The sequence below is a fragment of the Condylostylus longicornis genome, unplaced genomic scaffold, assembly GCF_029603195.1.
Source record: "Condylostylus longicornis isolate FDR11 unplaced genomic scaffold, ASM2960319v2 ptg000055l, whole genome shotgun sequence".
In the NCBI taxonomy this organism is placed as follows: Eukaryota; Metazoa; Arthropoda; class Insecta; order Diptera; family Dolichopodidae; genus Condylostylus; species Condylostylus longicornis.
The window spans coordinates 12,399,238-12,471,326 of NW_026578024.1; positions in this window are offsets into that span (position 1 = coordinate 12,399,238).

The following is a 72,089-nucleotide window of genomic DNA, read 5'->3' on the forward strand; positions in this document are numbered from 1 at the left end:
CGAAGTGATTTAGTTGAATATTAAAACATTTCTGTACGGTTTGGTTTACCGTTCAAGTTTCTGCTTAATAAATTATTAATTGCTGCCTTTACAATATTTTGATATCATGACAATAGGTTTAAAATTTTCAAAACAGTTCCATTCCTCATCATAATAATGATGATATCTTAAAATTTCATTTTCAAATATAATATTGCCTCCTAAAGTACGTATATACTTATCGTAATTTTTCAAGTCCTTATCCTAAAATTTATAATGGAAATTTACAAAAAAAAAAAAAACAAACAACAAAATTTTTAAAAGTATATTGTTGAAAATGTTTTTGTTATTGTCGCCCGTTTTTTCTCCTACATATTTGAAAACAAGAACATTAAAAAGATATATATGTATACATACATATATATAGTATATTTGAAAGTTAATTTTTGAACTGGATACAATTGAAAAACAAAAAACGAAAAAAAAAATTTTAGTAACAAATGAATCATTATGTTTAGAATTTGTGACCGTAAAATAAAATTTCATATAAAATAAAAATAAAAATAGGAACAAACCCCTATTCGATTTTAAGATTAACACATATCAGCATTTAGATGAATGAGCTCGTTTTAACCTTGATATGACCTTTTTTTTCTCTCCCTGACTCTATTATATTGAAAATATACATTTCTATATTATTTTCGGGAAGACAGAGATAATAACAAAAAAGAAATTATATAAAAATTTAAAGGCAAATTTATGCAATGTAGATATGTAGAATGTGTGCGGACCAATTATTCCAAAATATTTATCGGAAATATTTTTTAAATCCGTATATATAAATTTAATGACTTTTCTCGTATATATTATACTGAGATACTGTTATACATATAAAATTAATATTCATTTGTTATTCTAAAATTAAAATTGTTCCTCAATAAAGAGTATCTAAAAATTTATTAAATGGTATATAATATAGTTATTTTAATTAGATTTTCTTGTTTAATGAATAAAATGTTAAAGAATGAAGGCAAGGAAATTTCTTATTATATTATTATAAAATCGTAATAAAGTGATATACGTAATTTTCATTAGTGAAACTGGGTTGGTTTTAACTAAAATACCCACATTATATAGTTAACTAATCACTCTATTCAAGTATAGCAATTAGAACTCGAGTCTATTTCTTGTATTGACCTTCTCTGAACAATATAGGGGCGGTATAGATAAATCAGTACAAAAATTTTACCATCAGCAGTATGAATATCAGCAACTTGCAAAACACAGAATCTGTGCCATATCAATTACAAACTAAAATTAATTGAAAATTTAGTTCAGAACGCTATTCTCAGTAAAACGCTTTTCATTACAATAATATTTTAGAAAAACATTTGACTGACTTATCAAATACATAAACCATATATAAAATGAAGATTTACTGGACTTACTGTCCTATACATGCATAATAAGATTTTTATTGTACAATAATGTGATTATTTTTTTTAATGCATGCCTGCGGTGCTAAACTTATTTATTATAAGAGCTCTAAAACTATTTTGAAAAAGAGTATTTTATTAAACGCCTTCGGATATTTTTTTTAAAATTCCAAATTTTTAATGCTCTCAAAAAAAAATCCTTACTTTTATTACAAAAAAAAAAAAATCTCGGCTTTATGAAGAAAAAAAGCTGAATGAGAGATAGAAAGAGAGAGTAAAAGGAAAAGAGAGTACACTGTAAGCAAAGATTATATATTTTATAAGATAAAAAAAAAGGAAGTAAAAAAATTTTCAGGAAAAGTTTTTTAATAGCATTAAAAAAAAAATTAATGCAAGAATTTTGTTTGTTTTTCGTTTTTTTTTTTTTTATTCGTATACTAACTACCCCAATACTTATTTGAAGTTTAAAATCTTTTTTTTTTCTTTGTGTCCCCAGTTTTTCCTCTTTTTATATTATTCTTTTTTTCTTCCTCTTGTTGAAACTTTAATTCTTTAAAATTTAATGAAGCAAACGATATGTCCAAATATATCTGGGACAGGTTTTGTTGTTTTCCCGTTAAAAGTTTTAGGGAGAAAAACAGAAAATAAATACAAAAAAATGGAAAAACATGAAAATATAAAAATTTTCTGTTTTCCTCTCCTTCTTTGATTTTTGTCAAAGAAAATTTTTGCTTCCAACAATTTGGGTTTTTTTTTTTGTTTGTTATAAAGAAGTATAAGGAGTGTATGTGAAGTTAAGAGTGTTTGGTTTTTCTTTTGTATGTTTTTGAAAAAATCTAAAGAAATACATGTGCTTGTTAATATTATGGCATGTTGGTAAAGCATAGTTAATTGTTTCTTAGCACATTAATGAATTTAGTTAGAAATCTAACTATAAATATTTTAATATCTTACTTAGATTATTAAACATTGAATAATTTTATTTATTTCTGAAGTATTATTTTAATTCATTAAATAAATCTTACAAATAGGATACATTTTGAAATTATGTAGGATTATGGTTTGAAGTAAAATTGTTAAGAATTATATAAAATCTAATTCAGGCCGATTGTATTCTTCCACACATGTCTTCAAATAAAATTGTTAAAAATTAAACTGGGCCAACAATTTTTGATTAGCATAAAATGAGCAGAATTAACAACAAATAAAGCTATATTTTGAAAAGCGTCGAAAAAAATATTTTGATGAAATCATACCGAATTTTTTTTGTTATTTTTATTCGAAAGTATTGTTGATATACTCGTAATAATATTATATTTTAATTTTGAATAATTATTTTGTAACTTTTAACAATTATAATTTTGCGTTAAAATTGTGCTTCTAAGACAATAGAAAGCCAAATTTAACTAATCATATCAAAATTTGACATATCGATTTTCATTCAAAAAATTTTATATAGGGGACAATATATTTGTAATTAAAATTGTGGCGCTTTGCGCATTAGTGACCTAACCAACATTTTTGAAAAAAATGAGTTATTATGTTCAATAGAACTATAATGACCTAAAGAACTGTTCTATATTTTCAAAATACTTAGTTTACTCCTCTTTTTACTCTATTTCGACATAAATTTGTTTTTGTATTTCTTAAAAATTTTCTTAAAAATTAAATATTTTAACAATTTCAATCGCAATTTACTCGAAATTAGGCCACTAATGCGCTGAACGCATCAATTTTACTTTAAATCGCAAAACAAAATTCCTTACAATTTATTAATTAATTGAAATTAACTTCAAGTTTTCATTTTATGGCTATAAGTATAGGCTCAAATTCTAAAAAGCAATTTCCACTATATATTCTTACTTCTAGAGTATATTTTTTATAATTAGCTTAGTATTATAGCCAAAAGTAGCTTATTTGAAACTGATAAACCCAAAATTACACACAACAACAAATAGTCAATATAAAAATATTTAAAGATTATTTAAGGAGGAACAAAATCAAAAGGACTTTAAATTTGGTAGCTATTTTCATTCTATTTGGAGAAGAAAAAAAAAATCCCAAAACAAGAATGAGAAAGAAAAAAATTAAATAACACAGTAAATGTTGTGTAAGATGGTCATTTGCAAAAAAGAAAAAAAATAGGAGAAAAATTGCAAAAAAAAAATTTTTTTTCTTCAATAGTTTCCTTTTTTTTTTGTTTCTTTCTCGTACTCCTTTTTACAATATTTTTCCCTATCCTGATTTCTTGTGTTTTTTTTTCTCTGATGTGCTTAAAATGTTCACGTTTTTCTTTTCACTAAAAATGTTTGTTGGCAACAGTTTTTTTTTTTTTTTGCGAAAAAAAAACTTAAACCATTATTTAGGTATGGTTTTAATGTTTTCGTTTTTTTTTGCCGTTTTTATTGCTTTTTTTCCTCTTTTTAATATAATCAATACTTTAACATCCTGTTGGTAACATGATTGGGAAATTAAGGAAGTTTTATATGGAAGAGATGAAAACATTTTCTTAAACAAAAAATAAAAATAAATGTCTTTTTTTTTTGCTCTCATAACATTTGTACATTCGTGTTTCTCCTATGTATGTGTTGTTGTATATAGCGAGATTTCACCGCAAGTATACAAAATGAGAAAAAAATTAGAGAAAAAAAGAAAAAAGACAGAAAAGTATAAAAAAATTTTAAGCAATTTTCTTTCTTATTCTTTAAGTTTTACCTTTAAGGATTTTACAGTAATACCAGGTAATAGCACTTAAAATAAGTAGGTTGACACATTTTTTTTCTTCGTCGTGTTCCAAAATTGTGTTATTTTTTTTTCGATCACTTTTTTTTTTGTGTTTTTGTTCCTTTTTATCGTATTTTAATTCTTTTGATTTACCTTTTTCTTGTTTTCTTCTTTTTTTTTTATTTTACATTTATATTATATCCTTATTTTGATTTCGAATGCCGTAAAAACGATGTAAGAAATTTGTATATGGTGTACATTATAATGTGTACATACATTTGTGTCTATTCCATTTATTTTTAGCGTTTGAATACATTTTTGAAGAAAATGAGTACTCGTACGGTTTCGTATATCATTTAATCGTTTAGAACGCATTTTTTTTTTTAAATCATTGAAGACAACTTTTTGGAATATTGTTGTATGATTACTTGAAACCTCAATAACTCAATGGTTATCAAAATACCGCCAAAAGTTATTCAATTTAGTCCTATTTAATAATGTAAGGAGTTTTGAATAAGAAATACAGGAGCACTTAAGTATTTCTTGTTTAAAACCAAAGAATATTTTATCAAATAGAAAGAAGAAAATAAAATTAATATCGTTTTTAAAAATAATTATGCAGAAATTTATGTACATACATATATACATACATATTGAACGAATGAATTTTAAAATATTTTATTTTCAATTATTTTATGGATGCAGTATTACTCGTATTATTTTAGATTACATTAAATTAGATTGAGTTTTTAGATCGGCAAGGTTAAATCTCAGATCAGGTCACTGCAGCCATTAAGACTTATTGCAACATCCCACCGGTTATAAAGGACCAGCTGGGTCTATAACCCTCACTTAATTATATGTTCATCCGCAGGCTGAACACTGGGCTTACTTAATTATATTTTCATCCGCAGGACTGAGGGCGCCACCGCATATCCCCTCAAGTGAATCTCCTGCCTAATGCCTCACAAAAACAGCGAACATGCTCAGCCGTGTTATCATGCCCATGTTAAAATCTGCACAACTAGTTCCCTGATTGTCCTAATTTGTTCAAGTGGTAAACCAGCCTACAATACTAGTGAGGAGACCGACCATCAGCTTGGCCATCCACGCTAAAAACTCCCTGGCCCTCTTCTATTTTTTTGAAATTATTTTTAATTTTGAAGAGAACAATCTCCTTATGGATTATTTTTTTACCAATATTATTCCGGTCTATAGAAATGAAAAGCAGCTATCACAAAATATTTATATTTATAAAATTATAATTAATTTAATTAATTTTCTATAATAAACTCTTCAATAATTATTGTCAAATAAAATTGAAATAAATTCATTATTTAATAAAAAAAAAATTGCATACCGCGCGGCGCAGCACATTATTTCTCAACACACAACATATTTAATAAATTGAAAAAGAAAAGAAAAAGCAAATGTACGATCTTGTAATGATTATATCGTAAAGCGAATTATTCTTATGATGTTAACGGTAAGAAACTGTTGTTTCTACATTTCAACTACATATTATATAAATAGAGATGGAAAATATAAAAATGTAATGATATTATCATGTTTTCAAAATGATAAAGTACAAGAATTTACAAATAAGAAAGGTAGAAAGAGACATATGAATTGTAGATTGTGAGAGAATTTAAAAAAAGAAATTCAAGTAGAGAATAAAGCAACCACAAAAAAATTTATGAGAATTATATAAGAAAAATATAGAAAACAATTTTATACTGACATTTTAGTGAAATATTACACTATACCTTGTAAATAAAATGTCCTTATAAATGATATACAACACTGACATACAAATGGTATTTATAATGTAATATATCCTTATTATATTTTATTTTATTTAGAAAGACTTGTGTAATCCAACTTTGTTTATTCGATCGTATATTTTTATATTTTTTTTAAAATATCCCTACATAGTTAGTATACAATATTTTTATTCTAGTTTTATATTATTGTAGACAGAAACTATTCGTACAATAAAAAAAAAAAAATTTTCTTAAGGCTAAGATATAGATATCAGAGTCCACTTGTTTTTTACAGAGTGTTTTAAGATGTTGAATTGAGATAAAGTGAAATTTTAATTTAATTTTTTTTCTGTCAACAATCTCGAAAATAATATAGTATTTTTAAGATATTCATACCCATTTGATTTAACTTGTAATTTCATCTTGAATCAATTAAGGCTTGAAAGCAATTTCTCAATCAATTTAAACGCTGCTTATTTCCGAATATAATGCAATTCTTATTAAACTTTCCTAAAAAATGTTAATCATTCGGGAAAATATTAAGGCTTAGAGTTCATTTGTGCCGGAATCATATAGTTTTAATGCAATTTTTTTAGAATCGAAACGATCTTAGCAAGACTAGCAGCTTTAGAACTTATAAATGATGAAAGTTGAATGTGAAGGGTTTTTTTTTTAGAGTTTTATTCAAAAATAAACCTTATTTTTGATGTAAGAAAAAAGTACAACTTTATAAGTATACAAAATAACACTCAACTAAAAAAACCATTTTACGATCAAAATTCATTAAAGATAACGAATATGCGTTATAAAAGTCGAATATATTGATTTTTTATGAGTAGAATGTGCTAACAATTATTTTTCGTCCTATATAGGTAATTCATTGAAATAAGAAAAAATATTAATAAATTTGACTTCCAAAATGCAGTAATATGGTATTTATACATAATTCAGCCTATAAGTATGAATTGCTGAATTGAGTATTAATATCGTATTACTGCATTTTGGAAGTCAAATTAACTTAAAAATTATTTGCGATTCAACAGGAAAGTTTTAACTATTCCAATATATAACTTTTACCTTTTAATGAAATTATCTATAAGATATTCTATTGAAAAGTGAGTACCATATTTAAAAAATTAATATTGATAGCAAATTCTAAAATAAATAAAAAGAAAATTATAAAATATTTATAGAAGAAGAATTAATTATCAATATTAGTACCAAGAAAGTGAAGTGCATATTTCAACTTATTATAAAACAAAAAATTGCTATCTAAAAAATTCATTATCAATTGATTTCAAGTTCCTACACATTTAGATGATTAAATAATGATAATGTCGCAAATCCCAAATCAACAATTGTCATTAAATACTCAAAAAATAAGAAAAAAAAATAAAGAAAAACGAAAAAAAGACAACGAATAATAAAATTTTCCTTTTTGTTTCCCGAAAGGAATTGTTTTCTAATTTAAAATTCCGACTTAATTGCTTAGGGAGATGATTTAAAAAGATGGTAAGGATATTTACTATAAAGAATTGGATAGAACATAAGATGAAAGATTAAAATTAAAAATGCACTCTGTATCAAGGTACCTCTACAAGTTAACGTCGCTTCCTTAACAAGAAAAAAATCTAAAGAAAAAAAAATAAAAACGGAAAAAGTGAATTTCAAGTGGAAGCGTATTGTATGTGTGTACGATTAACTATGTATGAATGTGAACATGTTTTCTCAATAAATTCAGTTTATCTATTGGTTTCAATGTTTTTGTTATTAGATTCTGTATATACCAACTTAGAACTTTGAAAATTCTCTGATATAAAGATATCAAGAGGAAAATATTTACTTTAGTCTACTTTTAAGCTTAATTTTAAGAAAAACAATGTAAAAACTATTTGATATTCTTTGTTTTTTTTTCTACTTTTATTTTATTTCAAATATTTGTCCGTATACTCTTAAAAGTTTTCAAAACTATTGAAAATCTTTTGAATGAGAATATTGAAAAAAAAAAATATCAACTACTATAGCTAATCCGTCGCACGTTCCTGCGATCTACTAAGAAATAAAAAAAGCATTAACAAATTTCTCGAATGTACTAAGATTTTTCTCTTGATTTTGATGATTAAACTATTTCCGGTGACCTTCTTCATAAATTAAGGTTATCTGAATATAATGTATAACTGTTATACATAATCCGTATAATATGCATAAAACTATTTAACAGCTCCTGCGGTCTCACATACGAGTAAATGATTTCCAAAAATATTCCGAAACAAAAATTAAAAATCCTGCCTAGACTTTTCTAAACAATATCTCAAATGACCACATTATCTTATTTTAATTTTTCGTATAACATGGCGTAAAAGAAATCGCCTAATTTCCTGAACCGATTGAACTGACATTTTTCTAAATTTTTTTTTTAGAAACCATCGCAAAATTGTTCAACTCTAATTTCATAAAGTTTCATATATGATGATTCATTGAGCAGTTTATTAATAAGGAGCGATTACATAACACAATTTTGATTCATTGAGCAGTTTATTAATATGGAGCGATTACATAACACAATTTTGATTCATTGAGCAGTTTATTAATAAGGAGCGATTACATAACACAATTTTGATTATAACATACAAAGACATTGAATTCGAATATGTGTAACCGTATCTTTGACTTATAGGCTGTCAATTTGTTTTTTAGATAAAAATTTTGCTGGTTTATTCAATAGAATTCACTCAAACTTGAACCAGCTTGAACTATTGACTCCTTCCTCTATTTCAGTAGATATAGTCTTCCCTCTCTACTGAATAGAAAAGCTGCTATTTATCCACTTATTTGATATGTAATTGAAGAATTAATTCTAAATAAGAATTGACGAAATGGAAGCAAAAAACAAAGATTGCATACATTAACATGTTGAGGTTAAAATGTACGCCAATAACGTATGTGTGTAGTGAAATGTGCTTTGTTTTAGCAAATTATTCTTAATTCGATTCGAACTTATTTTTTTTTTCCAACTTTTATTTCAAGATTCCTGGTGGCTTAAAATTGTTTTGTTTTTCATTTTCGTAACTTTTTGAGTTTTTTTTTTTTTTGTCTATTTTATTCTAGCTTCAGATTCTTAGATTCCTTTGAATAATCACGTTTTTTTGCTCTATTTAATCCAAAAGAAAAAAATAATAAGAAAGAACTAAAGAATTTCAGTTCTTTTAGCTGTGTCTTGTATATTCTTGATATGCTTTTAGAAAATTATAGAAAAACTCTTATTTTCCGATTTTATTTCTTTTATTTTTGGGTTGGTCTAGAATTGGAAAAAAAAAAATTTCTTTAGTAGATTTTCGAAAATTTTTTATATTTTTATTTTTTTTTTCCAATTTTTTTCTTTTCCTCTTCGTTAGATGATCTTGAACAAATGTTATAAGGATGTAATTCTGACATGCATCCCAAGTTAATACTTTATAAATAGAAGCATTTATACACTTACATATTATTATTATTTTTCTAACATATTTGAACAAATTTGATGCAAAGATATAGAGTAAAAATATAGATATGTATGTGTATGTATGCATGAGAAAGAAGAAATAATATATGTAATTGTTGAATAAAAAACTCGAGAATACAAAGAAGATGGCAAAATTCAATTGAAATGAAATTGAAGACTAGGTTATAATAAGAACTTATTGGCATTACGTAGGTATATATGTAGATGAAATAACAAAGGAGTGTGTTTGACTGTCTGACAACGATAGCACAAATAATTTTCGCGGTAGTTGCGGTCCATAGCCTTGAAGAGCCTACATATTAATTATTAAACTACTGAAACTTTGATGGTCAACAGAAGATTATATTTAAGCCCACAATTTTTTACCATAAACTTAATAATTATAATCAATTCGGAAAATAGCGTTTTTCCTCGCAAAATATTGGTATTAAGACTTCTGCTCATTTGTTGCAACAGTGACATAACTCAAAAAATACGATTTTATTTAAATTCAAAACAAAAATATTAATCGTTCCTCTAGCTTCAAAATGATTGCTTACAATAAATTGTAAAATAATGAAATCTTAAGGAGAAAACTATATCAATTACAAAATTTTAGAATCCGATATTTTGAAAGGTTCAAATTTTGAGCCATATAGTGTTCCAGTAAGCAAATGTTATGTTTTCATATTTCTCACTCTCAATTTCGTATTAATGGGATTAAGCTTTACTTGGTGTTAAGAGAGCAGGACACTTCACAATTATTTACCTTTATAGCTTTAATGAATTTAAAAATAACAAAAAATACCTCTTGAATTTGAGCCTCAAACTCAAAATATTTAAACTCAAATTTATTGTTATTTAAAATAATCGATTTTCCGATTTTAGAATTAAAAAAAAATTAACTGGCAACTCTATTTTAAATATTTATTATAATATTATGTACATAATATTTTATGTATTAGTGTCAATGTTTTTCCAATTCTATATAATACATATAATATATTTGGTTTTTATTGGAAGCTCAAAAGGTCAGTCATTTTGGTCTATAAATTCTTTAATAATGTTTAATTCTTTTATTCTTTAGAATTTATGAATTTTATTACAATAAATCTCTTATATATGTAAGAATGCGCATTCATATATACAGATAAAATATTTTGTTAACATACATAATATAGACATACATATACCATGTATAACATAACAAAGAGAAACACAAGCAATAATCAACCGAAATACATGAGAATTCAGGAGAATGCAATTTACTCACAAGATAACATTTTATGTATGTAGGTATTACTAAGTGAACAAGTGAACAAAGTAAGGTCAGTTTGTACATATATGTGTATTATACATATAGCATAAACCGAAAACTACAAATTTATGTGAATAAATGAATTGAAAACCCATGAAAATTTTTTACAATGAAAAATACACCATTATTATGACGATGATTGTTCGATACAATGAAATTTAACTAATTTTAAAACTTTGTGTAAAATGTGTACCTACAATTATTATCTACACATACATATATAAATGTATATTTTAAGTGTTTATCTATAAAAAAAAATTGTTGTGTCTTAAACAATTTAATATATAAGAGTGAATGGAATTTTCGGTACGGTTAGGCATAGTCTTAAAATGTAAATAAATTTTATAAGGTATTGATAGTAATTGTAAATATTGAGTGATTTATAAGGCTTTCTTTTTCGTTGTAAAAAGGAAAAAATATTTAAAATTTTAGCCATATACCATGATACAAGAATGTAAGATTGATATTGTATAATATGAAAGAATAATGTATGTAAGTTGTTATTGAATAATTTTTATTCAAATTTAATTTTAAATTTGCAATAAAATTTAATATATACATAAGATATATTTTGGATTTAGTTGAAATATAGGCTTTGTTAGTATTCAAAATATTCTTAAATAATTACATCTATTGAAGAACACTACTACGTGATATGGGTTATAAAAATGTGACAATGGTAATATGAAAATTCTATAGAAAAATGGACTCGATAATCGATTCTTGCATACGCGGGAAATCATAAGCTGTGCCAAAGTGAACTGAAGATGATGAATTTTTAATTATGGTAATTACCAAAAAATTAAAATTACTCTCGAAGACAATCTTTTGTATTTTTGTATTTTTATAAATTTTTACTATTAAGTGGTTTAAACTTCAAAAGTCTAGTAAAAGTTAAATGAGCTGGTTACATTATAGTTCTTGAGATTTAACGAATTAAAGAAAATATTGAAGTTTATTATGTGAAATAATGCGTTAAATATTAAATAAAAATATTTATAATATTTGCCCAAAATATGTGTTTAATAGATTTTTAACAACTTAAATGTAAAGCAAAATTTTCGAATATCAAAAATATCGCAAGTTAGGAAGATGCCAGTGTTATTTATTCTGCCAAATTAACAGGATGAAAATCAAATTGAATTTTAAAATACAATCGTTAATTCAGATAGACATACGACGGTATCACGCTTTAATTTTTCTTTAACAAGAACCTTGTTGATCGATTTCGCACTTCTTACATAATTACTATGTTCTAAATAAATCTAGCATGAGAATTCAAGGCTTTAATGATTTTAGATCCTTCAATTTGAAAGCATTTTTTAATTATTTAAATTTTTACTTTAACAAATTGTTATTGAACGACATTTTTTTGTTTTTAATGCATTTTTTCAATAATATGCAATTATTTGTTCTACTATGTGATATTTGTGAAATATTTTCAAGAAAATAAAAATAAGAAGACAAAAATTATGTCTTTTTACTGTAAAATTTCTTTACACAATCGTCCTTAATAAACTTTTTTGAAAATAAGAAATTAACAAAAAAAAAAAAAAAGCATTTCAAGGGAAAATTATAATTCAGGAAAATGTTTTCCATCACAACATAATTTTACTATTTTCCTATACTTTTTTTGTATTCCGTCAAAGCCTCATTTCATTCCTCCCCCACTGAATATTCAGAACATAATGTTATAAAACAAAAAAAAAATTTTCTAGAAATGAGATTGAGATCTCATTTTAATTGAACAAAGTAGAATTTTCTTATTTCGAAATAATAATTATTCTTTTAGCACAAAGTTTACTATTAAAATTGAGTTCTTTTTTATGAGAATTTTCTTTAATATAGAATTGAATGTATGTTTGTATATATAGTTATTATTTGTGTTTGTTTACTATGATCCTTTATATGGAATTTTATAATTTATTAAAGTACATTAACAATAAAAGAAGAAATATCAAAAAATTTTAATTTATGTGTTGAGAAAAATCATTACTATTTTGGAGCTCTGGCCGATAATGAACTATTTTGTGGGAAAAAAAAAGGGAAACAAAAATAAAAACAAAAAATAGGCAATTTAATTTATTAAAAAATTTCCAAAAGAAGCATTCTTCTTAGGGTACTATAAAATTTCTTGCAAGATGATTATTGTTGGATTGTGTTAATTTTTTTGTTAGACACCTCACTGAGACAAATTTACTAATCAAATGTAGCCAAATCTTTTTAGTTTTGACAAAATCTCGTGTATGTGTGTATCCAAAAATTAAAATTGAAGCGTTTTAAGATCCTGCGAAATCACGTTAAAATATATTGAATTCCCTACAGGTAAATAAGTTTACTATTGTGGGGAAAATACAACTATATCCACATAATTAGAAGTTAGTAAGAGTTGGTAGTTCAGAATATCTATGTTCTGCTGGGGGAATATTTTGGTATCATTCAATTGAAGAGTTTAATTGAATAGAGAAAATAACTTGTCGTTGAGTTACTATGCTTTCTTTTTGAAGTTAAAATATTTGAAATTTGTAACCTTATTCTCCAAATATTTGAAATTTGTAACCTTGAAAATTGATTAAAATTTCAGTTTCTTATTGTTCTTAAGGAAAATTATGCCGAAATTGCACTACAAAAATTTTACAATAATTTATAATTTCGCCCAGATTTATGCAATATATCATATGTGCTATGAATTTTTCACATAAACTGGATTTTTTTTAATTTGGGCGCTGCAGCATATTTCTGTTCTAAAAATGAAGTTTATGGATTCTGATAATTTAGTACTACAAGAATTATTAATAACTTATGATAAACCAATTAATTTTAACAAAACATTATTTTAACAACTAACACATGATGTCTTACATTTAACATGGGTAATTCATTAGCACTTGTATTAGTTAAAATTCCCTGAAATTTCAAAATTCTTCATTTCTCGTTCATTTTTCAATCACTTTTTCTATAAACCAGTTATTTTTTTTTTAACTGTTACAATCAAATTCTTGAATAATATTTTCAAGATTTTTGTCTTATAAAATCTAAAACGTTAACAGTTTTTACATTAAATATTCGTATACACTGAAATTATTCAAAATCATTTTAAATTGCATAAAATCATCATTCAAAAGAATGCTTAAGTTTTACATAAACTTTTTGAAAAAAGTTGCGTTATTTGCATTTAAAGAAAATTTCAATTTTAAAGAATAATAAAAATATTTTTTTTTTGTCAGTTTAACATTCAATATTTGATCCAATTTCTTTCTACTCAATACCCCTGCCTTCCGCCCACCCACCAATCATATTCGCTTCAACTTAGAAAGTCAATTTAAAGGAATATTTACGTATCCTTTTTTTTGTTATTATTTTTAAATGTATAACACCCAATTAGCTTCAATTTCAATCGAAATTATTATAAAAATTTTTTTGTAAGTTTGTAAAAAGTTGTAAAATTATATAGGGCTTTTTTCTTTTAATATGGCAATACGAAGAGTGAAGGAGGATGAGGGCGTGAGGCATTCAAAGTAAATTTCTTTTTAAAAAAGAAAAAAATAAAAAGTATCCTTTTGGAAGTGACATATTTTGTTTTTTTTTGTGTATAGTTTTCTCCCTGTTTCATTTTGTGGCATTTTTTGTTTTTGTTTATTTTTCTGAGCTATTTCTGGTGTTTTTTTTCTATCTATCTCAAATTACTTACTTATTGAAGAACATAATTGATGATATCATCTTCAGTAGCGTGTTGTGAATTCAAAAAAAGGACTTTTCATTTTATCCTGTTTTTTTGCCAATTTATATATGAATAAAGTTTTTTGAACGTTTTTACCTATAATATGCATGTATAAACACACATATTTACATGAAGGAAAAAAATATGGAATACATTTTTTGATTTTAATAGTAGCACTTATTTAAAAGGTGTTCCATTAAAAAGAAATGAAGAAGTTTCATAAACAAAAAAAAAAGTATAAAAATTTCAAAGAAAAAAATTTTCATTAATGTTTTTTGTTTTTAATTTCCCAAAAAATTTAATTTTTTTTTTTCTGTGTATGTTATCGCTTTCCCTTTTCATTACATATGTATACGTGTATTTGGTGTTTATGTATGTAAAGAACATGATGCATAAAGTAAGTGTGGGCTCTGCTCTTTTCTCATATTACTGTATTTGTTATACTCGTATTATTTGTATATATGTATGTATAGTGTCGACATCTATTGCATATTAACATGAATGAAATAGTATATTTTTATGTTAAGTAGTATTCGTAATTTTGTTTTACAAAAAAGAAAACAAAGAAAACGAAAATAGAAAAAATATTATTTTTTTAAAGTAGGCTAACAGGACATATTCAATCTTTTTTTCTCTACTTGTAATTTTTTTTCTTGTTTTTGTTGAAAAATTAAAGTAATATGAAATATTATCAGATATTTTCTTCTATATACTAATAAGTACACCACATGTATGTTTGTATATTTAATGTGCAATATAGTGTTTTATGCATAGTTAGGGTGATTCAACATGTAACATATGTGATTAAAAATAATATTGGGTAATTTTAACGTTGATTAAAAAAGTGTTTAAAAATGAGAAATTTTTGTGAAAATGCTGAATCTTAAATGATATCAAGGCTAAATAAGTTTTTTATTTTTAGTATATAAATTTAATGGTAATCTGATGGAATTCAATTAAGATGGAAAATTGTATGAAAGAGATGAAATTAAATAAGAAAATTTAGTAATGGTAGTAAAAATTTGTTTCATAAATTTTGGAAAAATTAAGTGTTTCATGATTTCTTTTAAAATTTACAGAATTTTCCTGAAAGAAATTCTGGTAGTATCTACTAATTTAAAAAAATTTATAACAAATTGTGAATTTCTTTAATAATATTTAATATGATTTGTTCAAAATTTATTCTAATACACAAAAATTTGTTCTCAATTATAATTATAAAATATTGAAACAAATTGAAGAATTTATTTGTTGCTCATTAACTATTGAATACCTCATTATCCTTTTGCTAAATTTTACTATAAGGGTTCAGATAGACATGCGATTTTTAGTTTTGCAACTGTTTGAATGCTTATTCCGTAGATTTATGTTCAATCGGGCACACATGCAATTGTATGGTTTCATGCAGTTAGGCAATCAAACCATTTGTAATTTTTTACAAACTGATTAAAATTTTTATTTAACGCATTTTATTTGAGTTGATGAAATAGGTTAGTTGGTTAGATGAGCAAGCAACAATTTGCAAAACTAAAAATTAAATATCTGCTTGAGCCCTAAATGTAATTTGAATTTATTGAAAATGTTGTGAATAAAATAATTTTTAATACATAACAAAACGGTTAAAACTTGTGAGGCATAGTTTTCTTAATTAAACTTCTCGAAGTTCTATGTCAAATTTGTCAAATTTTGAATTCTAAAATCACAAGTTAAAATAAAATTTACTCTTTTTCCGTAATTTCACACGGAAATAAATTTTTATGTCCTTAAAATGAAAATAAATTTTTCAAAAATTTCAATTAAGATTAAGCTTATTTTCTTATTACACACACTCTTGGTCAATTTTGGAAACTCAAAATTTTTTTCATTTACTTAAAATTCTAATTTTTTAAAACTGTTCAATATAATCATTTGTTATTTTGAGCTTTCAATGCTGTTCAAAACGCAAATAAAATCTTTCTTACAAATTATTTATCACAGATATTGACCTCCGAATTTCTCCTAAAGGTATACTATAATTATATTTTACAAAATTTCTCCAATTTTTATAGTTGTTTCTATATTGGTGGTTTGTTATTAATTGACATTTCGAGAATTCTTTTATATTAAATGAAATTTACAAAAATTTTTAAATGAATTTACACAATAAAAATTTAAAATATTTTCATAAATTGTTCTCCTGTTTTTGGGTAATAAATAACACAATTTTCTGGTTTATAAAGTGCATTATGTTTTTGTAGCATATCCTATATTATAATACTTAATTTAATGTACAATTCATGTTCTGTTCATAACTAAAATTCTTCTTTTATTCTATATAGTTATTGACTCACTCTATATTTATTATGGTCGAATTATATTAACATATACACGCATATATTTAAATATTGAGAAAACATTTCATTTATAGTAATAAATTTCTTTCTTATACACGTATCTGTACATGATATTATATTTCGTATATTCAATATAATGTGTATGCATTTATCTAGAGAAGTCTTTCATATCCTTGCTTATAGAATATTCAAATCTCTCATATTTTTAAAAATGTTTCACACAGAATTAAAATGAAATTCAATATAGTGTCTATCTTATCTATAATGGTTACAAATAGAATGCTTTAAAGTAAGACATACGATATAAATTGTGAAATCAATATGGTGATATTTCGTGAATAATATGAAAATCAACAAGGATAATACGGTATGAAATTTGTATAAATATTGTTTCTAAATTCTATATGAAAATTTTTATTGAATGTGATTTATATAAGTTTAAGATCAGTATTTAATTTTTTTTTTCTTAAATTTTTTTCCTCTTCTTTAGGTTTTTTATTGATATTTCCATATATTTCGGTTGCACATGTGGTGAAAATTTGTTCTAATAGCATTTTCAATCTATTCTTTGTAGTGTGTTTTCATGTAGGCAAGCATTTTGAAATGTATGTGTAACAGGAAGTTAGTTTTTTAATTTAAATTAAGAGAGGGTGTGAGGTATGCATGACCAGATCGACAGCAGAACTGACCAATAAGCATATTTAAATTTTTTGAAAAAAATATACTAAAAACCAGTTTTTGCTCGTGAATAGAAATGATCTACTGATTTTTAAACTATCTAATAAAATTTCTTTTATATTTTGTGACGAAAAGTATCAAATTAGAAAACGTGAGAGCTAAAATTATTCGCAAAGTGTAGCTTTCACTTTATAAATTTTTGCTTTATCGTGCATTTTACTTCAGAAAATTTCAGAAATATGTAGATATTAATAAGTCAAATAAAATGTAGACAGGATACTAAAGCTTTTGAATTCTAATAAACGTACAGAAAAATTTCAAAATATGGGAGATTATATTTCAAAGTATTAGAATATATCATTCTTATAATATTAACTAAATTATTTCGAATGTATTTGGGTTACTTTACAAATTAAATTTAACTAATTTTAACATAGTTGATATTAAAAAATTTTAATATCAACTATGGCAGAAGTTTTATTAAATTTTAATATTCTACATAATAGATCATTAAATTTTATTTTAATTTTGAAAAATTTATTACTTAATTATTGTAGTTATATGAGTTTTTCTTTTAAAAATCATTTTTCATTAAAAATTACCAAATTTTAAAATTCATTAACAAAAATGTAATATGAAAATCTATTTTGCTATTCACAATTAATTCAGAAAATCATAATATAATTGAAATTTTGAATTTATTAATTAAATTTAAAATAAAATTAGTAAAAAAAATTTAAATTATAATTAGAAAAAAAATTTTTTATATACTTTAATAACTACTACAGGCACATTGGAAATTCATCTGTACGTAAAACGTAAAACTCATGTAATATACATATATAGATGTGTGTATATGCCTTCATTTTATAATAAATCACAATATTATTAACTCAATTTCGTAATGAGCTTAAAGATTTAAAAATAAACGTATTTAAGTTACATGAGAACCTATTAAATTTTATACTTAAATTTTTTTTACTTTATCTTTTTATAAAATTTCTACTATAAAGATCGTTATCATTATAAATGTATTATAAATTTATATACATAAATTTTAATATCAGATTTTGGGAATGATGATGGTGGAGGGGGGAAAATCTTCGATGGAATTAGTAAAATAAAAAAAAGAAATCAAGACAAAAAAAATATAAGGAAAGAAATCGTAATATCCTTAAAATCGAAGAAATTATTTTCCATGTTACAATGTATTTTTATAGACGTAAGAAGAATAAACCTCAATTTGAATCTCGTAGCCTAATTGGGATATTTTTGTCTCTTTTTCTCATTCTTTTCCTATTATTCATTTTCCTTCTTTATATTTTTTTTTGTATGAATTGTAAAAATATATCTTGACGTCTTAAGGGGCCTCTAAATTACAATAGAATACAATATTTTTGGTCAATCAATTGCTTAATTTGAAAATTTCCATTTGAATGGAACGGCAACAAAAAGAAAACAGAAAAAAAAATATGTGGAATTTGAGAACAAACAAAAAGAAAATGACATCTCTTTTCTCTCTTCCTCATAATTTTATTCCATAAAAGATTTTTTGTTCGTTTTTCTCCTCTCTTCTTTATGATTATTATAAATATTCTCATTTTTGTTTTTTTTTTTTTTGCGTTCTCTTCCGAAGATTAATACATCCATCTCTCTTCCAATGAAAATTAAATTCAAGAGGTTATCATGTAAAGAAGATTTACTGTTTTTTTTCCATTTCTTTTGTTTTGTTTTGGTTTTCTTCCTGTAATCTCATTTTACGTAGATTCCGTCTGTTTCCTATTCCGGTTTGCTTTATAAATTTATTTTGAAAGACAGAGTGTGTCATCAATTAATGTAATAAAAATGTAATGGAAAATGAAATTTAAAAAGTTTTTATTTTACGAATTATGAGAGAATTTATTATTCTACAAGTATAGCTAAACATTTCCAAGCGTAATAATAATTTTTTATTGTAAGATTATTTAAATTTGTCAAAATGTATTTAACGTTAAGAAGAGGACATTTCAGATTCTGATACAATATAAATATTATTCCTGTTGGATATACACATACATATGCAGGATCGGTTCTGACATGCTCGAAATCCTGCGCGGTTTGCAAAAAGTGTGATTTCCCGTTTTGAAAGCAATGGACAATATGTAATAAGGACTGCACTTTGCGCATGATAATTGTGTCAATATTTTCAGTCGCTTATTCGAAATGCTTATATTGCATATATGGTAGATCCGGCCCTGTACATACATATCTAATATTTGTTCGTTTTTGTGAATTCAAAAATTTGTTGATTTAAAGTCAATAAAATTTAAATAACAAAAATATTTAAGAATTCTAAAAAATGTCGAAATATGGTAAAACATGCAAAAAGTAGGGTCTTTTATCCGAGTAATTTTTGAAATTTTGAAAACATTTTTTATAAAAATCTCTAAAACTTAACTTTGTTTTTAAAGTATGTTTATTTTCTTAACATTATCAATTTATTATAATTTAGTTAATCCTGGTTTTTGACAAAATTAAAAAATTATGAAAAATATGGTGGCCGAGCAAATAAGTATAACTGTGGCTCCTTAACTAAGGCTTTTGCCAGAAGTTTGTTTAGAATATTCATAAATTTTTTTTATTCTTGAGAATATAAAATTATTTTATAAGCATTTAGCGAAATGAGTGCCAAATTACAAAGACTGTAACACAAAACAACTCCTATGTAATATTGTAATTCTTATCACATACAAAAATGTGAAGAAATCAACTCTTTTTTAGTACATTCATGGACTGTATTTTATGTTTAATTTTTTTGCTTTAATTTTTCATGTTTTAGTAAAAAATAAAATTTACAATTTGTAAAATTGTAAAAGTTATTTTTTACAATAATTCGACTTTTACAATTTGTTTCTTTCATTTTCAAGAATGTTGTTCAGTGCCTATGGTTACCTTAAGTTTCAAAATAATAACAATGTGTTGTGTGTGCCTTGCATAAAGCTTAAGTATTATAAGATATATTGAGATATTTTAAAATAAAACAAAAAATATGAAATATTGTGATATATAAAATTAAAAAAAAAACAAAAAAAAAAAAACAACAAAACAAAATTTAAATTTTCCTTTCTCATTTTTTTTATATTTGTTTTCATTTTATTATTGTTTCTTTTCCTTTATTATTATTTCACATTTTTTTGATAGATGATGATTGATGGTTTTAATATTACCACAACATAAAAAAAAGAACAAAAATTACTACCCCATATACAAAATGTTCGTTTAGAGTTGTGTGTGTAGTCTATGTTTTTCGTATAAGCAATGTTGGTTCGATACAAAAATTTCTTCATTTTTATTGTTTTTTTCCTTGTTTTTTGCTTTTTACTAAAAATTCTTCCTTCATTAGTTTTGTTATAAAACAGGAAGTAATTCTTACGTTTGTGTTTGTTTATTGTATTTCTTTCTCGTTTTGTTTTATTTTAGTAAAAGCTTTCGGTCTCCTTCTAAATTATGTTTACATAAAAGAGAGAAAACGAAAAAAAAAAATGAAAGGAAACTTTGAGATTTATGTTATTATTTGCGTGTCTAAAATGATGTTTATATTATTATTAAAATTGTTTTATTATTTAAAAAAAAAAAACGAATAACTTGTATTGTCTGTCCCAATTTAATATTTTTTTATAAACTTCTTATAAAAATTAATATACTAGGAAGTTGAATGTGGTTAATTCTATAGTAAACTTTTTTATTAATTAAAGTACACCCCTGTTTGTGATAATCATCCAAAATATATCTATTTATTTTAATTTTAAAAATACACTGACTATAGTCTTCCAATGAATTCATAATGGAACTGGAACCTTGGCCGGATTCACAATACGGCAAAAAAACAAAAATTATAGATTTCGTTCCTAAATTGCAGATAAAGTTCCTAACTGAAAACCGCTTCTTAAATCATTCTTGCTATTATTTTCTAAACGATGAATTTTACGAAATTTTGTTTTAACAAACCATTATGGTACAAAACACTTAAATATTCAAATTTCAATACACAACCAAATTGTAAGCTTACATTCTGCTATATGAACATAAACAAAACCTAGTTCTACGTTAGTATAACCAAATGTACTTGTTGAAATTTGATGAGGCAGAAAAAGGGAGCCCGCTTCCAATATAATCAGGGATGAAAACTTGGTCAATTTGTTATTTACAACTCAAATAATAGTTACACAGTCAATTAAAAGATTTTTTGCATAAGCCAAAATAAACTAAAACAGGCAATTCCTCAAACAATATCATAAATTTTTCCGAATATCATTATTATTATTATTTTTTTTTCCCACAGCGTTGAATTTGACGATGATGAAAAGTTTTCCACCCCATGAATAATTTTCATTTTGTTTTTTGACGATTTTTACATGCGACTTTTCTTGAACAAACAATTGAATTTCAATTTATGTATTTATTATTTTCTTTCTCCCTCTCTCTCTCTCTCTCTCTCTTCATTTTTGATTTGTTTTCTTTTTTTTTTTTCTGACTTTTTCAGTAGAAATAAATCTTTTCGCATAACAAAATTATGTTTTTATAAAAACACATACACACATGTATGTACAGTATATTATATATATATATATATATATATAATATGTTTATATGTAAATGTTTAAGTTTATGGAAATAAGTTTATGATGACATCTTTATGAACAAAACAAAAAGCGTTTTATTATAACGCGTACGTCCTTATAAATTTTTATAATAATATAAGAATAAATATGAAATCCATATAAATATGTATATGTGTATATGTGCAATATATACTTTAATGGTGTGGTAATCTATATGATAGATGTATTCAATATTGCAGGTATTTTAATAAGGGTTACCAGATTTTTTGAATATTTTATATTATTGTTTTTTTTTTAATTTTATCTTCGAAAATGGCAGGATATTGTGTTGTGAGTAAAGAATTAAAGTTTCTTATTTTTTTTTATTATTAAATTTATGCATTTTTATTGATTTTTATAAGATCTTTTTAAAATTATTATTTTTATATTTTTACGAATATTATGCAATTGTATGATTAACATAAATATTGCGAATTTAAAGCGGGAAAGTATTAAGATTTTAAATTTTTCACATACTCTTTATTTCCGGATTCTTATAGTTATGATTGCAGAACAGTGACGTATCTACCATATGCAAAATAAGCATTTGTAATAGGCGTTGAAAGACGGAGGCGCCATTAAAACTCTATAAGACTAATTTTGCATTCAGCATGATAAGGTTACAAGAAAGTGATTTATAATGCGCGATGTGCAATATTTATTACATATTGTTAATTGATTTGAAGGTGAGAAGCGGGGCGCACTTTATGGAAACCGCATTGGTCGCCGAGCAAGTCACAACCGTACCTCTTGTAGAACATATAAAAATATTATGAAAAAAAAAAAAAAACAAAATTTATTTATTATTTTAATTTATTGAAAATTTTAATAAATTTTAAGGAATTTCGATCCGCGATAAAAGAATCGTGGAAAGAAAAATTTATTTTTTTTTAATACGTTTAATAAATTAAAAAAAATATATAGGGCTTGGTTTTAAATATAAATATCGTTAATAAAATTTCATATTTCATGACGTTTTATTTTATATATTATATCATATATTTCAATATATTGTAGAGATTTGCATAATGTATTGTTGAAAATTTTCTGTAGAGGAATAATTTTAATAAATTGTTGTAGTGATTACCTCGCTTGTGTATCAAAAATATTATTCTTTTGAAATAGTCTTACTGGTGTATGTGCTATTGCGCGAATTTTAAATTATTTGGCCAATATGGGAGTTTATCAGTATTTTTTGTTCCCGAATTAATTGTCATGTATTTATTATAATAATAATTCCAGAAATGAAATAATTAATGCCCGAGAATTATGTAAAATTTTTGATTAGAATTGGAATACTATCAAATACTTACGACTTAAAATACATTAATGATTTGAATAACATTTTCTAACTTAATTATGTTAAGTTATCCTTCTAAATTTCAAATTAAATATATAGAATTTTTATAAAATATGTGAATAAAATTTTATATCATTAGGAAGTGTTGAATTTCTAATTCTAAGAATAAGGAGTCCATCTCTAGTCAATATAAAATTTGCAATTACATTTTTCAAATCTTTTAAAATTCTATACGTTATACATCTGAGCAAAGGATATTGCGTACGTCTTTAAAAGAAATTTCAGCAAATCAAAATATTTAATATACCTCAGTTTTCTTCAATTTCCGCTAAATACAAATCCAAATTATAACAATAGTTAGCAACCCAAAAATTATTTTTCTTGACATTTTCTTTTCCTTATAACAAGGATTCATTTTTAAATTTCTTTAATTTAAAAAAAAAAAACATTTATAAGTGGTACGATAACGTTTATAAATAATCAATTGATTTTATAATACTTTTTATACATACACACTTACATGCATATAAATATATACATACATACAAATATAACATTTTGATATTTTTTTTTATTGAATCATGTTCAGTGTTTTTCTTCAATACTTATACGATTTGGTTACATTATTAATTTTTCATATTATATTGATGTTTTTATACCCAAAGGAAAAAAGAGAGAAACTAGATCGCGTATCTTAAAGCACTTCAGACTAATGATATTTTTCTTGATATTAATTAAATAAGAATTTTCCTTTGATAATCTCCTTTATAAGGAGGCAAAAAAAAAATCTGTGCGTTTTAAAGTTAATGATTTGAATTCATTGATGTTATTTTTATTTATATATTTGCATGGACTTGTAAAATTTTTCCGTCTTTTTAATCATTTTTATAATCATTAAAATAATTTCTTTTTTTAATTTCTTACGCATATCAATTTCATAAAATTAAATAAAAATAAATCTCTAGATTCTTATAGAAAAAAAAAATTAAAAATTTAATATCCTTTACCACAATCAGATGGAAAATTTTTTTCTTTTTTTTTTAAATATTATGCGTATTGGGAAAGTGCACAATATTCTCATATTGAGATCTACATTATTTTTATATAAAGAAAATTAAATAGAAAAATCACTTTGATTTCAAAAGTTGTGAGTTCTTGTACACGAGAGCATATCATATAATTTTTTTTTTAATTTTAATTTAAATGTGCGACTATCAATGTGTTAGATTTGCCTTTAAATTATATTATTGCATATATGGTTCTAAAATGTTTCAATTCTTTTGATTTTTCAAATGCTTATAGATCTAAGCAAGAGCTTTTTGCGAAAATTAATTTTCAATTTAGTTTAAATATAAAGTATATGTTCTTTTATGAAAACTTTATTGTACTACGTTAGTATAAAAATATATAATATAGCATGAATTTGGGGGCGGACATTCAGTAAAATTCAATAGTCTCGCTTTTGAATAATGCAAAAATTGCAAATGTTTGAAGTGGTTGCAAAAATTGGGTAACATTTAGAACTACTTTTAATATGCAAATATTTTCGCTAACAAAGCATATTTCTTTCCTACGCAATGAACATTCAACAATTTTTTTTTCCTTCACACTTCAGGTTTTTTTTAATAGTAAATCAGGTATAGTTTATTTCTAAATTTCAAATATTCAACTTGTGAATCAATGCACAATAGCGTATGGGTCAACTTACAAATTTTTCTAAATTATAAAATATTCGTACAACTTTCAATATTTAGTCATTGGATTCAGTACTAACTCATATTAGGCCAACAGAAAAGGAATAAAGATATAAATATAGTGCCATAACCTCTGTTCTTTAAATTTCGGTTTTTAACTCGAGCAATTTGGACGGTCCAGCAGACCGCAATAATGCCGGAGTGAGAACGCAATTTCCTAGTATTTCCCTTTTGCTACGGGTGAGGGCTACGCAATTTTCCAAAAGGTATACCGAAGCCTCCGCGTTTTCTCCGCAAAATCTGCAAGTACCTTCATTTTCAAGGTACAGCCTTCTAAGCCTGCAATGCCCCATGAAGATACCAGTGAGAATTATCACCGAATTCTTGCCCAACTAATTTAAAATCATTTAACCTAAATTTTTATATACATTATAATATAATTACATATTATTTCGAAAAATCTTGGAACGTTAATCCATTACCTTTAATCTGCAATTTGTGAAAATCAATATGTCACTTATTCACAAAGAAATCTTAAAACGAAAAATAAAAATGAAGAAATATTTTAAATTAGTTTTCCAAATACCTCTTATATTTATAAAAAACTTTGAAAAAGTTAATTTAAATTTACACAATAACTATATAGGATACTTAATAAAATGAAAAACCAATTAATAATTAAAAACAAAAAATGAAATTATAAATACTTGACTATCTGTACGTGGAAAAAAATAAAAAAATTTGTGCAATGCGGAAATAATTTAAAAAAAAAGTAAAAACAATAATATTATTAATGGTATAGAATAATTTCAATGTTTTGTATATAGAAAAAAATGAAAACATTAAAAAAATTTAAAATTATAAATTGCAAAAGCAATACTATTGCAGTAATTTGCGCAATCATATACATTATAAATTATTCGACATATAAAAATAGCAGTATTTTTTATTATTGTCGTAGTATATTAATTGAGCTTATTTATTATGTTACGACATACGCGTACAAGAACGATAGGACCTAAATAATTTAGCATACACGAATGGAATTTTCAAATTATAATCACATCAAAGTTAAATGACTCAAATTACGATCAAAATTAGAATAAAAATAATGAAAATTTAAAGAAAGAAATATAGATTTAAAACTAAAATTATTCTTAAACAATAATAATTAGCTTCAGAAAAAACTACACATATCTTGAGAGCTCATTCTAACATTTTCTATCATATAAGACAGTAGAATAAATTGTATAAGACAAATTTATATACGGAGTCCTTCAAGAATGAGTTCTTATTCCACACGAGTACACTTCACAGTTGACTAATTGAAAATGAAATTGTCTGTTGATTGCTCATAGTTGACTTGCTCAACATGACTAAAATATCTAGTTCAATTTATAACTTTGAAAATCTTGATTACAAAATAAAATAATTGGCTTCGAACTATAAAAACTATTTTTTTCTCTTTTCTCTTTTCTCTCTTTCTTCTTTTTTAAAAAAGCAATTGTTTTCTGTTTTTCTAATTTCTTACAAGAAATTGAATCATATCTCGATTCTAGGCTTACAATTTATTAAATAATTTGTAATTTATCATAAAAAATATAAAAAATGAAAATACAAAATGAAATATTAGGTACCGTATACAAAAGAAAAATTTTTCTTATACAAAACAAAAAAAGAAAACAAAAAAAAATATAAAAAAAAAATGGGATGAGAAAACGAGACCTGAAATTAAAAGAAAAGCTGAGTGTTATACCAGCGCAGATTAAATAAAATGATTTTTTTTTTTTAAAATGAAAAACTATTATATTTCCAGTCAGTGAGTTTTTAATTTGAAAACATCCGCAAAACACCGTGAAATGAATACATAAAATAAATTTAATTATGTGCCTTAAGATGAGAAAGAGAAAAAAAATGATAACACAATAATAAAAATAATAACAAAGAAAAAAAAACAAAACAAAAAATAAAAGTTATACAATAAGAAATGATAATGTTTGAGAGATATAGCGTGAGCGAAAAAGTGATATACTGTGAGAGATAGGAGAGGGAGGCGGGAAAATGAGATTTTTAGTATTTGTTAAAATTGCAATTTAAAATCAGATAGATTTCCTTCACAAGAGTAATAAGCAAGTGGTTTGGGACGCAAGATGTGAATCAGATAGAAAAAAAAAAACGTATGGACACAATAAAATAAAAATCATCAGAACAAAAAAAGAAAAACAAATGAAAAATTTTTTTTTTGAAGAGAAATAAAAACAGTTTTATTTATTATTATCCTTGTCGGAAATTATATTTTTTGTCCGTTTCTTTAACTATAACAGGTTTTTATATTTTGTTTATTCTTTTTCTATATTTCGCTTAAATTTGCATATAAACTATAACGAAAGATTGTTGAAAAATTATCACAGCGATTGTAATGTCAAACAAACCAATACTGAGAAGATGGTGAAATATTCACCACAGAAATTATATCAAAAAATGAGTTCTAAATTCAGTTTAACTGAATCGAACCAATTTGTCACTGTTAAAATATTGCAGATGCAATCAAATCTTTAATTTTAAAACGCCCTCTATTTGCAAATATATAGCATGACTATTAATTTATTAGATCGACAAGAATCACTCTTTTATACAATATTCAAATTCAATTCGCGCATTCTCTCTTCTTAGAAGAATCTTCCATAATTCGTAAGAGAGAAATTATATTAAAGAAGAACTGAAATAAAGAGGTTTCAAAATATTGAATAGTGCAAAACACCGTAATATTGAGAAATAGTGTGCACCGCGCCAACAAGAGTATGTAATTGTTTATTCAGTAATTTTGCTGCTTTTATTATTATGTAAATTTATGCTAATAAGAAAATATTTACAAAACGCTAGAAATGTATAGTTATCGACTATGTTAATAAAATGATTATGATATGATCAAAGCAATTTACAGTACTGTCAGTGCTCAGTTGGAACAGTACGACAGTGAAACATTGTTGTTTCAAAAGGTTAAATTCGTTACATACTGTGGCCGCCCAGAAGAATAATAAATAAAGTGTTGTGGATAAGAACAGAGCCTAGAACCAATATGGGCTCAAAAAAATAGGAAATCTTTGAATTTGAAATAATTTTACGACAAATTTTAAACCTGATATTAAACTCATGCAAAGACAACCTTAAATTGTTCAGAACTAAAATTTTACTCCTTTTATCGTTTTTTACTATTACAGTATTAGTATGGCGTATATGCAAATGAAAAATTGAAAAAAGGAAGAAAAAAAAAAATTATAAGAAAAAATAAAACGGAAATAATTTTCTCATTTCTCTTCTTTTTTTTCTTTTTTTCTATTTTTTTTAATTTCCCATTAAATTCAATTTGTTCTCCATGTTTTTTTTTTCGTACCCACTCCTGCCGTTCAGAATTTCGACGGAATATTTAATAATAACTCCTTTTTTTTTTGTTTTGTTTTTCTTATTCGTATTCCTGTTTTGTTTTGTGTTTTTTATTTTTTAAATAATAATAATAAAATTGTATTAAACTGTTATGAAAATATATTTTTTCTCAGGATTTTTTTTTGTTTTTTTTCACCAAATTTAAAAATTCAGAATTAATTTTAAATTTAATTAAAAATATTTTCAAAATAAAAAAAAAATATTTTTCTATAATAATATAATAAATCATTTTTTTTTCTCTTATTTAATTTCAGGTATGTTGGAATATGGCTTTTTGAAATAAAAAAACAAAAAACAAGGAAAAAAAAATTACTTCCCTCAAGCATTGAAATAAAATGTGTAAGTTAAAAAAAAAAAATTTTATTTCCAATTAAATTGAAAAAACCAAAAAAAATTAAAAAATAAAATTTTTGAAGCATTTTTTTTCTCTATAACACTCTTACATAATATTTTAATAAATCCCACCATTAAATATGTTATTTTTTAACATTAAACGGTTGAACAGGCTGTATTTCTCTATATACACTAAAATATAAACGTGTTTTTTTTCAATTTTCCAATTTTATATAACAATAATGAATTTATTTATTATTAATATAATCCAATCGCTTACTCAAATCTGATTAAGGAGTAAGATCTGTATATATGTAGCATTGTTGAATGATGATGATAATAATGGCCGGAACAATAATTTTATATAATATATTTTAAAATCGTTTAAATTTATTCAACAGAATTGTGATAATATTAATAATTAAATTTGGAGAGCTTTAAGTTAAAGTATTTTTAAATTTATTATTATTATTATTATAATAATGAAAATTGATTATAAAAATTATTTTTATATTAATGACTTTAATAATAATACAAAAATTCAATTTGTTTACTCTTGAATTGCGTAAAAGTTGTCTTTGTATAAGGCGCGCAAGAAGGTCATAAATATTATGTTCTAGTTTTGTTGATAGCAATATTCAGAAGTCGTTATTGTCGTAGTTAATAGTTGTATAATGATACTTCTGCTCATATACTGATCAGCTTCTGTTGATATAAATTGATTCTGCAAATACAGAATTGTATAATCATACTTCTGTTCTGCTACAAATTTTGAAGCTGTATTTTACTGAGAAAACTAGTATTTATGAAAAAAAATTACCTTCATTCATTAATATTCATTCTTCATCGTCTGTGACTTTGTACAAGAATATCAGTGGTTGTGCTAAACGAAGTATCGAATATAGATTAAATGCTTTAAAAGAACTTGATTTTTCAAAAGAATTAGATAATTTATACGACGGGTATTAATCAAACGTTCGGTGGCGACTTGAAGCTCATGATATGATGAAGATAACAATGCCGCACATTCGTGCTAATTGGGGTGCGACTGACCTTCTGTATAGCACACATAAACCAACTAACTAATATTAAGCCGAAAAAATTGAAGTTTTATTTGCAGACAATTCAATAAAAATTAGATTTAATTAAAATTGCCATAATAAAAACTAAAAATTCCTGAACCCCATTTTAATTTAGTATTTTCATAGAAAATTATGTCTACCCGAAATTGAATTCATTGTAAAATTAAATAAGGGTTTGCTTTAGGATAAAAAATTGTAGTCTAATCCGTACCGCTTTACTCACTATAAATTCTAGTCTGTCGAACCCAATTCTCGGGAATATTTAAAAGTTTGAAAATGTGCTAAATATTTTGAATAAAAATTTACAACTTAAAATGAATTCTGATGAAAATTTTATGTAATTTACATTTAAAACTCCCACGTTCATTGAAAACAATTTTAAATCATTGAGATTATTTTCAATTTATTTCAACCTATATTCTCATAATAATAATATATAGGTTGCGAAAAAAAAATAAATATACCAAGCAATATTGTAAAAAAAAACATGAAACTTAAAATAAATGAGAACAGAAGTGATTTGATTAAAAACTTCATTAATATTTTAAATTGCATTATTATGAATTCAATTTATTTTTACATGAGGATAATTTTTCAGGTTAATGAAGGATAATTTATACCAATATATAAAAAAAAAAATAGCTACCTTTAATTTAATATGCTTAACAAATTTTTATATTAACTCAGAGTTTATTGTTACATAAAAAAAATTTAATTTTTTGTTTAAAGTTAATTCTCTTATATTTTTTTTTTAATAATAAATTTTATTTTAAATCTTTTATGTAAAACAAAAAAAAATTGTGAATATTAAATTTATTCTATTCAATATTTATTTGACTAAAATATTGTAATTTACGAGATTTTCAATTTTTTTTATGGTCCCATGTACAAATGTTATACAATTATATTGCCAGAGCTATATAGTGTTTATATTTTCGTAAACACATACATAAAGTGTATAAATGTAGTTATTTACCTTGTTTATTATATCATGAATTATAATTATTGCAAAAAAATATTTATTTTCCTGGTATTTTTTTTTAGATTTTTCAATTATCCTTTTATTAAATTTTAATTCTAAATCGAGACCAAAAAAGCTTTATACAGGGTGATTATATAGAAAATTATACAACAATATATGCTATTATTTAGGATTCTGTACAAAAAAAATTTCAAAATTTCAAAAAATTTCGTACGAAATTATCGTGTTAGAGAAAACTAAAAAAAGAATTAAAAAATTTTAATTTTCTTATAATTCGAACGCTTGGTATTCCAAATGTACATAAAATTTTAAATCAAGTAACATGTTAATTCTAAGCTCTTTACCAGGCCTTTCAGAAATTGTTTTCTTTAAAACTCGTATCTTTTTCTGAAACGGAGCTATAAGCAAAGGCTCTTGGGCAAATGGAAATTTTATGAAAATTCGTTAAAGCCTCTGTAACTGGAAAACCCTTGAGATTTGGCACCTACTCTGGAACAATAGTTTTACCTATTTTCGTTCCCCTAACCAATGCTATAATGTTATTGCATACTTTACTGAATCACTCTGTATATTTATTATACATACTATTTATATAAATGTAAATATTATATTGGGGGAAGGAAATTTAAATACCGCATGAATTGGCTATAAAAACAAATAAATTATTTTTTTTAAATACAATTTAGATTTTTATAATATTATGATTGTAGCTATAGATATATTCTTTTTTCAAAAATTTCAATAAAATTGTTAGTAATTTAACAAAAAAAAATAAAAAATAAAATTTATTTCTTTTATTGTTTGTTTAACCAAAAATTTTCATAATGTAATTATTATTAAAGTATTTGAGGTTTATTAAGAATTTAAGTTAATAAAGCAATATTTGTGATTTTGTTTTTTGTAAAAATTTTCCATTTATTAAATTTAATTTTACATAATAATTACAATAACGTAAAAAAAGTATATAAAATTTAAATGTAATAATAAATTTTACTCCTGCGCCTGAAGATATGCAATGAAATTAAATTATTGTACTGATTCAATACTGTAGAAAATTTTATAAGATTTGATTATATCAGCTTGTCAGAGTGATCTGAAAAATGTATCAACAAATAAATTAAAAAAATATTGTATTAAATTGATTTTTAAAAATCTTAAAGTGCCGGCATTAAATTTAGCCTGTTCTTGAACTACTTTTCGTAATTTAGAAAATTTTTAGTGAAACTTTCTATGTTATTCAATTTGTGATAGCCTTGAATTACTTCTAATGTACAAATTTTTATTTTAAAATTCATAGCACACAACGAACGCAAACATTCAATTTCCATTAAAAATTTTCGCTTATAATCGTTCAGTTTTCAATATAACAGTTAACTTATATTATTACCTAAGAAATCGTGCTAAAAAAAATTTAATTACAATTTAAGAATAGTTGTGATTTTAATTTTAAATACTTAATATTAATAAGTGACACAATTTTTCGTTTTTCTTAATCTAAATTACATACCATTAAATGTAATTTATTTAAAATATGTAATCAGAATTTTAAAATGAAGAGGAAACAGTTGCGAGAAAATTTCTATTATAAATGTTATATACAATTTTTTTATTCTCTTCATTTTGGATTTTTTTCTTATTATATTAAATTCGTTGTAAAAAGCAAAAGTCCTTTTTAAGATATTTTTTATGATTGAAAACTTTTAATTACATTCATTTGGAAGTTAATAAAACAAAGTAAAGAGCCAAAACCAAGAGATAACAAAAAAGACAAAGAAAACAGAAAAAAAATGATTTTCCCATTTGTAATAAATTACATTTTACTGTTCAGTGAAATCAACAATTGAACACGCTTAACTTTTATATACATTTTATATATATATATATAATGATTATTTCATATAAAATGCCTCGATTATATGGAAAATAAGAATAAACATTTATTATTTTGAAATTAAATTCCAATACCAACAACCTACTCACCTACATACCTATATCTACTATACCTTAGTTGATTTCAGTTTCTTGTGAGCGCGCCATCCGCATTTCTCTTGGTTGTTTTTTACTTTTAATTCTACTTTTATAAATCGAATTAGCTGCGATATTTATACAATTTTTGTAATTCTCTGTTTTTTGTTTTCTTTAATTTTATTTTTATTATTATTATCAGTAGAAGACCTACTGTTTTGTATACACTATTTCCTTTATATAAATTGGTGTAAAATTGTAAAATTTTAAAATAAAAATCACGATTTAATATTATTTGTTATACTGTATTATACCTACAATTTAACAATATAATCCTTCTAATATGGTACCTGTATATAGTATATGAGCCAATTGGATTTTGATTTTACTTTTTCGATTAGTTGATCCTTTCATGCAAAAAAAAAAAAACAAGTGAAACAAAAATAACAATAAAATGTCAACAACAAAATCAAAAAGGAGCAGAAAATGAGAAAAAAGAGAAAATACATTTTTATCCTGTTTCTCTTATTTGTATTTTTTTTTTTGCTCATTCATTTTTCGTTTTCTTCTTCTACTACTTTGCTTTTATTGTGTCAATAAAATAAAGGCAATTTCATCTTTGCATCTAACCTTGCTATATAGTTTTAGGTTGAGAAAAAAAAAATTTATAAAAATTGAAAATAAAAAAGTAAGAAGAGAATTTTTTTTTTGTTTTTGTACTGAAGAGATCTAGATGAAGTAAGAAAAAACAACAAGATAAAAGTAAAAAAAATAATAATAATAAAAATAAACTGTAATAATAATAACAATATCTCCACCTGTAATTGTCTTCAACAATTTAAACAACTTGAAAAGAAAAAAAAAAAAGCAAGAAATGCAAAAATAACAGTAAGAAAAAAAAAATTATTTTCTCTTTTTTTTTTTTAATATAAGGAACAAGAATAAAAGGAAAGAGAAGCAGAAGAAAACAAAAAAAAATTGCAAAAAAAAAAAAAACACGATTCAAGATGGAGAGGAAAAAAATAACTGTTCACGAAAAATCTTATTACAGTAGTCACGTACTGACACTTGTACACAGGTCATACTTACTTATCTCTATACTATGAAATATGTAATATAATATTATGTTTGTAAAAATGTGCATATTATTATGACACGTACATATTATTATACTAAGTTTACATTTATATGCATGTGTGTGTGTGTACCACTTACAAATAATATAATCTAGGGTTCCCATCTTCTTAAGATAAAACAAATTAAATATCGAATTCGAATCAGGAGCCTATATACATAGTAAAATTACAAAAAGAGAAACTGTTCGAAATCTCTTATGTGTTTTTTTTTTTCATAATATCGGCGAATCGTTTTATATCTAATTTGAGAGAATATGAAATTGTTATTTAAATTTATATATAAGAAATGAAATTATGTTTACTATCTATGCCTCTCACCTTTTCTTTTTCCATTTCTCTTTGGGTTTAGAATTATTAATGGTCTTAAATACTACGAATGTTTTTGTTATTTTCGAATATTCTCCATGACTATTCCATATGACTAAAGATAAACCCTGTGTTTGATATTCCGCTATAATTTTTCAAATAATCATTTTTTAAGTTAATTTTTTTAATATTTTATATTTTTTTATTTTAATTACAAGTAAACGACTGGTTCGAGATTATGAATATATAACAATTTCTTAAGCTATAATATTCAAAAATTCTATATTTCTATATCAAATATAATATTTTTATAAATTATTTTGAATATAATGTTTAAAACTGCACTCAAATTTCCTTTTATTCTTAGGTCGTTTGTCATTTATAAATTCATAAAATTATAAAATTCACTAGCATAATTGCAAATATAAAAATTCACTGGAAATTTTCTGGAAATTTTGCACTCATTCTTAGCTTCTATATTAGATAATCACGGAATTTGAATTTAATAATATAAAAGGTTCTATTAAGAACGACTTTTTAGTTATTAAAATAAAATTCCAGTACATATAGGTAAACTAATTCCTTCTTAAATCATAAAACTTTAAAAAATTATTATACAATGTACACTAAAAATATTACCGTTATTTAAGTTATAATATTATTTTTCAATAGAATTCATATAACACAAATAAATTCTTATATTTTTCACATAATAATATTATAGTAAACAATAAATTTTATGTCTGGCCATAAATTTTAAAATTGCGATTAAACAAACAAGTAAAAAAAATTAAAAAAAAAAATGTAAAAAAAGAAATTAAAACGAATGGAAACTCTTATACCCATCATACTTTAAAATACCTAAAATATACACATAAAATATACATATATACATACATTATCTATTTTGTATATTTTATTATTGTGCTTATATTTGTAAAGAAAACATATTGCATTGTAAAATAGGAACTTATTATATCACATACATATATGTACGTGTAGAAAAATACATTGTTTATATCATAAAATATAAAATGTTATATAAAAATGAAAACAAAAAAATAAAATAAAATTTATATACAGTGAATAAAAAAATCACCTTAAAAGAAAGTTAAGAATAGAATGTTTTTAAGAGTGTGACATATCCTGTCTACTTAAAAGACACTTTTAAAGAGAGCATATAAAAATAACTACAATACATTTTATGCTTTAAAAAATAAAAAAAAAATACGCACATACATATGTACGTATGTATACAAGTTCGTTGTATATACACAAATGTAGGTATGTGTAAATATTACACCTTTATAAATATCATTACAATGAACACGAAAATCAAAAGAATACAAAAATAAAAACAATGAAGAAAAAAAAACAAAACAGAATACGGAAGTGTTAACAGGAGTTTTCTATTTAATATGATAGCAACCACCACCACTACCATCACACATATGTAAATATAACCATGAATATAATGTACAGCTATGCAGGAAGAAAAAAAAAATCACTTGAGTTAAAAATAAGAAAAATTTAAAAAAAAAAATAATCAAAGAAAAAAATAAATAAATAAGAAAATCAGGAAAAATCTACGGACGGATACGTTTTTTTTTTTCTTCGAGGACGTTTTATTCCTTTTCTTTTTTTGTTTTATGAAACTTTTGTTTTTATTTTTTGTTTTATTTTTGTTATTCGCTAGAATTTTTCTATCAACATCTTTTACTTTTCTTTATAATATTTTTGTTTTTTCTATTTTTATTTTTTTTTTTTTAATAAAGAGTAGTGCACATTAAAATGTTTTTGATGTTATTTTATAAAACCAATGTTTTTCCTTTACTAGACTTGAAGGAATATTAAATTTCTTTGTGTGTTCATTAATAACAAATTATTTTAATTTTGTATATTTTAAATATTAACCAAGTAAATTGCCTCAATTTATATATGAATAAAATTTATTTATGAGAAATTTTATTTGACTTAAATATAGGAAAATTTTTATAATTATTCCTAAATTAAAATTTAATAAAACCCTTTTTGAAATAATATTAAATTCAATAAAGTATATATATTTTAATAATATAATATATAGCAGTTTATATTAATACTAATTTTATAATTATATTAATTGTGATTACTCCCATAAATAATAGATAAGTTGGAAGCACACAGCGATAAGCAGCCAAGAGTATTTTTTCTTTTTGTAAGAAAATTAGAAGAGATCAGGAAGTTACGACAACATTTAACTCAATAATATATGCATGTTGGCAAATAATGTCAATTATAAACACAGTATAGCGCCATCTCTTATAAAATATTATAAGTTTATGAACAGAATTATGGCATTTTATCTGCCACAGTATAAATATTTCATATTTTCCCTAAGAGATTACATGAGTTTTGAAACAAAACCTATATTAACTTATAAATCTAATCTATAATTATTAGATTTAATTCAAAAAATTTCGTTTTATATTGAAATATACTTCTAAAATCTAAGTCCCTTTATCCGAAATATGGCGTAAATAAATATTTTGTTAATTTTACTGTCATTAATGTAAATATTATGTGTACAATATTTAAACAACTTAAGCAATATTGAAAAATTCGTATTACGTTATTGTTGAATTTTCGAATAAATCTATGATTTTAAAAAATCTACGATCTTCTATAGAAAATAAACAATACACAAAGAAAAAATTCCTTCCAAAATTTGAATTGAGTATAACGAATACATGTGCATTATTTCGCCAAGTCGGTTCTATATAAGTCGTAGAAAAATACATATATAAAATTTATTTTTTTTCGCAAAAATATTGTTTACTCAAATATGTAGTTAAATAAACGAAAATATTTTCAATAAAGAAAATATGAAAAGTCGTAAATAAAAATGAAAAATAAATCTAAACTTTTTAATATGAATAAGAAGCAGGCTTGTATTCAATTTGTTCATATTTTTCTTTTCTCCATACTTTTATATTTCATTGACATCTGTCAAATAGTCAAATTCAAAATGGCATCTGTTTATTGTCAATTTTTAATTTATCTCTGTATACAGTAGTGTGTATTTGTATTTCCCTTATTTTTCCAAAAATTCGCATTATTTCTTTATTTTCTCTTACACATATTACAATATAGAGAACAGTTTTCGTATAATATGAAGCGTGTTTCACACGAGTGGCATTCACACATCAATTCTTTCTTCTTCTTATTTACTCGTATTTTTTTTTTAATTTTTATTTTTATTGTTTTTCGTTCTTCCTTTTCTTTTCCGTTGATATTCAATATAAGAAAAAAAATCCGACCAAATCTCATAATGTGCGGGAATGTGCGGGAATGTGCTTCGCACAAGAGAGAGACGTGCATTGAGCGTTTTCTTTTTTTTTTTTAATTTTCTTATGCTACAATACATTTTGAAGATTTTTAGGAAATTTTTAACAAAATTTTCTTTATTTGTTTTTATATGTACAAAAAAAATAACCAGTAAAAGCAAAAAAAAAACAAAAAATACCTTGAAGATGAGTTCTTTTGTCTATTTTCGTTTCTTGTTTTTTTTTTTGTAAATTTCGAAATAAAAATAGTGAACATGTCATAAAAAACAAAAAAAAAAGTGATGATTGTATAGTTGCTTCAAAGTTATAAAATGTAGAGAAAAAGAAATGATATTGTAAGAAAGAAAAAAGAAAGAAAGAGATAAAAACAAAACAGAAAATAAGTAGATTGAGGTAAGAGGAAAACAGAAAAAGAAAAACATGTTTTCAATTTAAAATAAAAGAAAACAAAAAGAAAAATGTCGAAACACACACAAAAAATTTTCGTGTTCACAATATTCACTTTGACATGGGAATCCAAAAAGTAGGAAAATATAAAAGTTTTTTTTTTTTTTAAGGAACTCTTATGCGAAACAATAAAAATTGTGGTATACGAAAATTATAGCACGAAAAAAAAAGTGTATTTTTAATTTTTTTTAAATATATATATACACGTGTATATGCGTATATGCTTCCTCTTCGCATTTCTCTCATAATTTTAAAAACATTTTAAGTAAAACACATTGCTTGTAATAAAATGTTCGAGCACATAAAGTAGTCCAAGAATGTTGAAAATGTTGGAAATAATAGTTGGTTGATTGCAATTTTATACCAAGAATTTATTAAAATAATTTAAAATTTATCTACTTGTACACATAACTGTAATTTTAAATTTTGTTATTATTATACATACTACTACAATTACATACAATGTTTCATTTATAATTGCTACAAATTTTGTGAAAAAGTAGTAAAATTATTTTGTAAAAAATAATGTAAAATTTTTTGCATATATTTAGGCGAACATAAAAATAAAATAATCATCAATTTATTGTAGTGCAAAATATTTTATGGGTTAATAGAAATTTTAAGCATATTTTTTATCTTAACTGTTTATAAACATACACGAATATTTTATGTGTATAAACATTAGTATTATAAAAAATGTATGCGAACGCAGAATGTTACCCAACAAAAAATTAATTTAAATGACCTTATATTTTTAATTCGGAAATTTAATTTAAGGGGAAAAAATAATAATTTTGTGAAAATGGTTTGTAATGGTTGTTAGAGTTTTAGTAATTTAAATTATAATAATAATGTAAATTTGCTTAAATTGAAAAAAAAATTTTTATGTGCATATTATTATGTTCTTATTATATTATGTGCATAATGTATCTTATTATCTTATTATATAGATGTTTGGATTATGTGAAGAGGTCTATTTTTTTATAATGAATTAATTTTCTATTAAAATATTTGTGTATTATATAATTCTATTTCAAGTTTTCGTTCGCAAACTAGTGCTATTACTAATTATGAAAATTCTATTGTAATATGCTAGAAAATTTGTATTATTTTTCCATATTCCCTACAGCAGTGTTGTCCAATTTTCAGATACTCAAGGATAAGTTTCTGGTAGGCCAAAAAATGTTAATCTTATAAATCCAAAAAATTCACTTTTATTAAGTAGGAAAAAAAATATTTAAAAATTAATTTTATGTGTATCTAAGTTAAAAAATATTTTGTAAGAGAAAAATAAAACAAAATCGTAAAAAGAATTTGAAGTAGGTGAATAATAATTCGCCTTCATTTTTTCACAATAGATAAAGTGAGTGTCGCGGATGTATTATGTTATATACTTTGTAAAGGGTCACAAAAATTTTCATCTGGTCGTATCCACGCTCCCGGTTCGCCATTTGAACAGCACAGTTCTGCAGGTATTACTGCCCATAAGTGACTTTCAACATAAATTTGTTATTATAACTGAAGCCAAAAAATTGAATTAATTAAGTGTACAAGAGGAAAAGATTCAAATATCAATTCATTTGCTTTTCTTATTTAAAATTTAATAATCGTTCTTATATATACAAAATACATACGTATTATAATGCAAATTTTATGACAAGTCTTCCTTTTAACATGACACCAGGTATCAAAGAACGTTACCGCAACTTGTTCAAAAAAAAAAATTCTATTAATAATATTAAAATTTACAGGATTCATTAAAAAAACTTATTTTTATTGCCATATTTTAAATATTAAAATGTTATTTTTAATATATTTCGAAATTTCAAGCGAAATTTTACAAAATAAAATTTCCCAGAATTTTTAAAATAACTTGAACTCTTTCACTATAATAATTATATAATCTTTTTTTTTGAATTTATTAAATTAACTGATTATCTGTTATACGATAATTTTATTAAGAAAATAATAATTGATAATACATTAATTGTTAAGATGCTACAGTTTCGATATAACAAATATTTTATATTATGCAAATTATAAAATAAATTTCTTTTTCCTTAAAACTTTTCTATTTGTCACCCTCATAACCTTATTTACTGGTTAAAATTATACAAGTTGGAGGTGCAATATGATACAAATAAATAAAATTTAGAAATAGTTACTCACATATAATATGTATTTTTATATATGTATATTATTACAATTTGTAAACAATTATATTATCATTGTATGATGAAAAATCTTGATAAAGGTTAAGTGTTTCTCTTTATTAACTACAGTGTATATATAGAATATATTAAATGTACTTCAGCACTTCTATGTCATTTATAATAAACTGTGCAGGATGTTTCATTTAATGTAATTAGTTTATATTGTGTACAGTATTCATTTGTTACAAATTAGAAAGCATTTTGAAATAATATTATTCAAAAGTAAAATGTTCAAACTTAATAAACATATTGCATCCTACAGCAGATGGATGGTTATTCCTACTAAAAAGTAATTATTTAATCTTTGTACAAAAATTGTGTACTAAATATGATTTTTCATTTAAAAGAGCCAAAGAAGAGCTTGTTTATTTAGTTTCGCCAGGTTTGAACAACCTTAATATTATATTGGAAGAAATTTTACTTATGCTTAAACTCTGGGCCTTTCTGTGTATTCATTTTTGCAAAATCTTTTTATTATTCATTCCTACGAGTATATGTTATGTTTTACAGTTAATAGAATTATGTAGAATTTAAATGAAACACTTGAAATATTGTAAGCCTTATATAATACATATCTGAATTAAATGTATATAATCTTATATTTTAAAAACATATAGGTAAGAAGATAGAACAACAGTATATATGTATATATATACAATGTTTTATAATGTAAGAATTTTAATGTCATGGTATCAGATTGTAATGAAAACCTGTTAATTAATCATCTAAGAAAATGATACGGTTAAGATTTATAATTTATGATTCTTATAAGTATACAAATTTTTTTTCTTATTTTTTTTTTTGTAATTTCTTATACTCGTATATGTACATTGTCTTTTACTGATATAATCTTGTTTGAAATTTTAATTTATGTTAACAAGTTTGTTAATTTTATTAAAATTTTAGAATTATCTATAAATTAAGTATTATACGTGAGCAAATATTATAATATTTCTAAAACTGTTATATTATTAAATATGTATAGTTCATATCTATTATGTTAAAAAGCTATTTTTAATTCATGATAAGCCTTCATAATAATGATCATTAATTATATTCAAAAAAAACTAAAACACAAATCAACTATGTATATTGTATATTATGTATAACAATATTATAATTAAAAAGGGAGAGATTCTCTTAAAGTCTATAATAAAGATTGCGTGACAAAAAAAATTTAATCGATTAGAATGAATGTATACCTATATGAGAAAGAAAATATATTTTTATTATTATATAATGTGATAAATTACTAAGAAAATTTTAAGGTTTTGAACTTAATGGAGCATAGTTTTGTTATTTTACATGTTATATTTCAATAATTAATTTCAAAAAAATTTGAATACTTAAATAATATACAAGAAACTCATGTACACCTACACAAAACCACAATCTCATATAATCACATAGTAGTATAGGTGTACGTAATAATGGCTTACAAATAGAAAATAAAAATTTTAAAATGTTAAAAACTATAAAAAATGGTCCTTTTTCAAAATAATATTTTTTAGAACTTGAGTGAACTTTAACTGGCATTCTTATATTTTATTTCTATAGAAATACAAAGCACTCTATAGAATAGCACTTTTTTTTTTTTTTTGAAGAAAAAACATTTCTAACACATGTCATGACTCATGACTCTATACTATATATTTTATAACATTGTGTGTAATATGAAAAGTTTTCAACAATCAAAACTGTTTTTAAATGTAAAAAAAGTAAAAAAAACTAGTCATAAATTTTATTCATGATGACTTTTAAAATATGTCATGAATGTCATGATTTTTTTTTTCTCTCTCTCTTTTCTAAAAATTTCATTTCAACACTTTGAATTTTAGAGGAAAAACTGTAATATACTTTTGTAAAATAAACTGCTACATAAATTGCAAATCTAGAAATGCATAAATTTTGTTTTTTTTTTTTTTGAATATTGCATTAAAATTTTTATATTTTATGATTATTTTATCGTTCAAAATAATCATCATAAAAATAAAATTTAAATAAATTGTTTTAGAATTTGTATAACAATTATTATTAAATGTCCGTTTTTATTATACCTACATATTATCTTGAGCATTGTGAACATTAAATATGAAAAAAATTTCATAATTTTCTAAAAGAATTTTTAATACATAATTGGAAATTTTAATTTTTATAGTAAAATTAAATAAAATGTAGTAACAGTCATTAAATTTATATAAAACATAATAAAAAAAGTAACACATTTGTGTTTAAAGCATGTTAATTGCTCATTCAGTCGAAAAGGAGTTCAAAAGCACTGAAATTTTATTCTAATCCATTTTCTTTAAAAATTTTTCAGTTTTAATTACGGATCAGCTCTCATACAATTGGTATTTCAATCCCTTGGTATTTTTCAATCACCAAAATTGCAGGGAGTTTTACAACATTTTCGGAAGCAGAAAATTCAGAAAAAAATTCTCAATGTAAAGGAGACTTATTAAAGGGGAGTGAATTTTAAAAATGTTCCGCTCTTAATAGTATTGCAAGAAAATTTTATAAATCGAATTAATTTCACTAGTAGAAATTTTATGTCTTGTTCAAGTGCTTCTCTTCTCCAAGTGTTAGAACATTAGACAATTATTCAACAGCATACTTCAGTTCGTCGATTCAACAGTATTTGAAATAAAAAGTGTTATATTAACAACGTTAAAATGAGCTGAAATTTTTAGAAAAAAAAATCATAAAGTTATGAATTAATTCAAGTGTTCTGAGAAATTCTTAAACCATAACTTAGTAATACCATAATAATTTATTAGTCATTTTAACCCAGTTGGTAAATCTAAAGTTAATTAAACTTATTTATAGCTTCATCATTTAAGTATGCATATATTTTTATATAAGTATTTAAGAAATTCTTGGTAATTAAACAAATACCGTTATAATGAGAAATTGGAAAATTTACAAAACTTTCAAATCAACTTTGCGGCCATTTCAAGTAAAATATAAACATACTTATATAATACGAAATTCTATAAAATTGAATTAATTATACATAATATAAAAGTGAATTTGAGAAGAAAATACACAATATTATTTATATTCCCTAAATAAGTTTTTTATAATTTTCGGGAATTTAATATACATAAATAAACTTCAATTTACAAGAATAATATAAAATGTTATACAAGTACCTATTTCATTTTCATTCTCTCTATATTGGTATTATAGAGAGAGTATTATCTTTAGTGTATTACCTTCTGATTCATATTTATATATAGACCAATAATAAGTTCGGGTATGTACATTGATCTACGATAAAATAATATATTTTACGATAAATGTTTTTTTTTTTTTTGGAAATTAAATTGCATGATTTGAATATAAATCGGTAAATTTAGTAATTCCATTTCATTATCGATTAATTTGAGATAATTTTGAAAATATACAACCAACACCACCACCATCACCACATTATTAATATTATTGTTTCATAATACAATATTACATGTTATAATGTTTGTTGTATATGTATGTGATATAGCACAATATATCCTTGATATTTCTCAAAATAAGAATTTTATCTTACAATTAAATAAACAAAAACGAGAGCACCGAAACAACACGCATTTAAAATTTTTTTCTTTTGTTTTTTTTTTTTTGTTGGTTTTTGTATATAGTAAATCTTGAACAAAAAGTCGGTTAAATTGGTTGTATCAATGATAAAAAAAAGTAGAAACAGAAAATGAAAACAAAATAAAGTTGGGTCAAACCAACGGTTTGTATTGTAGCACTTTTCCCTTCAACAAGTGAAAATTCTGCTTTTAAATACAGTCTATGTATACCTATCAAACTATTAAAATTATTTTCATTCATATACAAAACTATTTCTAGAATTGCATATATTTAGGATGACGCATATATGCAAGTTATATATTCGCTTACGCCCGGAACACCAAAAAATAAAATTTAACTATAACTAAAATTAAATCGAACGTTGCGATCAAATTTCCATACTTTATTACTTAAACCTATTCTAAATCATTTAATCGCAACGTGATTTGACAAAAACAAAATATTTATTTTAAATTAAAATTAAAATTCAACGTTGCAATTAAACTCCTATATGAAATCATTTAATTGCAACGTGATTGAACTTTTACAGACAAAACTAAAGCAAAGTTCCAAATATTCAAATTACAATATTAAAACTTTCCCATGAGAATTATTCTAAACAATTTTTTGCTTACTAAACAGTTATTTCTTATAAATAGAGTAAATTCAATAGCAACTTTGCTTGGTTGGTAATTCAGTAGCTCGTTAGTTATTAAATCGTTTTGCCGTTTAGAAAATAAAGATTTAAAAATAAAGTTAATAAGTTTGGAATTAGAAATTAAAGTGTAATTAATTAATAAATGAAATAAAAAGAACTTTTATAAATCTTAAAATATTTTTTGTGTAAAGTAAAAACTTATAGTTTAATTTAATAAGTTTGGAATTGGAAATTAAAGTGTAATTAATTAATAAATGAAATAAAAAGAACTTTTATAAATCTTAAAATATTTTTTTTGTGTAAAGTAAAAACTTATAATTTAATTGGCGCAGTCGGTAGGATACCGACTCCGTCTATAAAAACAAAAAAAAAAATCTAAACAAAAAAAAAAGAAAACACTAACATTTTTCTTAAGTCAATTTAAATGAACAAAAAACTAGAAAATAAAATAGTGTAATGCTCAAACCATTAAGCAAAATTAAATAATAATAATAAAAAAAATTTTGTGGTGAACTGAGTGATAAAAGTTTAGTTGTGTAAAGGCGGAGAACTTTTTTCAAAAAGTTAATTCGGTAAATAAACGAACAAAAAAAATTATAAGTAAAACACAAATAAAATATCTATTAAAAGATCTTTAATCAAATCAAATTTTACAACTAATTAAATTGATAAAACAAAAATTATAAAAAGAAAAAAAAAAGAAAAAAAAAGAAGAAGAAAAAAAAAAAAACCAAAATATTTTTTTTTTTTTTTTTTTTTAACATTTATGAAGAAAAGTGAAAAAGAAAAATACTTTGATAATCTAAAAAATATACAAAAAAATTTTAACATGTCACTTGCTGCAATTACATTAAAAGACTTGATAGGCGAAGCTCGTTCAGTACCAATTTTTACTGGACAAGACGCCTACAGTCTAAAATCCTTCATCGAAGAAGTCGAAAGTTTAATTGCCTTAGCAGCGGATGCCGATGCAAAAAACTATCTATACAGAATTTTGTACAGCAAGATCCAGGGTCCTGCAGCGGCAGCAATCCGGAGAATTCAGGAAAAAACTTGGGACGAAGTAAAACAACAACTGAAAGCTACCTTCGGAGTACAGAAATCTTATTTGAAATTAAAAGAAGAAGCAGACTGTATAATTTTTAGAAATGTAAGTGATCTTTATGTTAAATTAAATTCCATATTAAATTTGTTAAATTTAAAATATGATTTGGATGACAATAAATCTTCAGAATTTAATCCAATTAATAATGAAAATTCAATATTAGAAAAATTTTTGAATAAATTAAATAGAGTAGACTCAATGTACCTTAGAACTAAAAATGTAACAACATTAGAAGACGCTTATAGAAGCTTATTAGAAACCAATATATCCGACAGCAAGGTTCCAAACACCAACTCTCAGTATAGGAACAATAATCATACAAATTACAGAAATAACCATAACATAAATTCTAGACATAGTAGTAATAATACAAATTCCAGAAATAACTATAGAAACGCAAATAGAACTTTCAACAATAACAATTACAATAACAACATAAGAAACACTTACACAAATAGACCAATGGACAGAAACTACACTACTAACGAAAAGTTTAGGAATTTTAGGCCCAACCGACAATTTGGTGGTACAGGTAATAATCTACCAGGACCATCTTATAACGAAAATCGGTCAAGTCCAGTTCCAATGGATGTGGATTCGGGTTCCACAGAAAATTTTCACTGTGGTCCCCCTATCCGACATTACCCTTAGTAGACTTAACAATAGAAGGCAAAAAGCTGACCTGTCTGATCGACACAGGATCAGTTACTTCAATTATAAACGGCAATATTTTTGATCGATCTAAACAAAACAAATTAGAAAATCCAATTCAATTAAAAACACTCGCAGGAAACCAAGCCATTAAATACGAAATAACTACAAAAGTACCTGGCGAGTTCAATGAAAATTTAACTATGTCCTGGAAAGTAATGGATCTTAGCAATAAAAACTTTGACGCTCTCTTAGGCCAAAATATTTTAAGACCAATAGGAGCAAATATTAACCTTTCAAAGGAGCGGTTAGAAATTAACAACCGTAATATTAAATTTAATTCAGCTTGTCCTTTTGAAAACACTTGTCAAATAGAACCTTTACAAATCAACCATAATGAATTATTTGAAAAATTATTAAATAAAAATATGAATAGAGAAGAAACTAAATCATTAAAATATATTTTAAACTCTAATAAGGATCTTTTCTATAAAGAAGGAGATCGATTAACATGTGTCAAAAGTGTAAAACATCAAATAATTACAACTACTTCCCGACCGATTTATAGTAAAATGTATCGGTTTCCAAAAATACATGAGGGGGAAGTAAATAAGCAAGTTCAGGAAATGTTAGAGCAAAATATTATTCAACCATCCAGTAGCCCTTATAATAGCCCTATATGGGTAGTACCCAAAAAATTGGACTACTCAGGGAAACAAAAGTGGCGCATTGTCATCGACTACCGTAAATTAAATGAAATTACGGTTGATGACAAATTCCCGATACCGAATATAGATTCTATATTTGATAAATTGGGTCGCGCTCAATATTTCACCACTCTGGACCTCGCAAAGGGGTTTCACCAGATATTAGTGGATGAAAAAGATCGTCTAAAGACCGCGTTTTCTACACCGCAAGGTCACTTTGAGTTTGTACGGATGCCATTCGGACTAAAGAATGCTCCGGCAACTTTTCAAAGGATGATCAATTACGTTTTAAAGGACTTTATCGGGCGAATTTGCGTTGTCTATCTAGATGACATCCTTATTTTCTCTACATCACTACAAGAACACCTCTCAGCTATTAATAAAATATTTTCAAAATTAAGAGAGTTCAATCTAAAAATCCAAGTGGATAAGTGCAAATTTTTCTCTAAAGAGACAGAGTATTTAGGACACATATTAACACCAGAGGGAATAAAGCCAAACGAAGATAAAATTAATGTAATTAAACAAATCAAACTGCCTAAGACTCCCAAGCAGATAAAAAGTTTCCTAGGCATTACGGGGTACTATCGCAAGTTCATCAAGGACTATGCGAAAGTAGCTCAGCCTATGACTAAATATTTGAAAAAGGGAAATAAAATCAATGAAAATGATATACAATATAAAGACTCCTTTCAAAAATTAAAAGAATTGATTACAACTTATCCTATACTTCGTTACCCTGATTTTAAAAAGAAATTTGTATTAACGACGGACGCGTCCAACTTTGCGGTTGGAGCAGTCCTATCACAAGAAAACCACCCGGTCTGCTTCGCTAGCAGAACCCTTAATAATCATGAATGCAATTACTCTACTATAGAGAAGGAACTTCTTGCCATAGTATGGGCCACTAAATATTTTCGGCCATACTTATATGGTACAAAATTTTTAATAAGAACAGACCACCAACCCTTAAAATGGTTGCATTCACTAAAAGAACCAGACGCCAAACTACAAAGATGGCGAATCAGATTAAACGAATACGACTTCGAAATAGACTATGTAAAAGGAAAGGAAAATCGTGTTGCTGATTTTTTAAGTAGAATGGATTCTACAAATAATGAAATTAATCATATAGATGACCCTAACGAAACACCTTCTAATAATTCAGTTATAACAACAAACCATAGTCGCCATGAAAATCAATTCCCAACATCCGATATAATAATTAATAAATATTTGACGCAGCTTTATTTGACAAAAGAAAAAGAAAGGGAAATAATTATAAAATATAAAAAATTTAGACAAATCTTTATTAGTGAAAATGAAATCAATAATAGCCATTATTTAAATGACATACTTAGACGATTCATTAGAAATGGAATAACTGCTATCTATTCCGAATTAAATGATGAAAAATTTGATATAGTAAAACAGAAACTCACGGAACTCTTTTCTAATAATAATAAAATGAAATTCATAAAATGTACTAAAAAAGCAATAGACATAGAAAATGAAGAAGAGGCTTTAAAATTAATAGAAAAAATTCATAAAGAATCAAACCATCGAGGTATCGTTGAAAATTATACAGAAGTGAAAGATGAGTTTTTCTTCCCTAAACTTAAGGAACTATTTCATAAGTATATAAACAGTTGCGACATATGTAATCAATCAAAATATGATCGCAAACCAAATAAATATAGATTCGAAATTTCCGAAACCCCGAGCTCTCCTAATAAAATAATACACGTCGATTTATTTTTCTGTTATAAGGAAATATTTCTTACAATAATTGACAAATTCTCAAAGCATTTAATGGTCCAACGTCTTAATGACCGAAATGCAACTACTATTATACAAGCACTTCGCAACAGGTTTGCACTATTCGGTAGGCCAGATAAAATCGTTGTCGACAATGAGTTCGATAGTCTTAATATCAAAAACTTCTTTAGAACAGAAAATATAAACGCTCACTTTACGTCACCCAGAAGCCATACCGGAAATTCTACAATCGAACGAGCTCACGGAACTTTAAGCGAACACCTTCGTATCTTAGATACACAAAAATCACATTTAACACCGTATGAAAAAATATTATTCGCAGTCGAAAAATATAATAATTCCATTCACTCTGTAACTAAAGTTAAGCCTATAAACTTTGTAAATAACGAAATAACCGATATTGAAAAAATTAGAAAATTAATTGATGAAAATAAACTTAAAACGATTGAAAAACTAAACAAAGATAGGATAGACCCTGACTATAAAGAAGGAGACAAAGTTCTTGTAAAAAATCCCGAAGCTCTAAGATATAAACATAAAAAGAAATATACGTATATTAAATCTAAATTAATTAACGGTAAATTAAAAGATAACCAGAATAGAAATATTCACCCAAGTAGATTAAAAAGAAATTTTAAATTTTCCTCAGGTAACCCAGAAACAGACTCCACTCAACCACTACCACAACAAACTTAAATTAGCACTACTAATTTTACTCCTCACTTCAAATACTTGTTCTGCAAATATTGACGTTCGGGTATTGGAAAATCAAGGTGGATTCCAACTAATCAAACGGGAAGAAATTCCTATAATTCAAAACTATTCTAAAATTCTTCACTTTATAAATATTAGCGAACTAGAAAATACTTTAGCACAAATTGAAAATAATATTTACAACACTTTTAACCAAGACAATACCACATTAAAACAATTACAAATTCAAATCGAAAAAACTCGACATAACATTAAAACATTACTACCACACAGACAAAAACGAGGACTCATTAATTTAGGTGGCAAAATTTTAAAGTGGTTATTTGGAAACTTAGACGATGATGACAAAACTGAAATTGTAGAAAACATAAAACTTATTGAACGGGGAAATTACAACTCCATTCAGACCATAAATAAACAGATTAAAATAAACGACCAATTTCAGAAAAACCTAAATATTCTACAGAAACGAATTAACGAAAACCAAGAAATTTTAAATATTACACTGAGAGAACAAAACAACACCTTTAGCAAAAGCATAAAAAGTTTACAGTTTCTTTCTATTTACACAAATATTAACTTACTAAATTCAGAAATAGACAAAGTCCAACAAAACATTCTTTTCGCTAAACATGGTATCATGACTCACTCCATTTTATCCAATGAAGAAATTGATGAATTTGAAATCGATGTTTTTAAATATAAAGAAATAAAAAGTTCACTTATTAGTCTAGATAATAATATTATTTTTGCCATTTTGATTCCTAACGTTGCAAAGGAACTTGCAGTTGGATATAAAATTATTCCAGTACCTAACAAAAATTTCGAGGAAATAAACATTGAATCTACTAATATATTGAAATTTAAAAATGAAATTTACTTTAATAATAAACAGAATTGTGAAAATAAACTAAAAGTAATAAATGGTTGTATAAAAAATTTAATGAATAATAATTTTAAGAATTGTACAAAAAGAAAAAATATTAATTTTGAGATTGTGGAAGTTTCATCTAATATTATCTTAGTAAAAAATGCAAATAATGTAATGTTAGAAAATACTTGTAATAACATACAATACAAACTAATTAAAACTAACTTAATTACATATTATAATTGCACTATAAAAATAGATGACGTAATATTCAAAAACATAGAGAGAAAAATTAACAACCACATAATAATACCAAACTATTTAGAACCTTATAATGTTAGTTATATACCAAATTTAGAAAATATTAATTTGAAGCAAATTGAAAATTACAATGAAATAGAATTTGTAAAATTTGAAATTAAAAACCATTATATTTTAATACTGTCAAATATCTCTATTATATTGCTTTTAATAATTTTTATTACAAAATACTATATGAAAAAATTTTATAAATGTAAAAAACGGCCAAACGATACAAATGAAAATAATAGTAAAGGAAATATAATCTCTGGAGCTCAGGAGAGCTTCCAGCTTAACGAGGGGGGAGTTATATATTCGCTTACGCCCGGAACACCAAAAAATAAAATTTAACTATAACTAAAATTAAATCGAACGTTGCGATCAAATTTCCATACTTTATTACTTAAACCTATTCTAAATCATTTAATCGCAACGTGATTTGACAAAAACAAAATATTTATTTTAAATTAAAATTAAAATTCAACGTTGCAATTAAACTCCTATATGAAATCATTTAATTGCAACGTGATTGAACTTTTACAGACAAAACTAAAGCAAAGTTCCAAATATTCAAATTACAATATTAAAACTTTCCCATGAGAATTATTCTAAACAATTTTTTGCTTACTAAACAGTTATTTCTTATAAATAGAGTAAATTCAATAGCAACTTTGCTTGGTTGGTAATTCAGTAGCTCGTTAGTTATTAAATCGTTTTGCCGTTTAGAAAATAAAGATTTAAAAATAAAGTTAATAAGTTTGGAATTAGAAATTAAAGTGTAATTAATTAATAAATGAAATAAAAAGAACTTTTATAAATCTTAAAATATTTTTTGTGTAAAGTAAAAACTTATAGTTTAATTTAATAAGTTTGGAATTGGAAATTAAAGTGTAATTAATTAATAAATGAAATAAAAAGAACTTTTATAAATCTTAAAATATTTTTTTTGTGTAAAGTAAAAACTTATAATTTAATTTGCAGTGTTTGAAATAAAGCAAAAATTAATATAAAAAGGGGTTAACATAATGCTCGATTTTAAGGGTTAATTGTGTGAGTTAAGAGAAATAATTATATTTTTAATTTCATGGAATTTACCGTTAGCTTTTTGCGTTTATAAAAATTTGGAAAAGCTTGCGGTTTTGGAAATATAAGGTGTCAAAAATTCAAATTTTACAAATTTCAAGAGGTGATAACTTGAGAGGGGGTGGAGATGGAAAAAAATTTTATTCTAACGAAATGAACTATTTGTTAATGTCTAAAAGCTCCTAAAATTTCAAGCTTCTACAGGCTGGGGTCTAGAAGAAAAATGACATCAAAAATTTGGAAAAAAAGGACTTTAGATAACGGTAAATTTGAACGGCCATTTTGTTTTTCTAAAGTCTAACTATAGTATATCACGCTAGGGGAAGCAAGCCACTGCCTTTCTGCGTTTGCAAAATTTCAAAAATGCTTATGGTTTCATTGCAACAAATATTTAAAAAAGGCCATTTTTAGAGTTTTGGGGGGGTATAACTTCTAGAGGGGGGGAGATAGGTAAAAATTTTGTTCTACGGAAATAAGTTTCTAGTAAAGATCTATGTACGTATGAAGTTTCAGCTTTCTATCTTAAAGGGTGTAGAAGTTTTGTAAACAAAAAAAGTGTCCACGGACGGACGGACGGACGGACGGACGGACGGACGGACGGACGGACGGACAGAGTGAAACTAATAAGCACTTTTTTCAAAAAATTTTTTGGAAAAGTGCTAAAAAATAACATCTATAAAAAAACGACATGGAAAACATTAAAAAAATAACAAAAAAAAAAAACGAAATCAAATAAACTCAATAAACATTTCAATCTAAAAACCTTAAAACTTCATTCGTAAAGGTATTCGAATACCTTGCCCTTAATTCATTTAGTTTTTATGTTATTTTAGTCTGTTATTTTTTTATTTAATGTGATTAGAATTTTAATAAAGATTAATGGCTTGCTCTTATTGAATTTTTAATTATAAATGTTAAAAAAAAAAAATTTTAAGAAAATTTATAGTTGATAAGGTTAACTGTGAGGTATTTTATGTAAATTGGTGCTTGGGGAGTCTTATTGATTGTGGTGAGAAGATTATTACGAAAAATTTGGTAAGAGATATTTTAATTTTGTAATGCTTCAAAATGATGCTTAATATTTTAGTCTAATCGTGTATCTCGTCAACTCACTTTTTATTCACTTACTAACACTTACTCATATTCTAATAATATTACTCATTGTTTCTATTGGATTTTTGCATTTTTTGATTAGTCAAATTATCGATTGAATGTCTCACCTTCAAAAACGAACTGAATAAATTTTGTGTACATTTTAGAAAAAATCCAGATATGCAATACGGAATATTTCTTCTCTGTCGAAAATCACATTATAAAAATAATATGAGAGTTACTTACTTTCTTCTCACTCGGCTAGTAAAATAGCGAGATACCCGATCAGGTTCTATATATAAGAATAAAATCAGGTTTCTCACTTAAATCTGAACGTGATGAACTGTTAGTATCTAAGTAATTAGTATAGATCAATTCTTTGGCAATAATACTTTTAAGAATTGTTTATTGCTGCATTAAGTAATATTATATTCGATTTTTTATTTAATTTTATATTTGATTTACTTGTGTTTTATTAGAAAAATTGTACATTTAGATTACAAATTGTAAATATTAAAAATTACTCAATTCCAAAATCAGTAAGACTAGCTTAAATAAAAAATTCTGATTGCAGCGAATTTTTGGTGCAACGCTCAATTGATTTAAATATAAGTTGAATTAGATAAATAATTGAATTATTTGACTTCTTTTTTCTACAAAATCGCTCAAAAATTGCTTTGACTCATTGAAGATTCACTTTATTTCTCTAGTTCTTCAAAATTCATTAGACTTAAGACTTCATATTGTTCTATATTCTGAATCACCAGTTTCCTTTATATAGGAAGGCAGCTCTTAACCGCCTTATAAATGAAATTTTGAATTCACTATGCCATTTAAACCTAATTTTGCACGGCTACGACAATAATAATAAAAAAAAATTAACATATAATACAAAAGGTTACTAATTTAACACACAAAAATCTATAAAAGAAAAAAAAAATTTTTTTTTAGACCTGCATTTTAAAAGCGTTGTTTCGATTTGCAAATTAATTAAAGATTCAACACAAACGTATTAATATGACAAAAAAAAAACAAATAACAAATAAGAAACGGAAAGCAAAAAAAAAAAAACAATTAACTTAAAAAATTAACACTAAAAAACGAAAACCATATTCGACCATCACCGATCAGCTGATCAATTTATTATTATAAAGCGATCAATTTAAACGCGACTCACACAGGTAAAAGTCTCATACTGCCAAGCTGTTGTAATTTATTTTATTTCGGCTCGTTTTTCTCAATTTGGTACCTTCATATTTATTTTTAGTTTCAACTTCTTTTTTATTTTGGTGTTATCGCAACATTTTTTTTTGTGATTTTATTGTCTTCACAGTATTTTTGTTTTTTGTTACAACAACGGTAGCTTTTTTTTAGTTTATTAAACACTTTCTTTGTTCAATTTTAATGTGTTAACAAAAAACAGAAGAAGAAAAGCACAAAAAATAAATAAATTAAGTGTAAAAGTAATAAATATGGAGATTCGAGTAATAATAGAGTAAAAAAAAAATGGCGATAACGTAAAGCATAATAATTCCCAGCACTTTTTGTTTACTTTTTACGTGTACGATTGTAATAAGGTACGTGTTTACGATATAAGGGGGTGCTGTATTACAAAAACAAAAGGGTAAAACATTTGTTAAGTGTATTTTATTAAGGAAATTTTTTACATTTTTTAAGTGATATTGTTCACCTTTATTGCACTTTTTAAATATTTTATTATTTTTCTTTTATATTTTAAAATCATTGTTTTTTAAATTTATCGTAAAAAAGAAGGACATCAAGTAAATGTGAGAGATTTTTTCATTGAGACAATTAAGATAGTTTTTAATATCGTATTTAAATGTTAAACTTCATCGTTTAATGTTCAAACCAATTATTCTTAGATATGAGTGTATGTGTTACTTAACTATGATTGCAGTATTTTTAAATGTATAATTGAACTTCTTAATCAAGTAACGATCACCGATTAGTGATTATTAATCTACTTAGTTGTTCAAATTATTTGAATTTTCCATAAAAATTTTCTGATTATTGTTCATAATGCAAATTCTTGCAAGTTTGCCGACGACAAATGTGTACGAGTAACAAATAAAAGTATGTAAAGTGTTTATTGAATGAATAAATTGAAACAAATTTGAAACATAAAAAATATCCAAGTATTTATATACATATATATGCATGTATATGCATGTATATTACAGCTATTGTAAATTGTAGCTTTGTATTAAATAATATGAAATCTATTAAACCCACAATTGTCGAATCCACTCTATTGTATGTTCATATTTTAATATTGGTGAAATATTTAAAACGGAAAGACCATATTTAAGTCACATTTACACCTATTAATGTTAACAAATTAATACGGGTATCTTGAAAATATTATTTAGTTTTAAAATTAACCTACATATATAATATATGTAAGTATAGTATATATATGTATATTCATACATACATATGTACTCATTTGCATATCATTTGAATATTTCTTTTTTAGCGAAAATATAGCTATTAAAATTGGACTTAGTAATGATGATTTCCTTTTTAAAGAAAATTGAGAGAAACTTTTCTTAAAATTTTATAATGATGCCGTAATCTATTCACTTAAAGTGCCATCTATACATACGTTTTCGAATAATTTTTAATACTAATGCCAAAAACACTACGAATAAAACTCAATGTGACTTTTCGGGCAAAAAAAAAATGTAAATTTCTCTATATATGATTAAAATATGTAAGTATGTCTGTACATATGTATGTAAGTGCACATTTATTTTTCCAATATTACGTATACATACATATGTATGTACAAAATTTATATACATAAATATAAATACATTCATAATCTTCACACATTTCGCTATTTAAATAACTACTCGTGTGCCAGCTGTCTAAGCAGATTTGTAATGCTTGTAATTCTTTTGTATTAAAGTCACCTAATTTTAAATATTATTGCAAATTTCAAAAAACAATAAAAACGAGAAAAAACAATTTTTAATTTTTTGTTGTTTTATTTTTTTCTTTCTTCTTTTAATGATTGGCAAATCTCTTATATCACAAAAAAAAAACTAAAACAAAAAAAACAGAGCGAAAAAAAATTCAAGGTCGACAAAATTTAGCGAATGAAGAAAAAAATTTTTTTTTTTTTTTCATTTCAATTTTACATTTTTTGTTATCATCATCATAACGTTAAACACATTTCTCTGGCATTTCTTTGCCTTACGTTTCGCCGTCGAATCAATTTTATGTACACTTATCTACACACATATACGCATATATTATTTATGATATATGTTTGTGTCATATTATGGAATTGAACATACACATTTTTAAATTTAAATAAACTTGCTAGCCGCATCGCAACATATTTAGATAAAATACTAAAGTAAAGTCTATGTCATGTATGTATGTATATTCATTATATGAAAATAGTAATATGTATAGTTGTCTATATTCCCAATTAGTAATTAATACACATACATACCCTTATATGTACATATAATGCATACCTAAATAATAAATTTATATATCTACATATTTATATGCATACATATTTGATTTCTCGTATTTTGCTTAGTAAATACTTATATAATATTACAGTAAATTCCGGAAATTATAACCGTTCACTGTAATATTATAATTTGTATTGTACTTTAATTAATGACCACCATGTAATATATTCATATTATGTATGAAAAATAACAACAGTAAGAAGAAAGTCAGAAACAAAAAATATGGATATTGCATTTTGTTAAAAATTTTACACGTTGAATTTTGATCTCAACCATATTAAAAATTAGATTACAGGCAAAAGAAATTTAATGTCGCATATATACCTACAAAAAAAAATTTTCGAGGAACTTCAAGAAAAAGCATTAGGGCAATCAATATGAAATTGGTGAAGTTCCAACGTAATACTTATTATGTATCAAGGACCAAAACTAAAAAATCAGCTTTTAAAAATAAATTTTCAAAGGAACTCTGTTAAATTATTTTAGGTGGATCATGCACTATGTCATTTTTCCTATTAGAACTTAAGCATACATACAATTTTTAGTTTTGTAACTGTTTGATTGCATATTAATTGTATTCTCTAGGTTTGTGTACAAGTGCGCACACATGCAACTGTATGAAATCATGCAAATAAGCAATTAAACAACTTGTAATTTTTTTTCAAACTGGTAGCAATTTTTAGTTAACGGAATCGATTTACATTGATGCAAACATTTTAGTTGCGATTTTACAATAAAGCAGTACATATTTGCAAAACTAAAAATTTCATATCTGTCTCTGACCGCTTGGGGATTTTAAATATTGAATTCAACATGATTTATTTTTTATTCTATAACTGTACTGTTTAGTTGTACAATATATTGTAATAATTCATTTAATTAAATTTATTATCATAGCACATGTGTGTGTATGCATATATGTACGTATGTGCATATCCAACATATAATATACATTTTGTTTGAATATGCATACACCATACCTAGTATACGAAAGAAAATAATATTTTCATAAAAGAATTACAGTGAAAATGAATATGTTTTCACATTCAACTGACAAACCTTTATATTATGTAGGTATACGTTTATATAGTCTTAATACTTACATAATATGTATGTATGTATGTATATTTGTTTAATGTAATTGCAGTAATATTAGAATAATAAGTATCCGTAATAAAAATATGAAGTGACATCGTTTTTATATTTTATTATAAGTTGTCATAATACCAAGTGAAAAAGAAATGAAAATTCTACCAACTAATAAAAAAAAAAAATCTTTTTTTTTTTTCTATGCCATTATTTTTGCCTTAAAAAATTTTTATTTTATCATATGATTTATTTGAAATGTATTTGTTCTTCGCCATTATACATACAATATACAATGAAATATACACAAGCATACGTGCATTACATATGTGTTTACAAACATATGTTTGTTTATGTGTGTGTTTGTATAACGTTTATTTACATGTGTCACAGCTAATTTTTACTGTTTTCCGTTTTTAAAGCTTTTCAACTTGAAATTTGCCGTCATCAATTTTTTTTCTTCTCTGTTTCCCTCATTTTTTTATTTTTTTTTCTATTTTTTCTTATTCTTTTTATTGTTTTGACATAATTCTTCTATATTATTTTCTCTTGTTTTGTTATTATTATTATTTGGTTTGGTTATTCTTTTTTATATCATTTTTTTTTTTAATTTTTTTTTTAATAAATGTGATATGAAATAAAAGAAATTGAAAAAAAAAATTAAAATAGAATAGAAAAGAACCATGTGTGCATCAAAAACAATATTTTTTTTTTATTATTGTTTTTGTAGATGGCGTTTGGGTATGTTTGTCTTTGCATATAAGTATGTACATATTTACTCGTATGTATTGAAGTGTAGGGAAGAACGTTTTTATGTCGGAAGTCGAAATCCGAAATGATTGATCTTCTGCTTGAAGATTTTCGCCATAAAATTTTAAGTACTTTCAATGTCACTTAAAGTTAATTGGTATTTTTACATAAGAATTCATTTGATAAGAATTTGGCGGCAAAAATATTACAATATTGATTAAAACAAGGTACATGCAAATCCAGTTCTATTGTATAAGATTACAATTTTTTAATCAGAAATAAAAGAAATGATTTGAATGTGTTAAAAATTTCAGATATGCTAAATATTAAATTTAAAATTTTTAAAAATTGTAAATTTGTGAAAAGAAGCCAGTATTATTAGAATAACGCTGCATATATAAAGTCTAAATAAATTTTTAAATAAGTAACTTTTCTAAATAAATAACTTAAATAAGTTTTTTAAATAGAATTTGACATTTTGTACAAAAGGTCGTACAATTAGCATTAAATAGGTATAATAGTGTTAAAATTGCCAATACCAATTTACGTGCTTAGCATATTTGTGGCTCATCAATAAATGTATCAGTTTTTGTAATATAAACATTCTAAGTGAGTATACTAAGTCTGTTATTGCTACTTCGGCCTTGCACTTAACCTACATATTTGTACCGTGCCGAACTTGGAAACTAATAAACGTACGTCACTGAAACTTATATCATAAAAAGAGGGCCGTTGGAAATTAGTATTGGTGTAAAAAAACACAAGTTGGAAAATTGGTATTTAACACTTCACTTTCAACATTGACGCAAATTCATGACACACTACCTAAAAATTTATACTATCTACTTTCATTTTTTAAATTGTTATAAAAAACCAAAATTTTATAGCATAGTTACTGTTATTACCTTAATAATGGTTCATATTATTTACAATTTTGCTGTTAATTATTTTAAAAACTTTTTATAATAGGTTTTTATTAGAACATTTGTTAAATTCTTTAAATTTTCATGGACTGTGTGTATATGCATAGGGAAATAAATGGGAATTTAATTCAATATATAGTGTATGTACTATATACATGCTTACATATTATATACATTTTACATTTATGTACCCAAACTATATGATATAAGTAGATATATGTATATGTATATATACCCAAAAGGTATATGAGTGAGATTAACTATGTGTCGTTCAATAAAAAAAAAAGAACATTAACTGTTTAGTATAAACATTAAACTTTTATACAGAATTCTGTTATTTTAAATTGACAATATAATGAAAAACAGTGATTTATATTGTATAAAACAAATTTCAATTTAAATTTCAAATAAATCTTGTGGAAAATTTTTTTAACATTTGTACCTATTTATTTGTACATACTTATATAATGTAGATTTACTGTAAAATTTATATTATACGTATAAAAATAAAAATATTATTAAATTTTAGAAAATAATTTTTATTTTATTTTTACCAAAAAAATAAAATTGCAAAATTTATTATAATCATTTAATTACTATTTATACGTATGTATATATTGCAATCACTGTCATACACATACAATGCAACCGCTGCTTTAAAAAACTTCATTAAAAAGTATGTTTTTAGGACAATTTTTGATAATTCATTTAACGAAAATATTTTGCGGTTTTCATTATACCTAAATTTTTTGATATATACAATTATACATACATATGTACATATGTGTATTTTTAGTAAATTATTATTATTGGCCCATATCTATCTAATCTATCTTTGAAACAAAAAAAAAAAAAAAAACAAAAAAGAAAACTAAAAAATACACAAAAAAAAATTTAATTTATTATCTTGTTACATAATATAGTATCCGAAAAAAAAACAATATAAAACTTCCAAAAAGCCCTGCAGGTTAATGCTTACTCGATCATAAAAAACACAAAAAGAAAGAACTCTGAAGAGCAAAAACTTCAACAACAAAAAAAGCTCAAAAATAGCTAATCTTGTAATAACAATGAGTTATGTTTCTTTTTCCTTCGTTTAAACATACATACAAACCTGCTTGTAAGAGAACGTTATTAACTTTCATATGAACACATAGCATGTATATCTTCACATGTATATAGAGTGTACTGTAGTTTTGTTATGGTTATATATGCAATTACATATATACAAATGTAGGGTGTTTATCCCACAGATTAGTTAGAAAAGTTAAGGCAATCATCTCGGAATTGACGCTTTTTTAAATGAAAATTCTGTTTTACAGAAGTAAAACCTTGTATCTATAAAAGTATAATGCCATCTATCGGAAATAATGTTTGCAAAACATAACCTAATATCCTAATCCATTATAATAGGTTAAAAGTAATATTACGGTATACACATTATTCGAGCTTGCATTGCCATATTATGCCTAAACAGGATCTCATTAAATTTATGTCTTGATTAATATAAATGAAAGTATAGATCAAGAATTAGTTCTATTAAGCTCTAATTGAACATAAGCATGTATTTATTATTGCAAAGAAAATTTAGTATCGATATTTAAATATTTGTACGGAATTATCTAACACCCTGTGTTGTACCGTATTGTGTGTATGTGAGCATGCACGTCTTTTGAATATTTGCAAGTTTATAATATTAATTTTATTATTATTTTAAATTATATATATACATGGTCAAACATTGTTGTACTTTTTATTGTTGTTGATTTTTTTTTTTATTTCACTTGTATTTTTTTTTATATTTAAATTAATGCCATTCAATAAAAATTATTATACATATTATAAATTTGTTACTAGGTTTATAGCATCACATTCTGTTGGAGTTATAAAAATGTTATACGTATAACAGAAGTAATAAATTTTTTTGACATCTTTTAATATAGTATTTTTTTTTCCTATTCCAAGTTTTTTAAAAGCAAATACATATACGGCCTTCGTTCGGTCAATATTTGTATGCGAGTATGCGAGTACATTCACATATATATACATATATGTATATACTTACATATTATGTAACCATACATTTTTATTAATCAGTAGACAAACTTAATTCGATAATTGCAAACGAAATTAAAATTCAACAAAAATTTTGTATAAAAAATGAGAAAATGCTTAATTTATTACAAAATATTTTATTAATCGTAAATCAATATTATTCTACTTTAATATATTTACAATAAAATGTGTAAGTATATTTAAAAAGATTCGTTATTTTTGACAATTTTCATGTTAGGTAAATGGCGTTTTTACACAAGAAAGAAATTTTTCAAATCGTAAGTTTTTGAGTTATGTCACTATTGCAGCAAATGGACGATATTTGCAAAATAAAGTGCAAAATAAAGTCAAAGGTCTTATATTGAAATCGAAATGATAATTGTTATTGACACACTCATAATAATTCACTGTAACTTTTGAAGCTCATAAATCCTACAATTTCTCCAATATATTCCCATTTTTAGGATTTTTTAATTTCTTGTAATTTTGTTTATTACACACGCAATGTAAACTTTTCGTCACTTGCAAAATTTCGCGTTACAATAGAGGACAGTCGATTTTAGAGGACCTTCTTCACTTTAATTTATTTCATTTTTAATATCACATAAAATTGGCCAACTTCTCACTAACTGCATAAGTCAACTTTAATTTTTATTGTTAAATCTCCGGTTTTTGTTTTCTATATTTATAGGGAATACAAATAACACGTCTTTCGAATTTCAAGGTACACACATGATTATATTATAATAAAAATAGTTAATTTAAACTTTATTTCTAAATATATTTTATTTCTTTTAAGACTAAATACTCTTTAATATTTCTTAAATAAATTATTATAGCCTTAATTTTGCATATAAGTAAAGTATGGAAGTATGCGTAAAATTTTAATGCCCAAAGAATATTAACTTTCCATAATAACAAAATTTTAATTAGTTAAACAGCATGATTGACTATTTTTAATATAATAATATTTTAAGACCTTCTATTAATTACATACAATGATAAAATTAATTATAATTTAAATAATGTTTGAACATAAAAAGTACATAAGTTTTGTGCTTTTTTTTTTCTTGTTATTTATATTCCTTATCAATATTTTCATTATATAATTTCATATACATACATATGTATAGATTCATCCACCTTGAAAGTATAAATCTGTGCGTACAAGCATTGTAAATTCTATATTCGAATAATGAAGAAAACAACAAAAAAAAAATTAAAAATAATGCTAATAAGTCACGTTTTCTAATGAACTTTACTTACTTTTTCTTAGTTAAAGTTTTCCATTATAACTTTCAGATATAATTTTACTAATTATTTTTTTCTATATTTATACGTGTGCCCATATTAATGTGGTGACATTTAAATATGGGAATTGCAAATACATACGTATACGTACAAATATACATTATACATTATAAAATATACAAATACAACTATGAACATAAGTATAATGTATATTACATTATGGTATGAAATCATGTTCAGTGAATATAGCTTTTATCGTAAATATTTCAAATAATAGGTCGTATTTTTATTATTTTATTTTATTAGTGACATACCACGTATGTAAATATGGATATACATAGTTGACATTTCTAACTTCATTCTTTGTTGGAGAGTATTTTGAAAATTTCAAACATTAAGTATATAATATGTATGTACATATATGTATGTATATTGTTGTAACCGGCGTGTTTAACTTGATATGAAAAATGTAAAAAGTAAATTATAATGTAACTGAGACAGAATTACTTCAAAAGTTCTTTAATTCGACGTTCCGAATCAAAATCGATTTAAATGATTACCCCAATAAATTACAAAATATTTCGAACTATTATATTTCCGATGTAAACAGTATGTAATGTATAATAAGTTATAATTTTTAATAAATAATACAGTATTACAAACTTTCAATATTTAAAAATGCTTAAAATACATTTTGGATGCTTATAAATTGGTATGAATGTATATCATGTATTTTCCTCAGGAAATTTAGCCAGTTCAAATGTTTTGTTAACGATATAGTATACAACACAAATTCACTGTTATATTAGCAAAACCAAATATGCACATAATATGTATGCTCCTTATAACCATTTTTTTTTATTAATTGAAGATTCTATTTCAAAATAGAATCTTCAATTAATTTTACAAATCAACACTTTATACATGCAATAGTGTATAAGAAATTATTATAATATCCGATATACACCCATTCATGCATATCTACATACTTACATATTCACGGTAACATGCAGTTGACATGTGTAAAAATTATAAAATTTATTCAGACAAATAATAACAATAATAATTGATAAAATTATTTAAAATATTCATAGTCAATTATTTTAACTATACCTAATAGTAGGACTATAACCGCAATTGAATATAGTGCGACAGAAATGATTGCATGTAACCAAAGACACTATTCTACATAAGTGTGTATGTATACGAGTATCATGATATTTAAATTGATTTTGTTGCAATTTGTTACAATGAAAAAATTTCTTACATTATAAGTGCTAGTAGTAAGTATGTATGTACATACGTAGAATATTTCTTTTTACAAATTATTCTTCTTCTACCTAAAAAATGAACAAGAAAGAAAGCATAAATTATTGCCTATTAAACTTTTATTAATATTAACTATATTGTATATGTATTACTTGCATGCAAGTGGCTACATTACCTTGACGGTGAACCGCTTATTAAAAACTACGATATAATACATTTTATTATGTATGTAAATTTAAACTATTATAATTTGTTAATATTATATGTGTATAGTTGTATGTCCATTCTCGATAAATTTATATATGTAAAGCTCTAATAATACAACCACATATATGTACTATTCTTTACAGTTAGTATAACAGTGTTGTATAGTTATATACTTATTTGATTAGAGTTGTCGCGTGTAATTGTTAAAATTATAATTTCTTTTACAAACAAATACATTGGTATCTGTAATAGATTACATTTTGTTTTTAAAACTAAACAGCGTGTCTACTCTCTCATTCAAAACGATATTTTAATAAAAGTACTCAGTTAGTCTGAGTTAAGTATAAAATTGTTTAACTTAAAAATTTTACTTTTTTTCACTATTTTATTTTATGATTTAAAAAGTTTTTCTAAAAAACATAAAAACAAAAAAATAATACAAAAAAAAATTTTTTTTTTAATATTATAGAAAATTTGCTAACAAATTACGATTTGTTGTTATTCATTAAAGTTTAGTCGTGAAGAGAAGACGGGTTGTCGCGTTTTTCTGTGCTTCTGCTATTATTTTTTTTCTTGTATTATTTTTATTGCTTTCAATTACGTACATACATAATATTATTGCTGTCATTATTTTAATTTTTTTTTTTTGGTGCTTGTTTGTTTGTTTTTATTAGCTATTTTGTATGTTTTCAGTTTTAATATTATTATTTTAATGGTACATACAAGAATATTATAAATAAACTAAAATACAAAAACAAAAAAGAACAAATTATAAAATAAAAGTGAAAAAAAAGAAGAAAAATTCAATTGTAACACGCGTTTATTTATTATTTTTACTTGTTTATTTTTTTGCTATTTTTGATATCGTTATATTGGTGTTTTGCAAAAATATTTGAGGTCACGTTTTTCCTCACTTTTTTTTTTACTTTGTGATTCGTTTTAATTTTTGTTTAGAATTTTATTAGAAGACGTAAACAAAAAAAAAAAACGCACTTTTCAATAGAAAATATTCTTACTTATACTATGTGGTGAATTTCTATTTACGGTTATGGTTTGTGTACAAAATTATCGTAATATTGCACATTGTATAAACATATTTACTCATATAAATGAATATAGTGCAAGGATTGTACACAATTTTATTATTAATTCAGAATAATAAGCAGTAGTAGTATTGTAAAATTATAACAGTAGTAATCAAATATCGTAAAATATATTGGCATATGTACCTCTACATATACGTTGGTATATAAATGTGTTTATGTGTAAATAAATATACGTATACGGGATAATATGAATTTAAATAACAATTAATATTATATTGATGGAATAAGTAAAACAAAACAAGAAAAGAATAAAATAAATAAAAACCCATTATAAAATTTATGACGAATTAATAAAATAATAGTGTTAAATAAAAAATATAAATTAAAAAATTTTACAAAAAAATTTATTTTTGTTAATTTTTAAATTTTTTTTTTATAATTTTTCAGTTAAGTGCGCGGATTTTTTTTTATTAAATCTACGATATTTAATTAAAACATTTTGTTTTCTTTTTTTTTAAATAAATTATTTAAAACATTAAAAATATATTTTTTTTGTTTAAAAATAGTTGCATAAATACAAACATATACAAATATTAAAATTACTGTTATACATTTTAAAAATATTTTATTTGGTGATGCAAATTAAGTGATATATGTATTACCAATTTTTATTTTCTCACTTAAAAAATAAAAAAAAAAATTTTTAAATGTTTTTTATTTAGGGATGTTAATACAAGTACGTAACGTAATTGTAAATAAAACAGAAAAAAAAAAATCAAAAATAATTGTATAACGAGAAAATATTATAATAATAAATTAAATAAAGTGTCTACATAAATATACAAATTTAAATGTATTAAAAAGAGAGAGAGAGATAGAGAGAAAGAGAAAAACCTCAAAAAAAAAATAAATAGCTAAGAGTGCGTTTTTAAACAAAAAATTTTTTGTTTACTTTTTTTTTCGGTTTTTACTCAATTATTTGTTGTTCTGTTACATTTTTACGGTATAGTTATAATATGAACAAATAAATGTCAAATTTTATTACGTAATTTATAAATAATACAAAACAAGAGAATTACATATTTTGAATATTTTTATTATTATTTGCGCTTTCCTAAATCTTTTTAAATTTTCATTTAATACATTGTTAAAAATATTATATTTAATAAACAAATCACGACGAATTGTATGACCTACTTTTGAACGCAGACAAAAAAAAAAGGTAAAATAAAAATTTCTGGTTAAAAAAAAAATAAACAAAAATTTAAACAAAAATTAAATTTCTTTAACTAAGAGCAAAAAAAAAAAATGATACTAAAAATTGATTAAATTGTAAATTATGCTGAAAATAAAAATGCGAGAATGAAAAATTCCATTATCGTTGAAAAAAATTTTTTTTAGTTTAACCCTAATGTAGAGTAAGCAGTAAGCAATTTCTTTTTGATTGCTAAACAATAATGTGTAAGTTTTAAGGGTAGGCGTAAGCTCTTGTTCGATTCGACAGTTTTGACTTGTAAATTTTGTATTCTAAATCTTTAGCTAGACAATATTTATCAAAATTTTGTTTGGAACAATAAGTTTTATGAACAAATATTTTACTATGCATTTAATATAAAAATCTCATGTTTTTAACGCACTAAAAATTATTCCTTAAATGGTGACTTATACTTGTATTTTTTGTGTGTAGTGTCCCCTGGCTTCTGAATATTGCTTTAACGTTCAAATTTTTGTCTTATCAAAGTTACTGTTATAAATAAGTAGATTTGATGTTATGAAATTTGTTGATTATTAACTTCAACACAATTTCCCTGGAATCTGTCATGACATGACTCTGCCAAAATATATTTAAATTAAAATAACTTAAATTATCTTTAATATTGTTAGATAAAATTTAGACCAGTTCAAATGCTTATGAAAAGAAATCGATTCGATTCAAAATATTCCGACATAAAAAAAATTTATACGACACAAATAAAATATATTAGGGCTCTGGTAGACAACCAATTTCTGGATTTGCAATTACGTACAATACTGATAGCATAATAATTGCGCTAACATTTAAGTAATTAAACGAACTGAAATTACTAAATTTGCAAAAAGTTTGATTGCTTAATTGCATGCTATCATACAGTTGCATGTGTAGCGCTTGTTCATAAACCGATAGAATATGCAATCAAACAGTTGCAAAAGTAAAAATTGCATGTCTGTCGGATCCCTAACTTTGTTATTTAAAATTTTAATCCACTCCGATGAATGTTGTACCTTAAAGGTTAAACTTTAAAGAAGAAAAAAAAACGAAAAACAATTAAAAAATCATTTATTACCGTTACCTATTTTTTATCTCACTTAGTTATTTTATTGCAATTTTGCATAGTAATGTTCCCTGGTTTTCGTTTGCAGTTTTTTTTTTTTTTGCTTTTTTTTTTTTAATTTGTATGGTGTTTATTGTGTGTTATTTCTTCATTATTTTGATAATTTAATGAATTTTTGTTTATCGTTTTTATTTTTCTCGTATCGTAGTTAATTTTTTTTTTTTTGTAAATTTTGCTTTAGTGACAATTTAATGGTATTATTCGCTATAATAGTTAGTCATTTATTACAAAAAAAGTTACTGTAAGAGATTTTTCTACGTATAGTGATGATAACAAAGTGTGTCCTATTTTATGCATTTTGAAAGATGAAAAAAAAAATATTGATAGCACAAAGTATAGGTATTGATATTTTTGCATTGATTGGGGCTTTAGGGAAACAAAATTTAAGTATGGTAGGTAAGGTAATAAGTGAGAAAAAAAATTCGTTTCGTTTAATTATTATTTTATAATTAGATTATGTTGTAATTTTTTTTTCATTTTACTGTTAATCAAGTAATTAATTGAATTTTATTGCTCTAGGGTGTAAGTAAGGTATACAGAAATAATCAAAAATATTGCTGTAAGCAAATTGCAAATAACATGAAATACTTTTCAAAGATTTGTGTTTTTTTCGGGTTTATACGAGTATATTTAGGTGTTAAGTATATTAAAAGGGTATGTTAGGCATATTAGACAAAAACATTTTATGATAAAAGAATTGTTTAGGTACAATAATTTAATAATTAATTTTTTTATTGTAATATTTTTTTTTTTGTATGTTAAGAAAGTATTTGTGTTCATATTGTGAGGTCTAAGGTACAATCAATTATTGAATAAGTGGTATACATATATACCGATTCAACATAATTAGGGTCAATGTGGTAATACAATAATATTGTGCGTGTATAGATTTTGTATTTGTTTTTTTATATACGTTGTAAATTTATTTATTGTAATAATATGAAAATATAATTTAATTTTACTACTTATACAATTTTATTTATTAAAATCAAACCGAGTAGCTAGTCCGTAATTATTTTATAATATAATAATAATTGATTTTCGATGATATTTCGATTATAATTTAATTTATTGGTAAATAATAAAAATCTGACCCTGAAAATTAAGAAAATTTTTTTTGTTTTTTAATTTTTTCGTTGTTTTTATATACTTTCGATTTAATAATATCGCGAAATTACGATATAATGTAAAAAGTAATTAGAGTTTTGAAAGAGATGTAGTAAAAAATTTTTTTTTATTAAATTTTTTTTTTTCATTTTAATAAATTTAAGTAATTCTTTTATTATTGTGCTTTTTCTCTTTATTTTTCCTATTATTATTGAAATCTGTAATCAATATTGTTAATGTAATAATATGGCTATTAATTTAACTCACTATTTTTATTTTTATTTTTTATACGTTTTTGTTTTTTCCAATATCAGTAAATAAAATTGATTTTTTTTCTTGTTCTATTTGGTTGCAAATTATGTAATTTGTAATTATTTACGGTTTTTTTTTTTAATTTTATATTTTATAAACTTACGTTTTATTATTTATGCACGCTTAATTTGCGAATAGCATTTGAAATTTTTTTGAAATATTGATTAAGAAATTTTTTAAATTTTAAGGTTATGTTCTATTTGAATTTGTTGAATATTTTGACTTACATTTTAAAACAACTTTCTTGTGTACATTTGTATGTCAATGTATGTATAAATGTATACTTAAATATGATTACTATTTGCTTATAAAAAAATAAATATTATTATTTTGTCACATACTGTTGAAAATTTTTGTCCTAAATTAGATTTTCTATACAATATTCTTAAATAAATATTTGCCATATGAAATTGAATATAATTATATACTTAGTATATACCCTATAAAGTATACAATAAATCGATTTAATCAAATTATAATTGACTTTAAAATTGAAGGTTTATTTTTTTTTTTGTGTGTGATATCTTTTTTCTAACATCTGTTTTAAAGTTCAATAATTTTTCTTATTAAATTTTTATTTAAATAAATATTATGCTCAACTATATGTCAGTATTAGTATATATATACATTTTGTATTTAGGTTACTAGTGTTTATATACTTATATGTATACTTTTAATATAATCAATTTAAAGCAGATTTATAAAATATAAGGAATAATATTGAGTTTTACAAAACATTTAAATTAAATATTTGTAAAAACCAAAAGTTAAAATATTTTCTTTAATATATACGCAGTATATATTATTGTGGTATACATATAATATATATATTATATTACGATATATATAAATTAGTTGGCAACAATTTTTTTTAAAAATAAATTTTAATAATATAAATGATTTGGAATTTCAATTTCAATTTCCAAATAGGTACATATAAATAAGTACCTAATGTCATTATAAGAAAAAATGTAATTTTTACAGAATGAAATGCAGAATTTTACTTGGTACTCGTATTTGCAATAGTCTGCCTAATTACTTATTCTTTGACACCGTCTTTGGATTAAACCATATTAATTCTAGGAAACAATAAAGCAAGATTTTTGAAAATTCTAGGTGATCAAATATTTACGTATGTTCAACGGGAGTTATTTACATAAGTTTCACTTATTATATTAAAAATTCATTTGCTATTTGTTATTTAAATTCAAAATTATTATTATGTTACAATTTTATAATAAAATTATAATTTCGATATTATTTTATTTTAAATCATAAATGAAATTTCTCAGACATTATGTTAATTGCTTTGAGTATCATAAAACACAGAACAGATTTTAATTATTAAAAAAATAATTGAATTTTGCATTAATGCCTTAATAAGTTAATCAGCTCTAGATTTGTGTATCTATGCAATTTCCATACTAATTATATAAATTATAAAATTCAGAATTCAATTTTTTGGGTTTTTTCAGTTTCCAAGCGTCATTAAGTATTTAAATATTTTTTGAGCTTTTAGCATATTTACGAACCTTAAAATTTCAAGATTTTTTTTTTAAATAAAATTCATGTTCCGTTTATTTGTAATTAATATGTTTTAAAGTACAACCATTCTTAAAATTAATTACGATTACTTATTTTGTACAATGTTATACATAACAGTGTATATAATCATAATATACTTATTGAATATTTATAAAATATTTTGTATTGACAAAAAAAAAATTCATTAATATTTTTAACATGCATTTTACCAAAAAATTTATTTTCTAAAGAATATACTCGTAAAATACAATATTATTGTTTTATAATATAAAATGTTTTTTAAAAAATATAAATTATAGTTATGCCTCGTACATACATATAGAAAATAATATATGAGTTTTGTGTTTTTTACGAATATTAAATATTCTTACTCTTATATAAAATATTTTCAATTTGTTAATTATATTTTATGTGTCCTATAATTTGGATTTTTGCGAAACACAATAGATAATTAAAATTTAATAATAAAATATAATTTAAATTAATATATATATGTGTATATATATAATGTACATATATTTTATGTACTTATGCATTATATGCCTGAAATTTATGTCTCAATTGGTAGATGTACAAATATATAGGTATATTATATAAAAAAGGTTAAAAATTATCTTTATATAAATTGAAATATAATTTGCAATTTACGAAATTTCAAGCGAACATTTTTACTATAAATTCAATAATTTATAATATTTGTGTATGAAGTACTTATATAAAATAAAAATTTAATGTTAAAAATAGCAATTGCATAATACTTATATGAAAGTACTCAGTAGTATATTCATAATATGGCACTATGGTATTTACGTACAAATACACCATGTATTTGAATAACAATTCACCATCATATAGACAAAATTTAGGTAACAATGTGCATATGGAACCACTTCATCTTTCAATGCGAATACTGTACTTAATGAACGCTTGTATGTTAGTTTAATTTGGATAATAGGCTGACTATGTCTACTTAGTAATATAAAAATAAATTGTATTTGAATCTAATTAGTATTTAAATGAAGGTTCTCGTTTAGAAATTAGAAGCTTTAACTCTGTTTATGTTATTTGGTGTTGATTCTGAATAGATTTTCTTAAATTCAGTGTCATTATTAATTTTTCCCAAAATTAAATTTTCAAACCGTAGATTATGATTATAAAATAAAATATTAAAAAAATCTCTAATAATTGCCTATAGATACATATATACTTAAGTAATATAACTGAAATATAATTAAATGCACATATACATAAGTATTATGTATATACCCGCGCTAACATACAAACATTCGCAAAAGAATAAATGGTAGCAATTATAATATTGTTGAAATTTTATTTTTTTTTTTGTAACTGTTAATTAATTTTAATGCAATTTTAAATATGAATTTTAATTACAAAAATATTTCGAAATATTCAAATTTATTACACAATAAATGAAAGAAAAACTTTCATAGTACTTATACTTTATTTAAATGTATGTATATATACAAATATGTTTGTACATGCATTTATATGCAAATTTTTAAATTTCAATTTAAATAAATTAATATTTTAATTAGAAAAGAGCAGTGGGGTAATGAAGAAAAATTTATTTTGCAAAATAAGTACTTTAATTATGTAAAATTTAGCAAAATTCAATAAAAAAAAAATTAATTCTTACAATATTTTTTTTTTTTTTTTCGAAAATTGTACTTACAATTTTAATTTTTAATTAGTAATTAAAATTTTAATTGATTATTCAAATCTAAGTGTATTAAAAGAAATATTACGAATTAAATTAAATTTACTGTAATAATTAAGATAAAAATTTTTAATTAACAAAT